This window comes from Brachyhypopomus gauderio, chromosome 19 (assembly GCF_052324685.1).
Source record: "Brachyhypopomus gauderio isolate BG-103 chromosome 19, BGAUD_0.2, whole genome shotgun sequence".
NCBI classification, from domain to species: domain Eukaryota; kingdom Metazoa; phylum Chordata; class Actinopteri; order Gymnotiformes; family Hypopomidae; genus Brachyhypopomus; species Brachyhypopomus gauderio.
The window spans coordinates 7,154,030-7,223,602 of record NC_135229.1 but is presented as its reverse complement, the minus strand read 5'-3'; the positions used below and the strand labels follow the sequence as shown (position 1 = coordinate 7,223,602).

At 43.5% G+C, this 69,573-nt stretch overlaps 5 protein-coding genes and 1 long non-coding RNA gene across 8 annotated transcripts; 4 read left to right on the top strand and 2 right to left on the bottom strand.

The window, feature by feature from the left end:
• Positions 1-1,297: 1,297 nt before the first annotated feature.
• grk7a (G protein-coupled receptor kinase 7a) lies at positions 1,298-10,772 on the top strand. The gene is made up of 5 exons (XM_076981994.1): positions 1,298-1,429; positions 2,040-2,793; positions 3,027-3,464; positions 7,839-8,119; positions 8,713-10,772. Exons 2-5 carry the CDS (start codon positions 2,197-2,199, stop codon positions 9,041-9,043), a joined length of 1,647 nt encoding a protein of 548 aa, XP_076838109.1. The 5' UTR covers positions 1,298-1,429; positions 2,040-2,196; the 3' UTR covers positions 9,044-10,772.
• A 5,059-nt stretch (positions 10,773-15,831) lies between these two features.
• atp1b3a (ATPase Na+/K+ transporting subunit beta 3a) lies at positions 15,832-21,217 on the bottom strand. The gene is made up of 7 exons (XM_076982040.1): positions 20,723-21,217; positions 19,031-19,159; positions 18,581-18,679; positions 17,908-18,095; positions 17,615-17,665; positions 16,754-16,840; positions 15,832-16,602 (listed from the first exon to the last, which is right to left on the bottom strand). The coding sequence occupies exons 1-7, from the start codon at positions 20,835-20,837 to the stop codon at positions 16,435-16,437; spliced, it is 837 nt and encodes a 278-aa protein (XP_076838155.1). The 5' UTR covers positions 20,838-21,217; the 3' UTR covers positions 15,832-16,434.
• A 4,705-nt stretch (positions 21,218-25,922) lies between these two features.
• Positions 25,923-30,471, top strand: LOC143482991 (uncharacterized). The gene is made up of 8 exons (XM_076981644.1): positions 25,923-26,048; positions 26,867-27,013; positions 27,225-27,362; positions 27,447-27,680; positions 27,788-27,877; positions 28,169-28,183; positions 29,951-30,071; positions 30,171-30,471. The coding sequence occupies exons 2-7, from the start codon at positions 26,956-26,958 to the stop codon at positions 30,067-30,069; spliced, it is 654 nt and encodes a 217-aa protein (XP_076837759.1). The 5' UTR covers positions 25,923-26,048; positions 26,867-26,955; the 3' UTR covers positions 30,070-30,071; positions 30,171-30,471.
• Positions 30,472-30,823: 352 nt separating this feature from the next.
• xrn1 (5'-3' exoribonuclease 1) lies at positions 30,824-52,000 on the top strand. Of its 2 annotated transcripts, none has more exons than XM_076981640.1 (40): positions 30,824-31,150; positions 32,230-32,462; positions 32,728-32,825; positions 33,060-33,169; positions 33,247-33,357; positions 33,801-33,886; positions 34,391-34,478; positions 34,926-35,094; positions 35,188-35,255; positions 35,461-35,595; positions 35,933-36,002; positions 36,191-36,296; positions 37,723-37,812; positions 39,113-39,269; positions 39,806-39,925; positions 40,954-41,123; positions 41,403-41,520; positions 41,636-41,731; positions 41,964-42,067; positions 42,171-42,302; positions 42,608-42,770; positions 42,965-43,078; positions 43,161-43,259; positions 43,550-43,665; positions 44,335-44,571; positions 44,713-44,848; positions 44,932-44,988; positions 45,234-45,366; positions 45,540-45,609; positions 45,740-45,917; positions 46,952-47,047; positions 47,154-47,246; positions 47,676-47,753; positions 48,084-48,215; positions 48,397-48,541; positions 48,753-48,904; positions 49,136-49,249; positions 49,517-49,616; positions 50,116-50,300; positions 50,403-52,000. In XM_076981640.1, the coding sequence occupies exons 1-40, from the start codon at positions 31,076-31,078 to the stop codon at positions 50,688-50,690; spliced, it is 5,022 nt and encodes a 1,673-aa protein (XP_076837755.1). In that variant the 5' UTR covers positions 30,824-31,075; the 3' UTR covers positions 50,691-52,000. The 2 variants fall into 2 exon arrangements, with proteins under 2 accessions (XP_076837755.1, XP_076837756.1); XM_076981641.1 differs by having other exon boundaries at positions 30,825-31,150; positions 50,116-50,273.
• Positions 45,911-54,734, bottom strand: LOC143482992 (uncharacterized). Its single transcript, XR_013122351.1, has 3 exons — positions 54,679-54,734; positions 46,225-46,322; positions 45,911-46,066 (listed from the first exon to the last, which is right to left on the bottom strand). It is a non-coding gene; the product is annotated as an uncharacterized LOC143482992 (long non-coding RNA).
• gk5 (glycerol kinase 5) lies at positions 54,638-67,598 on the top strand. Of its 2 annotated transcripts, XM_076981643.1 has the most exons (17): positions 54,639-55,309; positions 55,480-55,594; positions 55,724-55,817; positions 55,987-56,062; positions 56,179-56,272; positions 57,185-57,316; positions 57,784-57,859; positions 58,149-58,210; positions 58,382-58,455; positions 60,490-60,550; positions 60,684-60,810; positions 61,106-61,210; positions 61,299-61,393; positions 62,728-62,831; positions 63,225-63,284; positions 64,023-64,156; positions 64,379-67,598. In XM_076981643.1, exons 3-17 carry the CDS (start codon positions 55,760-55,762, stop codon positions 64,543-64,545), a joined length of 1,425 nt encoding a protein of 474 aa, XP_076837758.1. In that variant the 5' UTR covers positions 54,639-55,309; positions 55,480-55,594; positions 55,724-55,759; the 3' UTR covers positions 64,546-67,598. The 2 variants fall into 2 exon arrangements, with proteins under 2 accessions (XP_076837757.1, XP_076837758.1); XM_076981642.1 differs by having other exon boundaries at positions 54,638-55,594.
• Positions 67,599-69,573: the final 1,975 nt, after the last annotated feature.

Sequence of the window (69,573 nt, the reverse complement as noted above, 5' to 3'; positions counted from 1 at the left end):
ACACAAAGAGCATGTACAACAACAAATCATAAACAACAAACCAGAACTTACAACCAGAACATATCTCTCACAACTTACTACTGATATACAACTACAACATTCAATAACCCACACCAACCAGGACCAACCACAGGACTTAAATACAGCAACTAAACAAGGGACACAACAAGACACACCTGAAGGTGATAACGAGGGGCAGGGAACATGGCAGGGGTGTGAAACCAGAGACAACTAGGAAATGTCAAAATAAAAGACACGCAAACACAGAGAACAAAACAAAAGTCAAGACTGACAAGGGGGGGAGACAGGACCACATGACACAGGGACTGATTTATTGATCTTGGGGGTTTGAATGTTTTGCTGAGCATGTGGAGGATAAATGATCTAACATCTTTCTACCCCCTCCCCCAGGGTGAGGAAGAGAGGTCCCTCTGCTGTCAACTATACAAAAGGCTGAGAGAAGTGAGGGTTTTTACTAATAAAACACCATCATTGCAAAGAGCCATAGGCAACACATTTAGGTTAGTGGGGTTTGTCTCCGCTCTGAAGAAGATCAGCATGTAAAAGGTAAATACGGTTGAGGTAATAATGTGAAGAGATTGGTGACAGCCTGAGATTACACTATACACTGAGATAAGTTGCAAGTTTAGTATGATCTATAAATAAAACTTTGTGAGGGCACTGTGACCCACACCCCTGAAAACAATATATATACAAAATAAAACATAATTTTTAAAAACATACCCAAAGGTAATACCTTAATAATATCCTTTAAAAGCATTTTTGTATCACAAAGGCAGTGGTTAGACAGTCCAAATCAGCTGCTTTTGCAGCACATTTGTACAAGTGCAAAAGCTCAACAATTCTGTGAGTGTGAGATACTTTCTGAAGTTTTTTCAGGTTACATCATATTTTACAAAACCCCAAATGGCAAAGCAGAAAACAGACAAATACACAGAGACAAAAACATGTTTTACATTTTCTCTATTTATTTTCTCTTCCACACAGACAATAACAAATGCCTATTTTCCCTCTGTCTTTATCTCAAAGTATTTTTAAAATCTTTACCAGCAAACATTCTGGTGTAATGGGAGTCTTTTTTACTCAATGTCATCATATGTATAAGGTAAAGTATGGTTAAAGAAAGTTGCCTGCCTAAATCTGAAGGTGCCAACAATTACCTGTAGCTTCAGAATTCAAAGAACCTCATAAAAATAGTTAATAACCCTCCAAACAGAGACCGACCAGTCAACTCAGAAACGAGAAGCGGTACAACTCTGAACATGAAATAGTCCAGTGGATTTCAATCCACAGCCCGAGTGGAGCAGGATCAGTGGACTTCATTAGGGTTAATGGAATTTACAGGCTTGAACAGCGAGCCCGTTTGAGTCCAGTGAATCAGATGCAAGCAGCCAAAGGCAGATTGACGGTAAGCTCCTTGACAACAGTAGAGCAGAAGTGAACGACGTGTACTGCTAACACCTCCTCCAAGTAAATTGGTTCACAAAAAAATACTTTAATTTTTCTTCTCTGACATTTAAGCTTTAACTCTATGACTCTGTGATTCTTCTTTGCAGTGTATTTCAAAATAATATAGATGTTGCCTATTTTTTTGAGTGTAGTCCATTATAATACTTAGGGAATGTGTAGCTAAATTAAGAGACCATAATTGTTCTTCACATTTCCTATCTGTTTGATGTGATTTGTAGTTCTGCTTCCTAGCATAGTGAATGTGAGTACTTTTTCTTTTCTACCATGTTTTTCTGCCATCTGGTTTAATGCTTTATTGAATAAGCATTAAACCATCAGTCGCCATTTTGTATTTGGCTAAATTTAGATAGGCATAAAGCTCATTAGAGTAGAGCCCTCTTCTGAGTTCCTTTCCACAAGTAGTATTCCAACTATAGACCATGCAGGGGTACTTCAGCGAAAATCCCTGGCAGGTATTTAATTCTAAATGAGGAATTACTGAGTTTGCCAGTATGTCTTGGTCTGCATGTGCTTGGATCTGAGTGCATATTTGCTCCCTGGCTTTGAAGAGATCCACACTTTCCCACTCGAGGAAATACATGAGCACAGACAAACACACAGAGACACCCCCGCGCTGACCAGAAGCTGTAGCATCGCTAAGTGCAACCCTGCACTGAAGCTTCCACTTCCCGTGGGGCTAGGAACCGGTCCAACACAGGCGCAAACATGTGCGACATGGGGGCTCTTGACAACCTGGTAGCCAACACGGCTTACCTGAAGGCCCAGGGCGGGGACGACAAGGAACTGAAGAAACGACGCCGGAGCCTGGCACTGCCCAAACCCGAGCAGTGCACCGGCGCCCGGTCGAGCGTGCCGAGCGACTTCGAGTCGCTATGCGAGGTGCAGCCCATTGGGAAGAGGTTCTTCAGGGAGTTCCTGGGCCAGGGCTCACCCGAGTTCATCGCTGCCGCCGAGTTTCTGGACGAGCTCACCGAGTGGGACTTGGCAGAGGACGCGGCCAGGGACAAGGCGTGTACCAACATCATAAACAGGTTCTGCAAGGAAGGTTCCAAAAGCTTCTTGTCCTACCTGAGTGGGGACATATTGGACAAGTGTAAGGCTGTCACGGAGAAGGACTTTGAGGAGGTGATGGGCAAAGTGAGAGAAGGTACCAAAGAGTTCCTCAAAGGCAAGCCATTTGCGGATTACAAGAAGAGCCCCGTCTTTGACAAGTTCCTGCAGTGGAAGGAGTACGAAAGGCAGCCCATCACTGAAAAATACTTCTATGAGTTCAGGACACTTGGAAAGGGAGGATTTGGAGAGGTAAGGTCTTTTAATGAAATGTAGTTGTATAGCGTTGCAACATAAGTTTGGTGGTTACTGCTTAACATATATGACACTTTACATGTTGCAACATGTTTATGATGGTATGCAGTTATCAATTAAATATATTATTTGTCCACAAAATCATGGATTGTACATTTCTTAAATGAAGGCAGTTCACTTTAAAACATAATTTACAATGCTTGAATGCTCTCTGTGCTGAAATTTTCCAGGTGTGTGCCGTGCAGGTGAAAAACACTGGCCAGATGTACGCCTGTAAGAAGCTGTGTAAGAAACGTCTGAAGAAGAAGCACGGTCAAAATATGGCGCTGTTAGAGAAGAGGATCTTGGAGAAGGTCAATAGCCCTTTCGTCGTCAACTTGGCCTATGCCTACGAAACCAAGAGCCACCTCTGCTTGGTGATGACCTTGATGAATGGCGGTGACCTTAAATATCACATTTACAACATCGGGGAGAAGGGTATCGAAATGGAGCGTATAATTTACTACACGGCCCAGGTCATCACAGGCATCCTCCATCTGCACGCCATGAACATCGTGTACCGTGACATGAAACCTGAGAACGTTCTCCTGGACAGCCAGGGCCAGTGTCGCCTCTCAGACCTTGGCCTGGCCGTGGAGCTTCCGGCTGGGAAGACCTCCACCCAGAAGGTGAGGCTACGGCAGCTCCACACGGTGCACAATATCTGTAGTCGCGGATCTGTAGTTAAGAGGCCTCTCAAAATCAGCATGAAAATAGTCAGGATGTAAGGAAAATATATTTGCTGGTGATGATTGGTGTAACCAGATATCTTATAGCACTTTCCTGAAAACATTTTAAAAGCTAGTTGAACACCCTGTGTTGGCTGCGTTTGACTTTGTACGGCAGCACATGTGCCTCAACGATGGATCCTCGGCGTCATTGCAAAGCACTGGCACTGTCCCAAGTGTCCAGGGTCTCTGTCCCATCTGTCTCCATGTCTTCCTGTTCTGCAGGATCGTTGAGTAGGATGCGTGTTTTGCCATTATGTGATCCATCTGTGGTGCCATCTGAGTTATAAAGACACCGGTGCCATTTGTGCACTGATCAGTGTTCTTGAGTGTCCTGGCCAGATCTCGTCACTCCTGGTTCATCAGAGTGACTCTTTTAAACTGGCTGAAGTGCTCCTGAGAGGTTTGGGCCTTTCAAACCTTCAGTTTCCCTTTATAGCATTTGGCAGACACTCTTATCCAAACAGATTTATATATTTATACCTATGACAGTCTGTGTGCTTGAATAAAGTCATAAAGCACTGAATCATTGAAATGACCTTAAATGCCGTATTAGTGCCATAGATAGAATATGATTATTTGCCATAGATATATTATAATTATAGTCATAGAAAGAATATGATTAATTCACATATATATGAACAAACATTTACATACACTATATAGCCAAAAGTATTAGCTCACTTTCCTTTACTCACATGAGCTTAAGTGACATCCCATTCCTAATCCATAGGGTCCAAAGGGTTCACCCTTTGCAGCTACAACAGCTTCAGCTCTTCTGGAAAGGCTATCCACAAGGTTTAGGAGGGTGTTTATGGGGAATGCCTGGGTCTTAGACTCCGCTTACATTCATCCCAAAGGTGTTCTATCGGGTTGAGGACTCTGTGAAGGCCAGTTAAGTTCATCCACACCAGACTCTGCCATCCATGTCTTTATGGACCTTGCTTTGTGCACTGGTGCACAGTCATGTTGGAAGAGGAAGGGGCCAGCCCCGAACTGTTCCCACAAAGTTGAGAGCATGGAATTGTCCAAAATGTCTTGGTATGCTGAAGCATTCAGAGTTAATTTCACTGGAAAAACAACCCCACACCATAATCCGCCCTCCACCAAATTTTACACTTGGCACAATGCAGTCAGATAAGTACTGTTCTTCTTGCAACAGCCAAACCCAGACTTGTCCATTAGATTTCCAGATGGAGAAGCACGATTTGCCACTCCAGAGAACTCTGAAGTCCAGTGGCGGAGTGTTTTACACAACTGCATCCAATGCTTTGCATTGCACTTGGTGATGTATGGCTTGGATGCTAACTTGGATGTATGGCTTGGATGTATGTTCTTGAGCTAATCTGAAGGCCACACGAAGTTTGGATGTCTGTAGTGATTGACTCTGCAGAAAGTTGATGAGCTCTTCGCACTATACGCTTGAGCATCCGCTGACCCCGCTCCATCAGTTTACGTGAACTACCACTTCATGGCTGAGTTGCTGTCATTCCCAAACACTTCCATTTTCTTATAATACAGCTGAAAGTTAACTGTGGAATATCTAGGAGCGAGTGGACTGGATTTGTTGCACAGGTGGCATCCTATTACAGTTCCATGCTGGAACTCACTGAGCTCCTGAGAGCGACCCATACTTTCATAAATGTTTGTAAAAACAGTCTGTATGCCTAGATGTGTATGCCTTCCATGTGGCCATGGAAGTGATTATAACACCTGATTCTGATCATTTGGATCGGTGAGCAAATACTTTTGGCAATATAGTATATATGAATTGGTGTGTATGAGACAATAATTACTTTATAGATAAACTGTTGAGGTTTAAAAATGATAGCAATAAGACAACCCTAACCCTAAGAAACTAATTAGAATATTAGTGACAAACACACTTCAAGGCAACCAATACTTGTACAGAAAATATTTAGCCTTTTATCTGAATACAAACAGAAATGTGCAGATTGGACTCGTGTTGTATTTCAGATCACTTTAGGTGAGACCAGGTGGAGAATATAAAGTGTGTGAATTTAGCGTTGGAGTCAAGATGGATGGATGGATGGATGGATGGATGGATGGGTAGATGTTGATGAAAACTAGAGTTCAAGTCAAGACCATGAAATTTAATTCCAACTATAATTTCAACATGACCATGAACATTACTCATATCCAGTTTTGTGATATTTACTTTCACAGGAATCAAGAAATAATTATTCCAACACGAATTATAGTGAATAAACCCATTTTCAACTTTTGCAACAGCAGCAGACATCTATGCTTGATTGTTCTTGTAGAAGTGCAAAAAAAATGCAAAACGAATACCAGAGTAGATAAGATGTTAGTTACCACTACCACTTAGTTAATATTGTTACCTACCACTTAGTTAATATTGACATGTCTGTATCAAGATCACAGCTACAACACTAAATTGGACCTTTGTTCATTTTTGATATCTTTTTTCGTTCATTTTATTGTTGAAAATGTATTGTGAATGATGACAGTGAACTTTATGACATTCGTCCTTTTGCACACAAGCACTAATATTTATACTTTTTAAAATATTTCTGCAATCTGTAAGCTGCAATCATTTTTGTTCAATAGATCTATCCCTGCTTGACAAAACTCTGGTGACGTCATGGTTTGGTGTTTTTTTTATAACAGTCAGTAAATTCTGCATTTAGCATCCAAACCATCAGGACTCAAGAATGAAAGAGATTTCTGTTCAGAGAGGCAGGATTCAGCCAGGACTCCAAGCTGTTGCAGCACACTGACTGGTGGTGTGACTCTAAGCTCATCTCCCCGCGCCCTTATGTGGTTAGCAGTGCAGCCCGTGGCCCAGAGCTCCCCAGCGACCCGGCTGGCTTTGTGCTTCTCATCCTCTTACTTAAGAAGAATTATCCAAATCTGCTGAAACCAGATTTGGCGTGCATATGTATGTGTGTGTGCATGCCTGTAAGGGTGTGCATATGTATGTGTGTGTGTGTGTGTGCATGAGTGTAAGGGTGTGTGTATGTATGTGTGTGTGCATGCGTGTAAGGGTGTGTGTATGTATGTGTGTGTGCATGCCTGTAAGGGTGTGCATATGTATGTGTGTGTGTGTGTGTGCATGCGTGTAAGGGTGTGTGTATGTATGTGTGTGTGCATGCCTGTAAGGGTGTGCGTATGTATGTGTGTGTGTGTGTGCATGTATGTAAGGGCGTTTGTGTATGTAAGTGCGTGTGTGTGTGTGTGTGTGTGTGTGTGCATGTATATAAGGGTGTGCATATGTATGTGTGTGTGCATGCATGTAAGGATGTGTGTATGTATGTGTGTGTGCATGTGTGTAAGGGTGTGTGTATGTGTGTGTGCTTGTATGTAAAGCCGTGCATATGTGGGTGTGTGCAAGTATGTAATGGTGTGTGTATTTGTGTGTGTGCATGCGTGTCGTTGTGCTGCCCATTCCAGCAGTTATGTCCAATATTTATTCACTGCCAGTCAAAAGTTTGAACACACCTACTCTATTTTTATTATTTTCGACATTAAACAGGGAAGATGTCAAACCAGTGAAAGAAATTATGCTATCATGCTCTATAACCAATATTAGATTATTTGAAGTAACTATCCTATATTTAGATGGCAGCTATGCACAGTCTTGCTGTTCTGTTAACCAGCTTCATGAAGCAGCACCCATGATACTTTTTCAACTTCTGACGGTCGTTGGTACACTGAATATTTGATTACTCCCCTGTGTTTTACTGAACTACTTGTGTAAGAGAGTTTGAGAGAAGGTCAGGAAAGCACAAGGATCTTCTAAACAAGGGCTCCTGTGGATCCAAAGCTGTTTGTATATGGACCAGAAGACAGATAAATTACATCAGGAGAGAGAGTGTGTACTCTGACAAAAAAAAAACCCATGTGGAATCTTGGATATTTTTTAATGAACATGAAAGGATGCATTTTCTTACTGTGGATCCTCATGTGACTGTTGACAGAGAACAGAGGATTATGATTAAGCCTCTTCTCTTTGGTTCACAAGAGAGCTCAGCTAGTAGTGATAGAGTAGTTACATAAAACCCCAGCTCAAAGGCTATTTTATTTTTTTTTTAAGTGAGCTATTTTAAACCCTCCTTAAAATCCATTACTGCCATATTGGTTTGTAGTTGTATTTGGGTGCATGGGTAGAGGAAATTCATTATTTTAATATATTGTGTATATTTAATTATGTAATGTTTTAGCATCACTGTGCTAAAATATTTACTACAGTTTTTCTTCTAATCCCTCTTCCTTACTCCTTTTCCTTCATAGGCTGGAACTGGAGCTTACATGGCCCCTGAAATTTTGACTGAAACCCCATACAGGACGTCAGTAGATTGGTGGTCTCTGGGGGTTAGTATATATGAGATGGTAGCTGGATACACACCGTTCAGAGGTCCTGACTCCAAGAAGGAGAAGTTGGATAAAGAGGAGGTGCAAAGGCGAATCATCAATGAGGAGCCCAGATTCGACCACAAGAACTTCAACGCGTCCACCAAAGACATCGTTCAACAGTTCCTCAAGAAGAATGTGGACGAACGTCTTGGCTGCAAGTAAGTTCATGTCTCATAAATCCATGATTCAGTGTGACGGAGGATATTTAATCATGTCAGGCAGACTGGGAATCCATATTATTATTTGATATTTTACCAAAAACATATAAGGAGAGCACCAACATAAACACTGGTTGGCTTGAACCACAAAGCATGAAAGTCTAGGACCAGTATTTAATCTGTTTCTCAAAAACTGGACTTACACTTCTATTAATAGTGTGCTTGGAGTCCTCAGGATTTCTTTTCCAATACAGAGAAATGTGCACAGATTTCACAGTCTTCTGCATTTAACAATGTGCTACAGATCAAAGAGATGAAGATTGGGTAGACAAATGCTGATATATTTGGTAGACACCACATGAGATCAGCTGGATACAAATATTGGTTTGGTTAAGAAATGGTCCTTGCTTCTCTGTTAACATACTTAAAAAACAATGCTATTTACATTACTTAGACTGTCCATATCATACCATTTACATTATATGAAGTGTATTGGCATTTAATCCTGTCTATGGCACATCATCTATATCAGATATATAAGTTGACTGTTTAAAAGACTAAAGTCCTAACGTTGCCCTTGTGGATCTCCGCAGAGAGGATGATCCCAGGAAGCACGAATGGTTCAAATCCATTAACTTCCCTCGTTTGGAGGCGGGTCTCATCACCCCACCGTGGTTGCCCAAACCCAACGTTGTCTATGCTAAAGATACTGGCGACATTGCAGAGTTCTCAGACATCAGAGGAATCGGGTTCGATGCCAAGGATGAGAAGTTCTTCAAGGAGTTCAGCACTGGTGCTGTGTCGGTCCACTGGCAAAAAGAGATGATTGACACTGGACTCTTTGACGAGCTCAATGATCCCAGCCGGAGTGAACCCTCTGGTGTAAATGGTGATATGAAATCAGGCACTTGCACACTCCTGTAATTAAACCGTACGGTACAGCAATGCTTGCTACATAAATGTAAAGGCAGACATGACTAAAACAAAATAAACCATGTGTTGTTCCAAAGATGAGATGAATGATACCAGAATGAAATGGAACATCAGTCAGTTATGAGACAGGAATGTTTCTTCTTTGCATTGGACTGGCACATTGTCTATGGAGAAGCATACAGAATTTCATGCTGTTTCTCCAACCTTGTTTTGTGACGTAGTAAACCTCCTCCACACGAAAAGGCACAAATGGGAAATTGTAAACACATGTGAGAAGATTTGAGAACAGTAGTTAATAACCAAATGTCTCCTAATGTACGGTGTAAAAATGAGTAAAAAATATCCTAGTGTATAATGTTTCTGATCATACATTGAGTCCAGACTTTGAGTAAATAGAACATGTAACAACTTTCATCAAAGGTCCAAACTGCTGGAAACATGTTGGTGCTGAAAAGTAGCTTCACCGTTTTCAAGTATTGTGCACCTTGCCAAAATCACAGGTATGTGTTGATCAATTCATACTAGTTCAGAAACAAAGCACTGCACAGCACATTTATATAGTAAAACATTAGCGAATTTAAGGAAAATATCTATATTTTTGCTAACAGAAAGTGCATTTGATAGTAATGTATTATGTTCCTGCTAACGTATATATGTCATCAAAAATTATTTAACTATTAAATATATTTTTGACTTGAGATGGGTTCTGACCTCCATGTCTATGACATTAATTACTGGTTTGTATGAGTCTGCTATGTGCTGCTTAGTTCTTTTTAAAATAAATGGTCAATGTATAAATATATACTGTATATGTCAGTGGTTCCCAAAGTGGGGGGCGCGCCCCCTAGGTGGGGCGCGGAGCTATTGCAGGGGGGGCGCGGAGCTTGGAAGTAAAACGGGATGCACCGATTCCGATATTAATATCTGAAACAATTCTAGATCGGGTATCGGTGACAATGTGACCGATCCATAAAAACAGATCTATTCAGTCTAATTCTATGCTTGTATTGCTTGCTTTTCGGAGTTAGTTCAACCTTAAATATCCACTCTGTCCCGGATAGAAGTGAACCTGGACAGTTAACAGTGAACAGTTAACAGTGAAACGCGAAGCACACAGAGGAGAGGTGAATCACTGACTCGTACTCGCGCTGGTGCTATTCCACTTAGTCCGTTTATTTGCTGGTTGACCAAATTAAACCTGGGCTCCAGCACTACTTGACTGTTCATACATGAACTGGTGAGTTGCCCAAAGCTCATTGAATGCGTTACTTACAGAAATGAAATAATGATAAAATAAAGAGCAGTGGTCTGAGTCAACAATATTCCATACGCGCACTCAACTCGCTCCCTTAAAGAGACAGTACACATATTTCTGGCCGTTACATGCTTTGTGCTCTGCGTGATGTCTGCGCTTGCAAACTAGCCGCATATGAATTGCTGTTTCTCTTATTTCATCTCCTTATTTATTTTAAATTATATTTAGAATTCTTGAACCATTTAAAAGGTTTCTTGCAGTTTATTTTTTTCATGTTTGACCAAAGTTGTGAACCTATTGTTTTTGTAAGTTTCAGGTTCTTTGGTATTATTTATTTTACATTCAATGTTATATTCATAATTGCACTGACTGAACAAATGCAAGTTGTGTTGTTTTTACATGTTTTTGTGTGTGTTTAAGTGTGCTATACTGGTACAGAGTTTTCAATAAACTTCTAATTCAGTATGTCTGTGTTTTAAAAAAAAAATGTTTTAAGTCGATTCAGCACAGTTTTACTCTATCGCCGATACTAAGCCTCAGATATCTGAATCGGTATCGGAAGTGAAAAACGTGAATCGGTACATCCCTAATCAATATGGGGGGGGGGGGGGGGGGGGGCGCAAAAATATTCTCATCTACTAAAGGGGGGCACGGCAGAAAAAGTTTGGGAACCACTGGTATATGTTATCTGACATATACATGTACAGAACCTAGGACTGAAAATAGACAAAATGTGGTAAAAGTGACAATGGCCTCACTCTCTTTGAGTGCCATGTCTGACCTTTGTGATAATGATCTCGCTCACTTCATGTCGTTTCTGTCCTGTGGAGTCATGGAGTAATGAAATGTTCCTTTGGTCTTGCTGGGTGGCGGGGCTTGTTGTAGGAGTACGTCGAAACCTCGTTCTCCAAGTTCTGGGATGTCCTGCACATAGCTTCCAGCTGCCTGGCACCATCAGGACCACAAATGTTGAGGAGAAGCAAACTTCTTTGGTCCTGCCTAACTGGTGCTTAGTGGAGTAGCAACCACTGTTGCTATCTGATGTTATAAAGATTCCTGTCATTCCCAGCTTCCTACATGTGTTTAATCCCACTCCAAACAATTTTGTTTCTTTGTTTTTTATTATACTGTATATACAAAATATATAATATCTTGGGTCTATAAAACTTGAAATACAACTCGAGTTAGAGATTTTCAATGGGATTGTGAACCATTCCACAGGGATGTGCAATGCGCATAAATGGTGTGAGTAAATAAAAAGGTTTATGTCTTTTACATCTTTTGCTTGAGTTTTTGTTGGTTAAAATGCATAAGTGTAAAATCCTGGATTTTGTAATTTTGTACTGGCATCTCACTCTACAGTCAATACAATTGATTAACTACTTTTCATTACACCTGACTAGATACTGACACGTGCAACAGATGATGTTAAGCACACATCACATTGCACATCACATTTCGCACACATCACGCCCTCAGTAGGAGGCACACATCACACTGAAGACTGCTTAGTAGTCTTGGGCTGATTGCCACAGTGCCAAACTTATCTAGATTAAGACCATAATCTAGATTACCATGGTGTACTTAAATCAACTGCTAATCTCTACAATCTTGTACCTGCAAAATGTTACTTTCACTACAGGACAACATTTAAAATGTTAAACAGTTTTATTGTACTCATATGCACAACAATGGGTGTACATCCTATAAAGTAAAACTGGCTTCGTTATGGTTTCGTTGAACAATTTGATTCGTGAACATACACTATCCTGAAGGCCCGAAATAAAAACAGCCTTGACTACATGAACGCATTTGTGCAAGCAAGTTTTATCAATTCGGAATTAAGTCTCATCTTCATCAGCAAATCACCAAAGGGTTAACCAGATGATGCAATAGCTGATAAATGATTTGTAAGTAGCTATCAGTGTAATGCAGCAAGGTATGAGTCAGGACACAAACGCTGAGAGAAATTACGTTTATAGAGGGCAAATCACAAAGAAGCATCTAACAGAACATTGCATGTCCAACAATGACAAGTAGCCAGACAGGGGAAAACACAGGGTTTAAATACACAGGCAAATGAGAGAAGAAACAAGAAACAGGTGAAAGTAATCAGAAAGAGATAACCAAAACAAGGATAGGTAGGTCTAGGAACACAGCACTCCACACTAGCACTAGCCTTCAAATGGGTTAGCACTGCTAGCCTTCCCATGGGTTAGCACTGCTAGCCTTCCCATGGGTTTGCACTGCTAGCCTTCCCATGGGTTTGCACTGCTAGCCTTCCCGTGGGTTAGCTATATGGTATGGCTCTCAGAGTACAATAGACAATGGGTATGATTGGGGACCATACACCATTAAACAACCCCAGACAACATGTCAATTCTTTAACCTTATAATCCCACTGTGCCAGACAGCAGACTCTAAAGTTCAGAGGCTAACCAACAAAACTATAAGGTGGAAAGGATAGAATGAGGCAGAAAGAATAGAGTGAGGTAGAAAGCAGAAAGTGAGGTAGAAAGTAGAGAGGTAGAAAGCAGAGATTGAGGTATGGAGTGAAATTCTAGGCTATTGTCTGGCCTCACAGACATAGATATAGAGGTCAAAAATTGTCGACCATACAACATTTTTGACCATTTAAGTTCTGAACTCCAGGAAGCTGTTTATGAAATCAAAAAGTAAAACTATGCACAGTGGTAGAAATACATACCCAAACTTCAGCATACTGCCTAGGAAGGCTAAGGTTCAGGCCAATGCCCCTTATAGCAATAAAACTTAACCCATTGGCATGAGTGGATACAGACGTTAGTCAACCCTTTTAATATGTTACCACAAGCTGTTTGACAAAGTTTCAGGTGGAAGACTCCTGTGTAGTTTTATGTAAGAATAAAAGGTGAGACTTTGGTCAAGTTGCAGGAGAACAAGGTTTTTTTTTAATGAGCTTATTATTCCGGTGCAGTGCCGCCATGCTGATTCCCTCAGGGTTCCTCCTCTTCTAACGAGAGACTCACGCTGTAGTGGCTCATTCTGGCTAACGCACTCAGCTCAGCTCATCTGGCCGAGTCTTACAGCTATACTCGTGTTCATGCAAACATTCCAACTGATCTAAATATTCAAAACTGGTTTAATGGCATTTTGCTTTTATTGTTGTGTAAAAAAGAAAAGAAAAGCAAGACAAGAGGCAGGGAAGACAAATAAAGCAGTCAAATAAATCCTTTCACATACATACATCTTTGTACACACAGTGGAGTCCCTTATTTTCAACAGGTGTAAACCAGATATAGATCATATCACTTATACATGTATTGTATTAGTGATGGAACCTTGTTTGTGTTTTATTTGTATACTGCTATCAGGGTTCTTGTCTGATTCAGGCCTGTTTATTATGATAATTCCATCTGTGGAGGAATAAAAAAATGATCAATTCAAATATTAATCAAATTAAATCAAATATTCAGCTTTGCTCACATTAATGTTCAAGAAATTGAAATGACACAAAGTCATATTGACCTCTAACCACCGTGTACTCACCACAGTTGGTATGAGAGCCTTATTTTTACACTGCAGTCCCACGGTGTGATTGAATAAATGATCACTCATTTGTTCTCACCACATGGTCCTAAAGTTGGGAGATGTCATGTAAAGTTAGATAGATGGCTCTTTTAACCTCAGGCTTGGTCTTTACAGCAACCTCACACGACATGTGTGATACTGACACAAACTGACACGAAACCCACTTACGCCACATTTGTGATATTGATAAGTTTGATAAGACTATACATGCAGGAAATTGCATCTGTAAAACATCTGGCAGATTCTCCATACCTCTAGTGTGTGGGTTTTTTTCCTTGTGCTTTTAAGATGGATGCCCTTTGAACATTTATTGTACTTTGCTACCAGTGACAATTAATGATATATGCCTATATAGGCCTACTGTATGCTGAGTGTAATATACAAAGCAAAAGGTTGTAACAGCAAATTTATATTTTATTCTCACTACTTAATCTGCAAACAATATTGCTATATATTTCATTATGTAAGAAGTCAGTGATAAGAAATCAGTTAGCTAGGGCAGTCTTGCTTAAAATTGAATTTGAACTGAGGAGAAGAGAATGTCATGTCTGGACCCGCCCCTCACTTGTCAAACATTTCTTCGTTTCCTCTTTCCATGTGCTTTTGTTTTGATTCCCACGTGCTCTTGTTGTCCTTTCGTAATGTTCCTTCCGGTCTTTTTGTAACTCCGACCACTTCGTATTGATTTCACCGGTGTCTAGTTTAGTTTCTTGCTCAGTCATGCATTTACCCTAACCCCAACCCTAATCTTCCGTGTTGTGGGTCATTTTTTCAAGTAATTCCGTCCCTTCCCTGTTCATTATTCATGTATTTGAATCCTGTGTTCATTGAAATTTTTATGTATTTATTTCTAGTTTGGTTTGTGTATTCCTTGATGTCCCTTTCTCTTCGTAATGACTATACTCTGATGCTGAGCCGTTTCTAATAGTGCTCGTGCTGAATGTAGTTTTTTCCCAGTTTCATAATTTGCAAGTGCTTTGTCCTAATCGTGTGTTAAGCTCTGCGTCTGCATTACCCTGCTGTTCAGTTTCAGTTACATACTCCCATTCTTTAATGTTATTTAGTGTAATTCGGTGATTGTCTATAGGCCTACTATAGCCTATTCCCATTCGGTCTGTCGTTGTTCGATGTTTTCATATTCTGCGTTTTTGTGTACTTTGATAATAAACCATTAAAATATTCGCGCAAGTGTCCAGATTCAACCAAACATACCTTACAGAGAAACGGGTAAAGATCAGATAAGGCAGTAAGCAACAATGTGCTCGGAGAACAGGGACCTCTGGTGGTGAATGGTGGTATGTTAGGATGCTGACGTGAGGAGGTTTGGCGCTCCCAATCAATCATCTCCCAGAAACAATCAGAAAAGACTGATAGAATGCAATCATTTTTTTTTATTTATATTAATTTGAACGGCATATGGAAGTTGGAGTCATATGAGAAGCAATTCATTTTCAAAATTCTATATGTAGATGGTATATAACTATGTATCTGTCAGTATATAGCTTGTCTCACCTTCCAGTGGGTGATCATAAAGTTTTCCTCATAACTGGGCCTTCTACTGTTTCTACAGGATTGCACTCTTCTGAACACACATTGCTTCCTGGATTTGGTAGGAGCATCTCCTCCAGCTTAGGAGTCACAGCCCCATGTGCCTCTTAATCTTTAAACACTGATAATGTCACCACTGGGACAACCTTGGTGTTAAGGGTCCACATTCTCTCCATTTTTGTTTATTTTAGTCTCTGGTCCTGGTATTTTTCCAGTGTTTTATATGCCCGACATCTATTACCAGTACTGTTTTCTGCATGTTGTCCACTATCACAATTTTTGGTTGCTGATCTGTCTGGATCTGGAGTTCCCACAGAATCTTATCCTCTTATCCTGGAGGTTCCATGGGGCTTATCCTGCCATCTCACTCCATGTTAATGCATCAATAATACTATTTACCATTCAATGGCTTTAAATAACCTTTATTCCATGATGTTAAATGGCTCTAAAGGCATCTGCATAAGCCACAGACCATGCAGAGGCTACAGAAATCTCTTATATTACAGATATTTGTTCCAGTTACATTTTTCATCATCTATCTATGAGCTAGGAATCTCCATTTTTAATAAAACCTTTCCTTTTTACAGTGATAGGACAGTATAAACTATGATAGACAATGCAGTGATGAATACCATTAAATGTGCATGAGGTAATACAACCCACAAAAGGAGCAACACTAGACCAACACGAAAAAATACCAATCACAGCGTATTACCGCCCACAACACTTCAGACGTCTTGTTTCATATATATATATATATATATATATATATATATATATATATATATATATATATATAAATCCCTTGCAGGGTAAAAATAACCACATTCAACGGCTGACAAAGCGTGGTAAGGGAGTGTTCAGAGTGAGACAGTCCTTCTACATGTGCACTTTTGTGTTCCGCGATAAAACTGGAAAGGGTGGTTTACACTGTGATAGGAGAACAGATTTATAAAGGTATGGCTAAGGTTGCAGTTATCGGGTGCGGGGAGAACAGCACCCTGTCCATCTACTCGGTCACCAGGAGTTGGAAAGTCACGCGGCCCAGGAACTTGTCACGATCGTCATTGTTTTTGAGGTTCGAGCCCTCCACACGGCACTCCACGGTAACGTCCCGGTTGTAGCTTTCCTTGCTCAGCAACAGCTTCACGGCAACCAGAGGCTGCACATACCCGCTCTGGAGGAGGCGAGAGAATACACTCGCGTCGCTAAGGGACTTTTGTTCAAAGGAAATTGCCCATCGGTACAAAACATTCTGTGTTCCAGTCATTTGTATTTTTATGTCTCTGCAGCATGGTTTCACCAAAAAAAGAGCTAGTGTTGCTCACCTGAGTCTTTTTCCCATAGTAAGGGAAGTACATCTTGTCAATACGCCCTTCATCGGGGAAATATTGTACCTGTATAGGGTTCTCCCCCTGCAGAAACAAAGGAGGAACAATATCATCACACACTGATTTGATACGCGGTATGCCATCAGAAAGAAAGATTACTTGTTAGCACACTGTTTAAAACCTACATTAACTCCACACAACGAACCATTAATTAGTTACTGTTGTCCAGCAGGTGGCATCTGAATTCTGGTTTTTGAAATGACGCCATGGTCGCATCGAAACATGATGTAACTTGAACAGTTCTCCACGTATAGAGAAACAATGGCATTTTCTGGGCTTATAGACTCCTTCATTACTGCATGCCTGACCACAAAACAGTAGGAACATTTTAATCGAACATTTCACCTAGTATTGATTTAAAGCACAGTGTTGAGTTTAAGAAGAAAATGCTCTTGACAATGCGTGCATACAAAAATGGAGATCAAGAAAAGAGAATTATGTAAGAACACAGGTTGCCACTGAGGGCCACATAGGAGATAGAGAGAAGTGTATAGAGTGGACATTACACCGTGATCTTACCCATCACTTTATTAAGGATCTCAACTGTCCGCATGCAATAAAAAACACGAGAGGAACAGAAGAGAGAAAGAAGAAAGGGTACACAATGGTGAGAGAGAATGAGACACAGACAGGAAAAGCAGGCAGGCAACACACGAACACAAGAACTCACACCACGAAGGCACCAGACCCACAATTACAACCTTGAATTCACATTCATAACACATCTACTGAATAGCCGAACGTAACATGAGAGTTCGTGAAACGAGGTCGCCACACCCCCCCACCCAGTTGTCTTACCTTTGTAGTGCAGTTGATAAATGGATTCCCTGCTGGCTTAAGGCCAATGATCTGTAGATGAAGATGAATCCGTTAATAGCCTTCATCTCTAGGTGTTATGTTATCTTAGGACAAAGACGTTTTTAGCGTTTGTCAGATGCTGTTATCCAAAGCAACCTTTTAACCGTAGACATCATGCGGGATTCAAAGCTGTGGCTTTGGTGTTGTGAACACCTTGGCACTCCCTCTTTTATTAGTTGAGGACAGGAGAGCATGGCTGTGGCTTCAATGTGCCTCGAGTCAGAATCGCTTACCCTGTTCATCTTGATGAGGATGCACGGCTGCCCCTGGGCGTAACCGAAGGTGGGATCCCCCAGGCCGGAGCAATGGCCGAGGAAGCTCCTCCGAAACGGGCACGCCTTCTTCTGGGCCTCACCGTCCTGCTCATAGTAGTGCCCCGACTGACAGATCTCATTCGTCACCTGCTCAGAGTCATTGTACTCTGGAGCCAGAAAGGGAGATGTGGAGGAAAAGAAAGAAATGGAGAAAGAACGAGAGTCAGAGAGAGGACAAAACAGTGCCATTAAGTGTCCCGACCCGAGTCAAAGGGCTTCACTCGTGTATCTTTTGTGTGCTTGCAATCAGCCGGGAGCTACACACAGGGAGGAAAGACAGTAGCTCTGATCTGGTCAATTCTTCATGTGAATTTGTCCTGCCAGTGTTTCTGTTTAACATTCTCTGTCTTCATGCTGCATTTTAATCTCTGGGTGCATTTTGATAACCAGGCAGTGAAAGTACACTCTCCAAATAAAAGCACCCTTGTAAGTTTAAAATTGTAAATTTCCTATTAGCCAAATAAAATGCACATTTTGGTCAAACTGCACGTCCCCTCTGTACATACAGGTCCCCATCAGTGTTTCTGAGGCAACTATCCATGAGTTTGGCACCTCCGCAGACAGCAGAAGCAGACACAGGCTGAGGACTTACTCTGCAGGAGGGTCTCCAGATGCTGGATAAACTCTTCATACTGTAAAGGCTCTGATCTGTTGTACACAATTTCCATTGACCTAGGACTGATGACCAACCCTGTAAACAAAGACAGCCTGCTATTATGATTGTTATTGTAAATTACATCACATAACTGTGTTTCTTGTGCTCTACACATGGGATGAGACCACCTCACATGATAACCGATACCACAATAGTATTTCCATGCTGCATTCATGTTTAATGGATTAAAGTGTACTTTGCACTGTAGTTTTTGTATACTTCACCCCCATAACATATTGTATTTATTATTATTTTACAAATTTATTACAAAATTATTTACAAAATAAATTATTATGTGGCCTACTTTAAAGAGAGGACCTAATCTACATGATTTGATGTGGTTATGAACGAGTGACGGTCCAGTGTGTGTTGGGCGTCCAGGGTCACCTGGGGAAGGAACCCGGTCGTTGTACTTCGGTACAGTTTCGTCCAGTGTCTGGAGCATCGCCCACAGGGTGAGAGTAAACATACCAGCCAAGAAACCATAGAAGATGGTGTAAAACAGCAAGATGAGTCCTAAAAAGAAGCAGGTAATTACTACATGAGTCATGATCAGTGCTTTAGAGATCACTACATTAGAGTCACTGTCTGTGCTTTACAACATGGCCCACCTGAGGGTGGAATATAAGCTCCATTGTGCCATTTTAAAGCTTAAATGTGAACTTATACATAACAAAAAAGCAGCAGGTGCCCATTGTTAGTACAGAGAACATGGAGTTTTGAGATAGCAGTTCCAAACACTGCTGTCATGCCATCAGGCACCTTATATAGCAAAAACGAAATTCTTTAAATATAAAATGCTTTAATTTCCCAACTCAGATGAATCAGGAAAACAATTTTCCAATGTGCAAGCAGCAGGTAAAGCGAGGAGGACTGCAACTACGGTGATTCAAAGGCTGCGAAGCTTCGTTGTGGTTTTCAGAGGCAGGCGCATCGCTGTCCTTCATGCCCAAATGTTTCTACAATCGCGGTGCATTTTTACTGATGGTGAAGGCGGCCGTGTCTAGAGACGCATTTAGTGAGACCCGAAACGGCCGAGCCTAATTTGACCTTGAAAGACTCTCAGTAAGGTGCCATTTAATTTAAGGAAAAAGAAGCGTCACTGCGCACTGGACGCGCGTAATACGGCGCCCTCTTACAATGACAGCCCTCTTCGCAGGTGAATTCACGTCCCCGCTGTGAATGAATGCTGAATTTAAAAAAAGAAAGAAAATGACATAACACCCAGTAAATGGGCGTTTTCATATCTTAATACGTTTAACCAGACCTTTAATTAAATGGCGCAGCTATATAACGACGAAGCAATTAATACACTGTCATATTTGAAAGACAGAAAAGCAAGAAATCTGCAATTTTAGTGACGGACGTGGAGACGATGTTCATTAGCTGAGATGATGTTTCATCATCCTCTGCTGTGATTCCTCAAGAAGTATACAGCCACAAGGCCTGATCTATCTTTAGCCACGGTGGACTCATACCGATGTCGTTTGAAACATGGACGTAATTTTGATTTCAAAAGTGGGGGGACATGGATTCGTCGCTATTTAAATATTTGGTTTTAACCGTAAAAACTGGGGGGGACCAAAACCGGCTTTTGAAAAAGTGGGGGGGACATGTCCCCCCCCCCCCCCCCCCCCCCCCCCAAAAATTACGTCCGTGGTTTGAAATATAGGTAAATGTAACGTTATGAGGCGCTATTGTATTTAACACGGCTCCACGTTACATTAAAGTTCAGGTTATTCGACTGTTACATTGGCAGACTGCACATACACATAAGTTTTCAGTTACAATAGCGTTTTTTATTAGGATGACAGAATCACTGTGTTGTTTTATACCGCACTATATTGTACAGCCTAAATAGCTTTGCGTGATAAAGCCCCTACCGCTGTGGTATGAATTGGACAAATCATATAAACATTTATATATTTGTATATATATATAAACATTTGACTACCTCATTACCTGCACCAGGTGCACTGCGGCAGATATAAGATCAATCCCATTGAGGAATAAATGGCATCGTTATTTAATAATCGCACGTAATATTCCCTTAGTTTGTCAACTGAATTGTGCTCTTACCCCAACTGCTGGCGGTTCGACCCACAAACTCCCCCGTTGTCGGGTTGTAGATTACATGTTTCCAGGTGGATTCGTGTCCTTTGTCGTCCTTTGGTTTTTCCTCTTTCGAAGACATGTTTTGATTTCTGTTGATGCGTCGCCTGGATGAAGGATGGTTCGAGGTGTTGGGTGTCTCACCGAAATAAGGCTGGGATAAAGAGGGGGTTAAACCGTGTGATGGCAGAAAGAGCGCCAGCCTGCGACGTGCCCAGAGATGAAGGAGCGCAGAGTCCAAACGCGGCCCGACGGTAGCGAATCAGATCTTGGGGGACGAGGAGATGTGCGCGTTCACGCGCAAGCGCTTTGATTTAACCATGAAATGTGCGTCAAATTACCCATCACTGTGAAAATAATGTCATGGGTGTCGTGCTAAAATAATCATTAACGTTTATTAAAACTGGGCGCACGTTTCGTATGTCAAGATAATGCATCAATATACAATATTATTAGAGAAAAGTTATTAGTGTAGGAAGGGTGCTGTCGAAGGATTCCAGTGCTTGTTAATTGTATATGTCTAATTCTCTGTGAGATGTGGTTTATTATTGGAGCTCTCCATCCTCCGGGATTCACGCCGCTAGTTGCTAGGAGAAATGGAGGGAGTCTGCCCACCCCCAATGGCAAGACTGGGAAATCCTTCATGACGTAGGCACCACAAATAGCGAAGACGCTGCCAGATTCCAGGGGTTACAATTAGTGAGCACTGGCTTGGATCGATTTGTCGAGCACTGCACAGTTCAGTGACAATCGTTTCATTTTGGTGTAACCAAGTAAGAGTACACCTGTGCATTTCCATCATCAGCAATGAAAATAAAGGAATTATGGGGATTTTAGGAATTATACAAGATGACAAATGCATGATCAATACAAAAACAGGAGCAATAACAGATCCATGCTTTACAGTTCACGTTTTCCCGTTTGTGTGGGAAAGCAAATCCCTTGCACACTGGCCCATAATGAGAGTCCTGTTAATTAGAGATATGGCCTCTGTGAACCGGGATGAGTTATGCAACACCACATGCATTCACCCAGAGAGGGGGAGAGATAGCGAGAGAGAGAGAGAGAGAGAGAGAGAGAGAGAGAGAGAGGGGAGAGAGAGAGACAGAGGGAGAGTGGGGGAGAGAGAGATAGAGAGAGAGTGGGAGAGAGAGAGAGAGAGAGAGAGAGAGAGAGAGAGAGAGAGAGAGAGAGAGAGAGTGGGGGCAAATGAGAGAAATACAGAAAGATGACAGAGAGCGAAATAGGGGAGTGAAAAAAATGAGAAAAAAATGAGAGACAAGGAGAGAGGAAGAGAGAAAGAGGAAGAAGACCAAATGGGAGTGGGGGAATAAAGGGACCGAGAGCGAGAAAGAGAGAAGAGAGACAATGAGAGAGAAGAGAGACAATGAGAGAGAAGAGAGGAAGAGAGAGAGACAGAGAAAGACAGAGAGGAGGTTTCGGTGTACCTGTTGGAGGTGTCAGGTTGTGCTTGCTGCCACCCCACACAAAAGGGCAATTTTAACCTGTTGGCGAACCACACACATATAAACCCACACACATAAAAACACACCCTCTCTACACAGCTGCTGCAGACCCTGAGTGAAAGTTGTTTTCAGCAGAAAATCCCACTCCTCTCATTCCACCACAGATGTTCTGCAACCCATTTCCACACAAAAGGTATAAAAATAGACACTATTCACACATCATACAGTTGCACCATTGCCACTGAAATGTATATATGACACATATGAATATGCTTGTCCTAATAAAACAGTTTTTTATATTCTCCACCAAATGGTTTGCTGAAATACACAAAGAATGCCTATCAATGAACACAAAAGCCCAATATATGACTGTACACTGGGAAATATTTGAACTATAATAAAAAAACTGGATTGTCTCAAAACATGGTTCTGATGAGAAATAAAGACCTTTATGAAAGCTCAAACATGAATTAAATCTTGGACTAAATTTAAGAACCCACAGTCACCTGTGAGTGCAATCATGTTTTAATGATATGTGTTTCTATTGTATTCTTTCATACTTCAATTTCCTGTGTGAAATTATAACAGCATCAAGACCACTGGCCAAAAAGGAGGGGGAGGGGGGGGGTAGTGGGGGTGGTGGGGGTGGAGAAGTGAGTGGGTGAGAGGTTGAGGGGGAGCTGCCTGCGTAGGTATTGATAATTTCATCACAATTCAGTTCATGTGAACCCTAATAATCTTAGCCACTTAAAAATGACAGCACACTTATCATATTCATTCCATTCATGTTGCCATGCAGATATTGATTATGGAAATATTATCTTAACACAGAGCTTCGTCTGAAGGAGAAGCAATCCCTATATACTCCATTCACCTATAACACGGGGCACACATATAAAGGCATGAACATATTATTTTGTAGTGTATTGTTCTTGGGAGCCATGCGCAACCCCTTCATCTTAGTGTAACACTGTAAATGAAATTGCCACATTCTGCCACCTGCTGGCCACTAGCGGAAGATCCTGAGGCCAAATTCTATTTTAAATGTACATTTCCATGTATGGCAATGAGAAGACGGTCTTATCCAGAACGACTTACAAAAGTGTTTTAGGTGTCTTTAAAGTGTCCTCAGCTATTTGTGAATACCAAGACAGTAGAACCATGTTTCAGTGTTTGATCCTTTTGTTGTCACAAAGCAGCTTTACAAGTGTCCGAGTCCAAGCCCCAGTGAACAAGCCAAGGGCGACAGTGGCAAGGAAAAACTCCCTAAGAACGTGAGGAAGAAACCTTGAGAGGAACCAAGACTCAGGGGGGGAACCCATCCTCCTCTGGCTGATGCCGGTCACCATAACAACAATGTGTCTAAAAATTGAATAAGGAGCACAATACATTAAAACAGTCAAAAATCAAAGTAAATTTTATTTACACAGCGCTTTTTAAAATGTGTTGTTACAAAAGCAGCTATACAAACGTGCGGGTCTAGACCCCTCATGAGCAATCTAGGGAATAGGCAGGAAGTAGGAAGAAACCTTGGGAGGATGAGGACTTAAAAGGAACCCATTTTCTATTGGGCGGCCCAGCTAGAAGCAGTCCATACTTTATAGTTCTCTTTCGAGCCCGAGTAGCCCCACCATTGTAGATGGGTGCACCTCAGATAGGTGGCGTCATTGGCACATCCACTGGCAAACCAGAGCATTTACTAGGTGCTTTGAGGCACTGGCTTTGTAGAAACATGCAAGCAGAATGCAAAATGCAGGATAAATATGCAGTGATAAGCACTGCATTAACCAAATCTAGTATATGTGCCAGTGATTAGCATGTGTCTCTAGCAGGATTATCTACAGCAGCATAACTAAAGGGGAGGGGCCTGGAGGAGACCACAGTCATTGATTTCCACCCAAATCATCAAACTAGAGTGAACACATGACGTGGCCGGACGGCAGCATCAACCTCTCAGATTACCAGAAGACTCTATGGCTGGAGGCGTCAGGCTCTACACGTTCATCTGCAGTAGATTAAGTGAAGGATTAATTAGGTGAGTATTAAGGCTAGATTTAAAGATTGGAGGTGTGTCTGAATCTCGGATTGAAGCTGGAAGGCTGTTTCACAACGGAGAGGCTTTAACAGAGGAAGCTTCACGCTGCAAGCATGTTATAAGAATAACAAAACAAGATGGTTGTTGAAATGAAGTTATGAAGTTTGGGGGGGGGGGGGGGGGGGGGGTTAATTACCTGCACTAACTGGACTGCACATATGTGTCTATGTGTCTGAATTCTGGCAATGCTGGTTTGGGTGGTTAAGCAGGTTTAAGATCAGTGTTGATCAATGAACCTATTACTTAAGCTAGAGCCAATCTCTCCACTATGTCGTCCACGTCTCTTCCATGTAAAAAATGTAAAATGTAAATGTACCATATTTTGTCAATTGTGATTTTCACCTCAATCGAAATTTGTCCACTGCATTTACCCATCTGTGCATTTAAAACACACACACACACACACACACACTAGTGATTACTAGGGGGCTGTGGATCACACGTGCCCAGAGCAGTGGGCAGCCCTAGCCCGGCGCCCGAGGAGCAGTTGGGGTTAGGTGCCTTGCTTAAGGGCCCCTCAGTCATGGCCTCAGGTCTGGGAATCAAACCCACGACCCTCCGGTCACAAGACCAGTTACCTAAACACCAGACCATGACAGCCCCCTTTTTTTGTCTCCTCCATGTCTCTCTCAGCAGGCTCTGTGTTTAGTGTTCATATACGTGCTATCTCTCTTCATCTACATTTACTGTATCTCCTTCAGATTATCACATAGCCCCAGGCACAAAGCTGCTCTGGACAGTTCGTGTTGGGTGTTGGGTTCATGCATCATTTTTCATTTGTTGCCATTTATCATTTGTTGATGGTTGTTACACACCCTTGATTTTGAGAAATGTGCTAGACAAATTAAGCACTTTCTGTAGTCAGTACACTGAGCAAAATAGTGATTCATCAATGGTTCACACTCAGTGAGACATGGTACCTCATGTCACAAGTGTGACTATAAACTGCAGGTTTACACTGCAGTTGTTACAAAAATCTCAAGTGAAGTTGAATATTAAACCATGCTCAAACCTGTCACTAGATAAGCAAGTCTACATTATATGACAGACATATGGTGTGTGTGTGTGTGTGTGTATGTGTGTGTGTGTGTGTGTGTGCGAGGGGGGGGGGTTGTTATTGGCCACACATCTCCAAGTGTTGGGAGTTTACAAATGCAAAATGTTAATTCTTGAGCAATACTGATTTCAAGTATTCATTGGGGAATTTCCCTCAGTTTTAGTTTTACTCTTTTTATTGATTTATTTATAATTTTTTCTCTTTACACTATGGTGGTTAATATTGCGGTCTAATACTCATATGGTGCATTAGTAATTTAATCCATAATATAAATTAACAAACTACACTAATACAGTGCAATAATAACAAACTACACTAATACAGTTCATACTATGCCAGAGCAATCATCTCAACCTAAATATGTTTTCATTTAGCAAATAAGTGACATAATATCTGTCACATTTGATGTTAAATTTGTTGAAATATCTATATATACTGGAAGAATTTTTACTTTGCAAAAAAATAGAAACTTTTGACCAATAGCCTCCTAGCAGTACCAGGCCGGCCCACTGGGTGCCCACAGGTTTATAAAACCTATGAAGAAGAAGAGGTATCTCACAGCCTCAGCTTCTTCACAAGTTTCCTCACAAACGTTTATGCTAAAGTGAAACAAAGAAGAAATCTTTTCGTGTGCAGGCTTTAATTTTATATATCTGAGGAAAAAAACTTCATTATGTGAGTAACAATGAACTTTTAGACTGAGAATTGCCACAAGTATCACTCAGTACTGTTACATTCTTTTTGTATTTTTGTACTTTGACTAGCAGTTACACCATATAATGGGTGAACAGAAGATCCAGCGGGTCTGTAGTGTTGTCTGTAGCGCGCTGTTTGTCTTAGAATAACTCAAACCTGGTTGCACTGGAGTGGAATGTGGTTTCTCATGGTCTGAGTCACTCCAGGATATTAATCTGGACTTCTAAGTCATATTATATTATTGGTTGATAAGCATTACTATTTGATCTGGCCTACAGTTTGATAAAATATTTAATATGATTCAGTTTTGTGATTCTGTGTGGTAACAGTGTACCTTGCGGCGTGATTTTACTATTATTATTATTTATTATCTCCAACGTTCAATGAACAATAAAAATCTATTTATAACACACCAATTAAGCTAGCATGCTTTCCGCTTTTACTGAGTCCACACATACACCGCCTTATTCATAATGAACAGGCAGATAAAACGAAAGTACAAAACAAATCCACAGCAGGCGTATTATTATCATTATTTTGATAATGGCAGTGCACCGTCACCTGATTATATGATGATTTCTTGTCCTACGAACAAACTGTTTCTCTGTGTTGATGATTATTATGGACTAAGTATGTTCTCCACCTTGAAGTGCATAAGTTAGTTAGTCGTCTTCCTACAGCTGAACACTTAAAGGAATCCAAGAGAAGATCTCATATCAGAACACGGCTGTGAGCTTTCCACATGCGTGGACGTCATTAGGATCGGTGGAATTTTTACTTCCATTTAATTTTCACAGTGATTCGGCAATTTGAAGATAAACCGCAGCCGAAACAGAAAGTGCAACAGCCGACTGCCCTTAAATAACCTGCTGCTGGCGGAATAAAGATGCTGCTCCTTACAACACTGGCTTTTCTTTGTAATCTGTCGTGGGGTCTTCCAAAAGGTAAATATCTATCTTATGAGGTACACCTATCTAAAGCGTGCTATTCTGAATCAAATATTTCCAACATATATTCGTCTAACGTTTACATATTCTCTGGATGCGCTTATGAACTATTTCGATTGACTGCAACATCAGATGCACTGAATCAGGTTCAACTCTTGTGGTGTAACTCGGACTCTGTGTGATTTGTTTTAACGGAATGGCACTGAAGATGTAGATGAAGATGCCGTTAAAGTGGTGTTGGTCAGCGGAGTCCCGGTAGGTCTTCTCTCCGACGGGGACTACAACATGACCCTCGTTGCGAGATCCATTGACGCACTGATAAACGCAGAGAACGATTCCTACCCAAGTAGGTACTGCGCAAAAACTTTGGTTTCATTTCCATGATGCTTGTGATACAGTCCTATAACTACTGCGCTTTACCTTCACCTAGACGATCTCACCTACGTTCCTTCACGTGAGTGCAGCATTAAAGGACAACGAGTTGTGTTGCTGTCTGACCGGTCTGGCAAAGATATGTTGGCCTTATATCGAGCACACGACGGAGTGACGACGCGTGTGCCGGAGGGAAGCAGCCTGGAGCAGAGACGGGACGACGATGTTCTAGGATCGCAGCAAGAGGAGGAATGCTGTAAACTACTGGAAAAGCGCGATCGGCGTTCAGATGGTATGTTTTACTCCGTTTGAGTTTGGTTACTGGAAGCTGGTCGAATTAGGGAATACTAAATACACATGGATGTGTTTGTTTAATCTGTATTGCTAATGTTTTCCCAGGAACGTACACGATCACCGTTGTAGTTGTTGTGTTGGCGACAGTAGCCCTCACTGCTCTAATACTAAGTTTCACGATGTTAAAAAATCATGGTGAGTTGCATGATTATACATACCTTTGACACAAACAAGACAAAATGTGAGAAATTAATTGCTGATAATGGATACAACTTAAAACGTCACCAGGGGATTTATCAGCACAAAGCCACATGTTAGACAATCGTTAGACTGTTATGCTAAGTAGAATTTCCTCACTATTAATCACACTAAAGTACTTATATGTGTCATTATGACATGTTAAAATTGAATCTTATTAAGCCTGATGCTATTTTCCTGCACTTCTCTCCTTTCGTTTTCATTTTCTTTGATATCTTGAAATATCAGGAGTACAAGTTGGAGGTAAGTGAGATTTTTAATTTTAAGATTTTATAATCTTCAGATTAGAAATTAAAAGTTTACAAATTAACTTTGGGCCCAGATCTTGAGGCAACATTAATTTATGTTAACTTATGCACTTCAGACTGTGTGCAGACTGTGGCTTTTGCAGCATTGTATGCCCAAGGTCAAGTCAAGTCAACTTTGAGGCTATATGTAAAACTTGCTTAATGCATGGATGTTAAACTTCACTTCTTGGTTCATGATGTAATGTTTTAGGTGGCTGCTTACAATATCAGGGGGGATTATTTTGTTTTAATTCATTTCTAATCTGGTGTAAAATATCAATGTACTCACAGTGCTAGCAGGTTCATATAAACTTCAAACTTAAAGCTTGGCTGCATACCAAGAAATGATAATACCACACGACCAGTGTATTACATTACGACCAGTGTATTGTCATCAAGATATAAAAGAGTGCTAGGGTACTAGAGTGATTAGCACTAGAACAGAAATGGTCTGATTTCTTGGTAATAACTTTGTATGTCTGCATACCTACATAGTAGTTAGGCACTGTTTGCCCATCTGTGGGAAAATAGCTGTGGACTGTGTGTGCAATGGAGAGGTGCTGCTTGCTGTGGGATTTTGCAATCCAGATTGTTTAATAAAATGATCTTATTTTAAAGTTAGTCATCACTCTTAGTTAGCCAGCCGAGACATCTGGCTCCGGTAGCCAGCTAAAAGCACCTCCTCATCTCATTGGCCTCTCAAACGCTTCAGAAATGCAGCCACGAGGAAAATGCCATGTTTGTAGTAATGTGGCCCTTCAGCCGGAGACAACACATGCCATATAAACGCTTGATGTTGTTGTTGTTTTTGCTCTTTGTTCTTTGTGTTCATAAAAATGTCAGTCTTTGTTCTCATACTACTACTGACCAACTCTAAAACACTTCCTATATTATGGGATAGAGGTTACTAAGAACTTGGTCTTGTACCAATACACTGAAAGTGCTGGAGAAATGTACTTTGTTGAAGGGCAATGCAGAGATTTCACATACCCCCAAAATCTATTCCAATGAAGGGACAAAAAACCTCTACAAAATGTCTACAGCAGGAAGCAAAGAAGAGAGCATATGGATGAGGCTCTACCAATTAACGTCTTCTTTATTTTTGGAGTTACAGTAATTTCAAGATCAACAAATTTGAACAGATATATACAAAATCTGCTTTACTCGTTTTTCCAAAGTGAACTGAGAAACGTGAACAGAAACTTGCTATGTCACTACTAGTGCAGCTTAATGGCTAATAAAAGTCTTGGGTTTAAATCTGTATCTAGGTGGAGTTTCCATGTTCTCCCTGTATCTATGTTTCCTCTGGGGTTTCCAGTTTCTTCAGGAAGTCAACAAAGGCTAGCTGTATTGAATAAATTATCCTTGTGTGTGATTGTGCATCTCTGCATGTCTAATAAAGTTGTCAGTGTGTGTGTGTGTGTGTGTGTGTGTGTGTGTGTGTGTGTGTGTGTGTGTGTGTGTGTGTGTGTGTGTGTGTGTGTGTGTGTGTGTGTGTGTGTGTGTGTGTGTGTGTGTGTGAAAAGAACAGTATGTTTATATGCCTAGTTAATGGTGACCCATGCCCACCACACTGGACTCAGTCCCATAGGGGGCTGAGATTTCCGGTTGAGATGCGGTATGCACGGTTGGCTGCTGCTTCCTGAAATGCCCTATATTAATCTAACTTTGTTTATTCACAGTGCCACATTGCAGTCCATAAAGATCTACACGTGTCTTTCAGGTGTTCTGGGTTCCATCATCCACTACCCGCCCGCAAGCTCTTTGGACAAGTCTAGTGAAGGTCACAACAAGGAACTGTCAAATGTACCTCTAGTGTTTAATTCCATACTAAGAGTTTGAGGGTGAGTTACTCAACAGCACTTAACAGTTAATAGCAATAGTGATGATAGTGAGTTTAATATTGCTTGATAGAGTTTCAAGTAATAATTTCTTTACATTAGGTTACGTCTTGGAAGTCTTCATCTTGCTTGCAAGTTAAGGTCCTCTGGAACTGGACTAAAAACAAATCAGCCACTCTGGGGGACTGATAATTCAGCAATATGGCACATGTTCTTTGGAACCTTTTTTTTTCTTCTTGTGACTGTTCTCTGCAGCATTTCTAATTTTATGACAGCATGAGTTTAGTTTTATTACCTCAGGCTTTCTTTGCTCTCTAACCATAGCAAAATAAATAAATAAAAAGTTTGTATTTCCTTATTTAATCAATAAATATTATACTGTTCTATAAAGATAAATAAAAAATAAATTTAAATGTCCACCTTGTTTGTTTTCTGAAGTCTTTTGCGTTTCCACAAGCAAATGTCGTAGAGGAAAGACCTAACTTTTATGCACTCAGTTACTAGAATAAATTAAATGTTGCTGCCTCGAGCATATTAGTAAAATTTTAACAATATAAACGCTGAACAACTTAGTTTAAAAACACTCAACTTAAACATAATTACCTCTACAGCGCAGAAGAACGAAAAATACGACTGCGTTAGTTCCTACTGTACAACCCGGCATGATTTATTGGATGCACGATTATATTTACGGTTTCCAGATAGCATAAGGCTTGGTATGCTTAACGTTTCTTTTAAAAATAACATTAAGGTTCTTTATAAACGTCCCCCAGTGAATCATTCGCTTATTTTTAATTTCGTAAAACGTTTATATTCCGTTACATCTGAACACAGATACAGGTCATTGCGTCACTGCTCCAGCACGGACGTTTTTGTGCGTGGACACCGATCGCTACACGACCGAGAGCCCTACAGAGCGACGTCAACTTATGAAAGTTTCTCCACTTTTACCTCCTTCTCGTTACTCATATTAGTTCGTCCCCCTTTTTTAGGGTTTACCCGTAGATATGGGGGTGCCTAAATTTTACCGGTGGATTTCCGAGCGATATCCGTGCCTGAGCGAAGTCGTGAAGGAGCACCAGGTAACGTTTGGTTCGCGGCGGCAACTCGTTCGGACCGGGCGGGTTTGTAAACACAGTAGGGGCCGCGGGGTGGGAGACTTTACCGGGGCGGTTCGGGGGGGTCTACGTCCACACCTCCCTCTTTACGAGCCGAGCAGACTGAACTAACGGCTCTAACTGCAGGTCACTGATAAGAGCGACTGGACACAGCTGCAGTTAGCGCGTTAGCCGGCTAACCGTCTACACAACAGAGCAGTTATCAACATTCAGGAGTAAACAACAGCAGAGTGATTCAGTAGTAAAACTAACAGCAAAATTAACAAATAACATTACAGAAAAGCTAGCTACACGTTTGATTTAAGTTAACCTATCTAGGATATCTCACCTAGCTATTAGCATAGGTGAACTAGCTAGGTTTCCTCGTTGGTCCAGGATTAAAGTAAAACATGCGTTTATCCAGGATGTACCACATACATTTTGTTGCCATACGGACAATAAAACGCACATTGTGCTTGTATCCATATATTTTTTAATAGGCTAGATGTACCTAAGCATTTTTGCCAACATTTCCATCCATTTTATTCCTTAATCCGGTTTAATATTACATCAGTGTATTGGTCTTGTGCATTTTCAATTTAAGATGCAGTTCAGAGCAGCTCAGTCAGATAAAACCCTTGTTTCTAAAAGTGAGCAGGCTTGATTAATCACAGTTCACACCCTTCTTGATCCGATTAGTTAGGCTTTTTCTGAATGAGACAATTGATAGTTTCACTCTCTGGTGTTAACAACACTGTAATCTTTGCAAGTGAAGGGCTTTTGCTCATATGGACAGGCTTGTCTTCAGTAAACTGACCATAGTGTGTAGAGGAGTCTCCTTCAGAAAGATGTGAATGTGCACCGATGGAACATGTCTACACCAGGATGTGTCACCAGGGCTGTCACACCCCACTCTAGGACCGCTGTTGTTCAGCACAGTTTAATGATTAAACACACTTGATTAAATGACCAGATTCAGTGTGTGTGTTGGGGCAGGGAGATCACCACACCATGTTGGATTCTGGATCATTCTTTTCCGTATTTGGGCTTCGCTTTTGTTACAGATCCCAGAGTTTGACAATCTGTACCTGGACATGAATGGGATCATACACCAGTGCTCACATCCCAACGACGAGGACGTACACTTCCGAATCTCGGAGGAGAAGATCTGTGCGGACATTTTCCACTATGTGGAGGTGCTTTTTCGCATCATCAAGCCCAGGAAAGTGTTCTTCATGGCGGTGGACGGAGTCGCTCCCCGGGCCAAAATGAACCAGCAGCGCGGGAGAAGGTTCAGGTACGGCTGGCGACACGACGTTGCTAAACTCGAAGCGTCGTCAATCGCTGCACTCAATTTATGGCCTGTCAAAACACTCCAGAATCACAATAACAATTAGGAATTCTCTCCTTCTGGTGCATTTGGAATGGTAAATGTGTATGTGTGTCTTGCTCTTTTTTTTGCTAGCGTGGTGTCTTTTTGCGTCATTTCCTGCGTGATGTGTTAACCGTGAGTGCATCGCTGCACCCTCGTTCCTTAGCCACTACCGTTTGCTTCGGTTTAGATCTGCAAAGGAAGCAGAGGACAAAATCAAGAAGGCTCTGGAGAAGGGCGAGGTTTTACCCACAGAGGCCAGATTTGACTCCAACTGTATCACCCCTGGTATGTATGCAGTGTTGCTAACACCTCAGGTGCTCTGTTCCTCTGATGTTCCTCTGATTCCTCTTGTAATACAGAATAACAGTCGTTTATATTGTCACTCTCTGAAATCTGAATGTCACTGAAGGGCACTTAACGATCCTGATCACCCAAGCTTCCCACGTCTGTGCACGATGGCTGTATTTCTGTGTAGGTTCTGAGTTCGTGTATGATATCTGTGTCTTTATCTCTCCATAGGAACGGAATTCATGGCTAGATTGCAGGAGCAGCTGAAATACTTTGTGCACAAAAAGCTGTCCACGGACAGAATGTGGCACGGGGTCAGGGTGTATTTGTCTGGTCATGAGGTGAGAACAGTCAAACAGAACCTTGGTCATGTGCGTGAGAAAGGGTCCATCATGGTTAATAACGGTTTGCCTTACAGACACCTGGAGAAGGGGAGCACAAAATAATGGAATTCATTCGTTCAGAGATCGCTGGTCCGGGCCACGACCCTAACACACGGCACTGTCTCTATGGCCTGGATGCTGACCTGGTATGTGCACTGTGTGTGTGTGTGTGTGTTTGTGTGTGTGTTTGGAAGAATATGCACGTGTGTGTGTGTGTGTGTGTGTGTGTGTGTGTGTGTGTGTGAGAATATGCACGCGTGTGTGTGTTTGGAAAAATATGCGTACGTGTGTGTGTGGGGGGGGATATGCACAGGTCTGTGTGAGTATAGATGTGTGTGGAAGAATATGCGCAAGTGTGTATAGGTAGGTGTGTGTGCGTGTGCATAGCTGTGTGTATGTGTGCCTGCATGCATGTGAGAGTGGGAGAGGGCATGCATGTTCGAGGGTGTGTGTGTGTGTGTGTCCGAGGGCATGCATGTCTGACGGTGTGTGTGTGTGCTGAAACAATATTGTCGGCCTGATGTTGCTCTATTTTAAGCCACGTGCATCCACTCTCTCCTTCCACACCCCCATCTTCCTCTGTGTCTAGATTATGCTTGGTCTCACCAGCCATGAGCCTCACTTCTCTCTCCTCAGAGAGGAGGTACGCTTCGGAGGGAAGAAGTCTCAGAAAAGGTCTGTGTGTGGGTGGAAGGAAGTGTCAAATTTAGTTTGACTCTTTGCTGATTGTGTTTTATATGCAAGCATGTATTTGTCTTCATCAGAAGAGCACAGTGTGATTAACACCAAAGTCATGGGGCTGAACTCTCATGGTGCACGCCCACTGCGCCGTATTCACGCCCACTGCGCCGTATTCACTCCCACTGCGCCGTATTCACTCCCACTGCGCCGTAATCACGCCCACTGCGCCGTAATCACGCCCACTGCGCCGTAATCACGCCCACTGCGCCGTAATCACACCCACTGCGCCGTATTCATATAAACATTCTATACAGATAAGAGCACCTAGTTAATGCTCGAAATGTAAAAGTACATTTCTCATTGATTTATTAGCCACGTATGAATTCTTTCTTCTCATTGTTTATTGTCCTAATGTTCTACTCGTCTTTTCTGGCAAAGGCTTAAAAGGAAAAAACGGTTATTATGATCTTATCCAGCTTCTTCTTGTTCTTGCTGCAGAATAACAGCGCCAGAGGAGACCACCTTCCATCTCCTCCACCTCTCTCTTATGAGGGAGTACATCGACTACGAGTTCTCCGCCCTGAGGGTGAGTGGCCTCACGCAGCGTGGAGGAATCCTTCCACCGCCCCCCTGTTCACCCAGTGGGGCTACACTTCAAAACCAAACCAACCACTTCACCATGTCCTTTTATTTATCATCGTTTTTACTGATCTGTGAATTATTATTATTTTTTGTAGCTCATATTTGTCCGCATAATAATAAAATTTAGTAATTGGCACGCAAGTAATCCTCTGTTAGTCGTCATTAATTTCATATTAAAATTGACAAATTAAAACACATTATTGTCCCAAACATGCTTTGAATACCTGGCAAATTACTTCACACTAAATAAAAAAGTGCTCTTTAGAGCGAGTATAGGAATAGAGGTTAGTGGCTGATGTCGGGCACTAACGACTCAGCATGTCTCATTTTGTCTCGCTTAGGCTCATTTAAGCTCAGGAGAATGACCATCACTCTACCCTCTCACTTTCAGGATAAGATCTCGTTCGAGTACGACCTGGAGCGCATCATAGATGACTGGATTCTGATGGGCTTCCTGGTGGGCAATGATTTCATCCCGCACCTCCCGAACCTGCACATCAACCACGACGCGCTGCCTCTGCTCTACCGCACCTACATCAGTGTCCTGCCTACTCTCGGGGGTGAGCGGCCTCCGTCACGTCTTTGTGCCCGGGCGTGTGCGCGAGTGTTTGCCTAAAATGCCTTTTTTTAAAATCCCCTTCTGTCCGTTCTAGGATACCTGAATGAAAACGGCAATCTGAACCTGGCTTGCTTCGAGAAGTACCTCGAGAAGCTAGCCGAGGTCAGTGCATGTGTGTTTGAGTGAGTGAGTGAGTGTGTGTGTGATATTTTTATTCAAATCTGCTTATACAGGAAACGGACCTGCTGAAACCGCAAATGTCCCAATTTCACTAGTGTCCACTTAAATGAAAAATAAATAGGTACATGGCATCATTAGGTCATTGTTGGAACATGCTTGCTTGACGTAGCGTCCCCTCTGCCTGTAGTTTGACCGGGAGCACTTCGGCGAGGTGTACGTGGATCTGAAGTGGTTCGAGAGCAAGGTGGGGAACAAGTATCTGAACGAGGCTGCCGGTCTGGCCGCGGAGGAAGCGGCTGGCAGAGACGGCGTGAAAACCAAGGTGAGCGCCGTCAATGACGATGTGAGCTCGGTGCCCTGGGGTCCCTGATAGCTCTGTAGGGTGTATTTAGGATAGGGCTTTAGGTGTTCAAGTTCTAAATATTTATTGTATATCAAAATTAGTCAATAAGCAGGTCCTTGTATACTGCGTAAATAGCACTCCATCGTCGTGATGGTGTGTTTTTTGCTTCTCATGCGGCTCCGCTCAAGGTGTCCTCTGTTGTCTGGGCCTACAGCACATTTGGTGCTGTAGCTTTTGCCGGACTGACCTGGTTTGGGTGCTGTCTGTGAGTCTGCTGCCGGCCTGCTCTAAACTAGCCCTGCTTTCCTTCCTTCAGACCTCCAAAGACTCCCTCTGTCTCGCTGCTCTGGATGGGAGCAGAGACTCACTCTGTGCTCCAAATAGAGGTACAAAGTCATACGCACACACACATGGGTGTGATTTTGATTTTCCTGGCAACAGGCCAGCATGATAATCCAATCATTTAGCATACCTGGTATACCTGTATTCTCGACTGAATTTGAATCAGCCTATAAAAAGAAAATGGCAGTCATAATGCTTTGCACGTCACCTTGTCTTTCCCACAATGCAACAGAAGGTGTCGAGGAGGACGCAGAGAGTGACGACATGTTTGAGGCGGAGTTTCGGCAGTATAAGCGGACATACTACATGACCAAGATGGGTGTGGAGGTTGTTTCTGAGTGAGTGCTGGGCCCTTTTTAAAGTCTTCCTGTGCTCTGTAGCCCAAATAAACGTTGTTATATTTAGTTCTTAGTGGAACAAGGCTGTCATTGGTTAAAGATATGAGCTCCGGCTACATGTACAAAAACTCCTGAATATATTGCAGCATATTGTTACCGTCAAATGCCTTGTGATGTGCAATGTAAACAGTTATTAAAAATATGAATATCAGAGATTTATAAGAATAATACATGCATGCAATATATAATAAAATAATGATTATTACATTATATTGTACACTCACCAGCCACTTTACTAGGTACACCTGTCCAACTGCTCATTAACTCAAATGTTGAATCAGCCAATCACATGGCAGCAACTTGATGCATTTAGGCATGTAGACATGGCCAAGACGATCTGCTGCAGTTCAAACCGAGCTTTAGAATGGGGAAGAAAGGTGAATTAAGTGACCTTGAATGTGGCAGAAACTGCTGACGTACTGGGATTTTCACACACAACCATCTCTAGGGTTTACAGAGAATGGTCCGAAAAACAGAAAATATCCAGTGAGCGGTAGTTCTGTGGGCGCAAATGCCTTGTTGATGCCAGAGGTCAGAGGAGAATGGCCAGACTTTGAGAAGGCTTGAGATGATAGAACGGCAACAGTAACTCAAATAACCAACCAAATTACAAGCGAGGCATGCAGAAGAGCATCTCTGAACAACACGTTGAACCTTGAGGTGGATGGGCTACAGCAGCTGAAGACCACACTGGGTGCCACTCCTGTCAGCTAAGAACAGGAAACTGAGGCTACAATTCACACAGGCTCACCAAAATTGGACAATAGAAGATTGGGAAAACGTTGCCTGGTCTCCATTTCTGCTGCGACATTCAGATGGCAGGGTCAGAATTTGGCGTCAACAACATGATCCGACAGAGCACCTTTGGGATGTGGTGTAATGGGAGATTCACATCATGGATGTACAGCCGACAAATCTGCAGCAACTGCATGATGCTATCATGTCAATATGGACCAGACTCTCTGATGAATGTTTCCAGTACCTTGTTGAATCTATGTCATAAAGGATTAGGGCAGTTCTGAAGGTAAAAGGGGGTCCAACCCGGTACTAGCAAGGTGTACCTAATAAAGTGGCCGGTGAGCCTACATTGTGTCTTCTGAAGGGATTGCCAACCAGCTATGACAAAAATATTTGCATTGTGCATCCAGTTCAGTGCAGGATTTAGAAATCACACTCCGTGATTTAATTTCATCTTTACGTTCCTCAAGAAACATTCTTGTTTCTGCAGAATTTTGCATCTGCCCCTTCAGCTTCTGTATAGAATTGTTTTACAGAATTGTTTTTCTTGTCCCTCATAGCAAGTAACTAATGTAATTCTAGGTCTAGATGGAGCGTGCTGCTCATAGGTTGTTTTTCGGTCCTGCAGTGAATTTCTGGCCAGTCAGGCACGCTGCTATGTGGAAGGTATTCAGTGGATCCTGCATTACTACTACCATGGAGTCCAGTCATGGAGCTGGTGAGGAAACTACACACACAATCTGTTACACACCATAAACCCTGTATTATACACCATCTGCACCATATCACACCTGGCGTTGGTATGGAGACCACCTCTGATTTCCATATCATTCAGATATAACTCATTCATATACAGTAGTTCATGGTAGTGAAAGTGTTGATGAGTTCTGCTCCACAAAGAAGTATGACTCAGCATAAGATAAGAAAAAACGCTTTATTTATCCCCAAAGGGAATCGGAATGTTCTGGAAACATTAAGTCCTTGAGAGAGGGATGTTTACTTATCTTTGTGGAATCCCATTCTAGCCAGCTGACTGCGTGAGCCAGACCGCGGTCACAGTCTACACCGCCTTCACCTGGCAAACGTTTCCTGCTTGCAATTAAATCCAAAAATCAAATGCTTATTCAGGTCACATGGGTTGCATGTTGGATCAAGTTCTCAAGTAAGTAGCTTCGTAATAGAGCCATCATAGTGGCAAGTTTTAAAATGTACCTGGCCGTATTAAAGGATGGGATTGTCCATGATGTGATGAGAGGGTTTGTAAAACCCAGGAAAATAAACACAAAAATACTGTCGGTCATCCTCAACGACCCGACCCCAGGGTCCTCAGGCTCCGCCCCCAATCCCCACGCACGTGTCTGCTAGAGTTTCCCAGGAATGGCTGTTCTCTGGTTACCGCGGCAGCAAACGGACGCCGTTTGTGTCGACAGCACGTTCACGAGAAAAGCAACAAAAGTTCAGTGAAACAGCTACCACAGAACACAGGCAAATGAAATCTATTAAAGTACAAGTGCTTTTACTTACAAGAAACGAATCACTTATTTGGATTTTAGTTATTTGGAGAAATACGGTTCAGTTTTAATTCCGAGTAAGAACTGACCCAAAATGTTGAGGATGAGGAAATATTTACGGGTGTGGTGTGAAAAGCTCCTTGGGACGAGGTGATTTTTGAAGCAGGTGTCCAATAACATGTAACATTTCAGAAGTCTTCCATTTACTGTGCAGTTAGTTCCCAAGAACGTTTGATCGCAAGTTGACCTGAACAAAAACACAGTTGTTGTGTAATTCTTGGCACCTCCTTGTCAGAGAGCAGAGTGGGAAGAACAAACCCGTGTGGCACCTTTAACTCGTTTATAATATACAAAAAGACAGCGAAACCTTCCTGGGTTCACAGAGAGGAGACGAGAACTGACAATTGACATTATTGGAGACTGACCGACTGATTTGAGCATTTACAATTGATAACAGAGTGAAAATACAACAGTGTTATAATGTCTGTGCGTGTGTTTGTGTGTTAGGTATTACCCATACCACTATGCACCTTTCCTCTCTGATGTGCGCAAGATTGCTGACCTCGTTTTGACCTTTGAACTGGGCAAACCCTTCCTGCCATTTGAGCAGCTCCTGGCTGTGCTACCTGCAGCTAGCAAAGACCTGTTGCCAACATGTTACCAGGTAACACAGCCGTGCATGCATCAGTAGTCGGGCTGGCATCCAATTTTCTTCTTCGGGAATTTCGTATTTATTATGTGGAAATATTTTTATTACACGAAATCCACTGGATGAGGTGCCAGTATCAGAACGAACAAACATATATTTTTACATTGCATGCAGACAGAAACTGTAATGTTACCAGGAAAGTAGACACAAGACACCACAACACAGACCTTTTGCCAAAATGTTACGAGGTAACCCAGAAACATCTGTTTACTTCTGACAGCCTGCAGGCCTCTCCACTTGGGCTTCTAGCGCAGAGTCCATTTTGTCACTCCAGGAGCAGATCTTTGTTTATGTCTCTCCTCCCTGCTGCTAAAAGTAGTCAAACCAAAAACAGATGCAAAAAAATAGCCCCTCTGCGTGGGTATAAATGACACGCTCCTCATAGGGTCACGCACATGCACGTCACACCTGCGTGTCACGCGCATGCACGTCACGCACATGTCACATGTTCACCTGTAGCTGCCTCCCTGTTCTCGCCTTGCGTCTCGTAGCACCTGATGACGTCCCAGAGTTCTGATATCATCGAGTATTACCCGCTGGACTTCAAGACGGACCTGAATGGCAAGCAGCACGAGTGGGAGGCGGTGGTCCTCATCCCCTTCATCGACGAGGTGCACACCCATCTCCCATCTTCACACCCGCACACCTATCTCCACACCTATCTTCACACCCATCTTCACACCCGCACACCCATCTCCACACCTATCTTCACACCCATCTCCACACCCGCACACCCATCTTCACACCCGCACACCCATCTTCACACCCATCTCCACACCCGCACACCCATCTCCACACCCGCACACCCATCTCCACACCCGCACACCCATCTCCACACCCATCTTCACACCCGCACACCCATCTCCCATCTTCACACCCGCACACCCATCTTCACACCCGCACACCCATCTCCCATCTTCACACCCGCACACCCATCTTCACACCCGCACACCCATCTCCACACCTATCTTCACACCCATCTCCACACCCGCACACCCATCTCCACACCCGCACACCCATCTCCACACCCGCACACTCATCTTCACACCCATCTCCACACCCGCACACTCATCTTCACACCCATCTCCACACCCGCACACCCATCTCCACACCCGCACACTCATCTTCACACCCATCTCCACACCCGCACACCCATCTTCACACCCATCTCCACACCCGCACACCCATCTTCACACCCGCACACCCATCTCCACACCCGCACACCCATCTCCACACCCATCTCCACACCCGCACACCCATCTCCACACCCATCTCCACACCCGCACACCCATCTTCACACCCATCTCCACACCCGCACACCCATCTCCACACCAGCACACCCATCTCCACACCAGCACACCCATCTTCACACCCGCACACCCATCTTCACACCCGCACACCCATCTCCTCTCTCCACACCCGCACACCCATCTCGCATCTCCACACACTTCTGTGTCCTTGTAAATCCGCGTTGTTTGATGCACCATAAAATGACGCTGTTTGGGAAAAAAACGCCTTTGTTTTTTTATTGTTATTGTTGGAGGTGGTGGTGGTATTAGTTTTTTTTGATAATGGTGAAATGGTGTGTGCGTGCGTGTGCATGCGTTTGTGTGTTTGTGTGTGTGTGTATGTATTTCAGAAACTGTTGCTGGCAGCCATGGAGCCTTACACAGATCATCTGAGCAAGGCAGAGAAGGGCAGAAACAGGCATACAGAGTGTGCTTTGTACTGCTACGACAAAGAGCTGGACTACCCCTACACCTCGACCTTCCCTGACCTCTTCCCCAGCATCATCCACTGCCATGCAAGGTAGTCTGGGTACTCTGGGTACTCTGCCACAGTCTGACGGCACAGTTTGAAATGTTTTCATTCAAACGGTTCGGGTTGGTGTTCTAATTTCCAGCAGATTCGTATCATCATTTCCTGGAAATTCGTGGTCCCATTTTTTCGCAAACTTGAATGTGACAACATAATCGACGATTTACATTACTCAATGTTTTTGTTTTTCACCAATTCACCAGATCGTCTCTCCTAGGCTGACTCCTGATTGGATGACTCTGTGAGTAATGTTGTGATTGGTGTGTTTAGAGTAACGCCCATCCCCATAGACGCCTGGCGGGTGTGTCTGGACTTCGTGCGCCGCAAGATCGACAGAAGCGCGCTGTATTTCTGTGGCTTTCCCACCTTGCAGCATATCCGTCATAAGGTAAACATTATCAGATTAGCTCGGACTGTTATGAAAGTAATAGAGATTATTATTGAATGAGATTAACTGGACTTGTGATTTGATTCATCCACAATGAGCACCCTCTGTCTCTCAGTTCTTCAAGAAGAAGAGTGGCGTGGTGGTGTTTCAGCAGAGCAGCCGGGGAGAAAACTTGATGCTGGAGATCTTACACGGCCAAAAGGGGGAGCTGGTGAGCTTCCACACATCATCTCATTATCCCCAAGCTGAAAAGCCTCAAACAGAACCTGTTGTACCTTCTTATTTATTTATTCGTCTGTGTTCGCTTCTTTGTTTATAGCAGTCTCGTGAATAATCCAAAATACGTGTTGGTTAGCGCGGTGTGTATGGCCACGTGTGCACGTTTGGCACGCGTCCCCCGTGTGGGCGGCTGACGCGGGCGTAACGGTTGCTCTCGCGTGCAGGTGGTGGAGGACGTTGCAGCGCTGGTGTTGGGGAAGTCCGTCTTCGTGAACTGGCCTCACCTGGAGGAGGCGCGCGTGGTGGCCGTTTCCGACGGAGAGTCAAAGTAAGGACGCCGCAGGACGCCGCGTGCCCTCGCGGGTTCTCCCCGGGCCGAGCGGCAGTGACGCTGCCTCTAAGTCCGTTCCCTCTCTCTGTCCCCCACCCAGGATCTTCTTGGAGGAGTCTCCAGGAGTTCAGAAGCTGTATCTGGACAGCACACCTCCCCCTGTTAAAGTGATCTACTTGAACGACAAAGAGCAGAAGGACTGGGTCAAGGACGTGCAGGGCATCACGGAACAGTAAGCCCCGCCCTCTTCCCCGCCGAGTTCACGCCCACCGTTTTCTCAGCAACACTGCGGCGATGCCGTCAGTGCCAGAACACTTTGTATCTTGTACATGCTTAATCTCTAAGGTCGGGTGTGATTAATGCGACGCTTTGTGTATATTGAGATTCCCAATGTGTGTCGGCCTGATGACCCCTTGTGGTTCCCTGGTGCACACAGGGCTGTAGGCAGGCAGATTTAATGCCTTACATACGGAGTCTAGCTGCCCTTTTGGAGAGCCTGATGTGGACACTGAGTTGTAATCCTGCTTCTTTCCACAGCCATTGCCGGCGTAAGGGCATCGTGATAAATGAGACGGAAGTCCTGTTGTACGGGCAGCTACTGACCGGCAGGAAGTACGTGATTGGTCAGAATGGCCAAGTCCACCTGGAGAAGCAGTGGGCCAAGCAGATTCTGCCCTTTGCCTTCCAAACCATTGTCAAGGTAACCCTAAATCTCTACATTACCATAACAATATGGTGGATGATCAGTGGATGGTCAGTCATCTAAAGTTACAAGAGGGCAAGTTCTCTGTGTCATTTGAGATTTAGGGTACAAAAGAACTATGTTCATTTTGTTACTAAAGCAATCTGGATGGTTGTTCTCCACGTTAATCTGTTGCGTTGTCTTTCCTTCAGGACATCAAGGCTTTTGACTCCTCCTTGGCTCGGTTTAAGACTCTTGAGGAGCTGTTTCCAGTGGCAACCACTGTTTTTATGGTTGGGAACCCCTATTACGGAGCCATGGGAGAGGTGAGTATCTTGTCGGCGTGCCAGTTCCATACTAATGGGAAGCCGTTTGAGATGTTTGACTTTTCATTACCCTTTCTCCTAGGTACAAGATTCCAGCGATGTGACCAGCGAGGGACGGGTGCGGGTGGTGTTCACTGTGCCCTGCGAACCTCAGCTTGACGCCTTAATTCAGAACCAGCACGTGAGTCCAGCCCGCACCACGCATCACTGATGTTTATCCACCAACTCCAGATCCCACCGAGTTTCCACTTCAGAGTTCTTCTGCAACCGTCATTCACCGTTCCTCGCCGCCTCCCAGCCGCGACGTCTTACTAGAACACCCCTAGATTATAGGGGGTGTTCTAGTAAGAAATCCTTCACTTGATTTCCACCTTCTTGTCATCCAGGCTGCTGCCGCCATCTGCCTTTTTTTGGGAAAGCTTGTGTGTGTTTGTGTGTGTTGTGACTGCCTTGCTGTTGGTCCTCATGTAGAAGTACTCGGTGAAGTACAGCCCCGGCTACGTCCTGGCCTCACGCCTCGGCATCACCAGCTACCTCGTCTCCAGGTTCTCCGGGACCATCTTCATCGGGAGAGGATCCAAAAAAAAGTCAGTCAAGTTCTCATACAGAACACGATCAAGATCTGATTGGATGCTATTATGGTTTTTCCATTGCCCTGTCTGCCCTGTCAATCCTTTTAGCAAATTTTAGAACAACTAAATTATATACAATAACATACAATATATTTTACATATCATGTATCATCATAATGTCTTTACTAGTATTAGACATGTCCGGGCTGTTTTGTATAGTGCACAAAATATTGGGCTGTAAATGAGATAAAAACATAATTAAAAGGGTTCATATGAAAGGTATAGAACAACAGCAGTCTATTATTGTATAACTACAAAAACTAATAGTTATTAGTAATTAGTTACTCTCAGAAGGGCTAACATTGTACTATAAAATACATTAAATGTAGATTGAAGATTTGCAAATATCTTTGCTCAGAAACTATATAAATCAAGAAGGAACTTTTTCCAGCAGTTTGGAGAGTAATAACAGTAGAGAGATGCATCAAAAACTGGAGTCCTTGTGTTAAAAGCATAATTGAATAATATTAAGTTTATGCCCATATTCATGAGTTCAGCTGTCAGTAGACTGGTTGAGGTAACGGTGTTAAAAAGTGAAGTAAACGTGAATAATAAAACCATATTGACTCGATGGCAGTTTTTGTTTGTTTTTTCTCCCTAACTCTTACCGTTCTCTGTGTGTAGCCCTCATGGAGAGCAGAGGAGCAACGTAGGCCTGAATCTCAAGTTCAACAAGAAGAACGAGGAGGTGCCCGGCTACACTAAGAGAAGCGAGAAGGAGTGGCTGTACTCCGCTGCTGTGGAGGAGCTGCTCGCCGAGTACCTGGAGAGGTTCTCTGAGGTGTTCGACTTCGTTTCCAGGAACAGCCACGATGACGTCTTTTACGAGGATGACATCTGGTCTGGAGATGATGAGAATGGGTAGATCTGAAAAGAACTCTGTAATGCGACTGTATGATGTGTTTTGGGGGTAACCCAATAGAGAAAATTTAATCGAGAAAAAAAAAACACCTGAGATTTGCAGGTTTGATGTCACTCAGAATTGTGGTGGTCTTCTGACAGGGCTGAGAAGGTCCAGGAGATTACTGCTTGGCTGAAGGCACATCCCGTTAGCTCCTCCTCCCGTGCGTCCTGTGATCTACAGATCCTGGATGCAGGCATTGTGGAGAAGATTGAGGAAGAGCTAGAGAAATCCAAGGTGAAGACTTGGACAGGAATGCGTCCCTGCAGGAGTCGGTATTTCATGCGTATTCATCACGTGTGCTTTTCTCTCGTTGGAAGGCAAAGAAGAGCAGCAAGAAGATGCGTGTCACTGTGAAGCCACATCTGCTGTTCCAGGTGGGTATGCTTCTGAGATGCCTTCAACGTACAAAATACTAAACGTGTCTCACCCAAACATTTAATACCCAAAACCGTGATATCTCCTCTCTTTTGTAAATTTAGAATTTGTAAACAGTGCATCAGTAAGGAGTTCCACATATTGTTTTCCTAACAAACTGTGTGTGTGTGTGTGTGTGTGTGTGTGTGTGTGTGTGTGTGTGTGTGTGTGTGTGTGTGTGTGTGTGTGTTCGTTCTGTGTCTAGCCTCTGGAGCAGCAGCATGGTGTAATTCCTGATCCAGATGCTGAATATCACCTGTTTGATCGTGTTGTCAACGTCAGAGAGAATTTCTCTGTCCCTCTCGGCCTTAGAGGAACAATTATTGGCATCAAAGGAGGTAGAAGACGTGCACTATAACCATATTCCTGTGTACACACACTACAAGATGAAAGAGTACACACACACACTCCCATACGTGCATACATACACAATACTGGCAGTTATTCGTGGGTTTAATTTGGCTATACAATGAATGTCCACATGAGCACACTGTCCCCCTCTGTCCCTCAGCTGAGCGGGAGGCTGAAATTCTCTATGAAGTGCTGTTTGATGAGGAGTTTGCAGGAGGACTCACCATCAGGTGGGACATGCGCACACACACACACACACACACACACACACCCCTCATGCATGTCTGCTCTCATAGTGCCTAAAAGCTGCATTTAAATGATTATTTGTGTGTGTGTGTGTGTGTGTGTGTGTGTGTGTAGGTGCTCTGCAGGACGAGGTTACAGGCTGCCCCCTTGTGCCTTAATCAACCTGAGTCACGGAGGCCGTCTTGAGCAGAGGCACACGGCCGTCGTCAAGCCTCAGGCCACGCAACGCACGCACAAGAACCAGCTGGACGGCCTCAACCACTCCCCACGCTCGCCGTTCATACCTACACAGGTACGGCACGCGCGCACACCTACGCACCAGCACACCAGCAGACACGCGTGCAGGTATCACCAGCCTGTCTGTGAATCAGTCCACGTGAGACGCGTGCAGGCTCAGTCTCTGATGGTTTTCTTCAGGGTTTACTTCAGCACAGCTTCACACTGTTGGTGGAACCAAGATGCAGTAACACTGTTGATTCTGGTCCTGTTTGTTCACCTAGGCAGTGTGTTCTACCCTCACTCCCCAGTTCAGCTCCATGACGGGCAAGATGAATGTTTGGCAAGCGTAACTAAGAACTTAAAATATGCAAAATCCTTACTTCGTTTCTGGCTATCAGCAGTGAGGGAATTGTCACGGACTGTAGAGATGTCGCAGAGCTGATAACGTCGGTCTTAGATTCTTGATAAGGTTTCTGGCCTTCAGAGATGAGGGATCACAAGAAGATCATAAGGTATTCTTAAGTAAAAGTGGTTCACATGGTCAAAGAAGCATCATCAGGTGTTTTATATTGGTAACTGCATACCTCCACGGGCTTATGACTTTGCCAAGATCAACTTGGTTTACAGCTGAATTAACAGCAGATTTGAGAGGCTGCAGCGAGGACCTGGGAGCCAAGAGGTGTAGGTTCAAATTTGGCAAGAGTTCTCATCACTCTTTTCACTGGTACACGGACATTTAAAAGTAGACACAGTGTGAATAGGCCATTTCAAAATATAGACTGAGATTTGCTATTACCACGCTTCAGATTAGGAGACTGATAAGACTGAATGCTGTATTTAGTGATGTTTGCAGAGAGAACTTTTATCTGCTGTGCGTGCTCTAGAAATTGGCTCTGTAACAGGCGGCGCCCACTTCTGATTTGTTTTGTGCGATAGGATGTCAAAACATTGTTCTAAGAGAAACTCTGTTCTCATGGAATCTCGGGTTTTGTTGCTGTGTCCAGATGCAGGGAAGCTATTTGAGAACTTCCTCATGCAACATGCATACTCCGGCATTACTTGGAGGTGCATTTTATTTAGATGACAAAATAACATTGTTTCATGCAGCAAAACGGCAGACAAAGCTTCGGTCTCAGGGCGGCCGACACTCAGGGAAACAGACAATCCCCTCACAAGGCCCTCAACCAGAAAAACCAGCAGAAGGTAAATAAAAAAACCCAGTATAATTTGATTGAGTGTTTGTTCAGTGCACTTGCTAATTGTGTGCATTCATTTGCACATGTGTGTGTGTTTTTGCACACCTCCCTAGGGCTCTGGTAAGGAGGAGGAGTTCAGTAATGTATGGCAGTCCCTGCAGAGTTCAGGCATGCCTCAGAAACCACCAGCTCACTGGCAAAACCACGTGAGTGGGAGTGTGTGCGTTTTCGTGCGCATGCGATTGTGAATGTGCGTCAGTGGCGATGTGACTTCGATCGGGTTTAATGCGCTGCGAAGCGTCTTGAGCTGACTGAGCAGAGACTCAAATCCCAGCAGTGCACAACCCTGCGTTTCACTTACCACGATTATCACATGTCCCTGTCCTGTACTGTCGCAAAGCACATCGTAATTCTTACAATACACCTTTACTCATCTGCAAATGAACCAGGACTTCACTAAAATGTGCAGTGCAGTGAGGCACACTGACAAATCCAGCCATTTTAATTGAGACTCTTCATTTGTTTACATTATTTTAGATTTTACATTTTTTCCAGTTATTGTGTTGACCTTGATATGAATTGTTTTAGACGCCATTCATGCTGTCCAGAATGATTATCCTGATGTTTTTTTGTAGGGTCAGGGTGGCAGTATTAGACTGCTTAAAAGGAATGAAGATTTAAATGCTGTTTTGCCAAAAAGTCCTTCAAACAAGGTATTATTGTTTTACCACAATTCATGCATTGCATTGCATTCCATATGTATATTTGTATACTAGGTTTGCATGTTGGTTATTCAAAATCACCACCATTAAACAGGTTAATAAACATTTATAATTATCACCATAAAAAATGATCTTTTACTCATTACCTCTAATACCAGTCTAGTGTGGCATTTTGTAATCACTATTCAACAGTTAATGCAACAGGCCATTACAATGTTGGCCACTTCTAGAATAATGACATAGGATCTGTCAGCCTGACCCAGGATCTGTGTCAGACGCAAAATCGTGTCCTTCTGCTCACCTTGGACATTCTTGTCTCAGGCCTCTACAGAGTTTGAAGAACTTATTGCCAATCTGAAGATCTCCAAGGACCCTGAACCTGCTGTGCCTGCACAGCAGAAGGAGTCCAAGGACCAAACAGGAGAGCCTCTTTCTCCTCAGTCCTTCGCTATGGTAACTCCCTCCTCTTCAGCCAGACTTTTGAGGGAGAGTTATTGTGTTTGAACGATGGAAGAACAGAGATTTGTTCTCTGTTGTTTTAGTTTGGGAAAGTAAGACATGCACCTAATAGTTTGTTTTCTTAACGTAACGGTCCTCTTTTTCATTTCTTGCGGTCCCGTGCTGCTGTGAGCAGATGGGCACCATGATGCTAAAGGAAATGTTGAAGATCGACGGTTCAGGAACAGCCGGCTCCGCCCCTGACTCCGCCTCTCTCGCGGGCCAAAATTCCACCAGCACCACTCAGCAGCAGAGCAGAAGACGTTCCTCTAAAAAACTGGGTATGTAAACCCGGGACACTCCTGCCTTGAATCCCCACTCACTGGACACATTTTTAGGTATACTTGAGTGAACCAACAGTTTATTAGGCACAAGTATGGCAATCGATGGCTATAACTGTACACTTATGAGGTTTTTGTCATAAATTTGTGGTGTGGGTAGGCTTCTGTGTACCCGTCACTAGTAACGGCGGTGGTTGTGTGACTCCCCCAGCTGCGAGGATCAACACCCCCCAGGCTGAAGCTCTGCCCCACCCACTCACTCCCCCACCCCCTCTGCTGCCCAGCATGGCCACCGAGCTCGGACGCGCGTGTGTGGCCCTCGGCATGGGCCCCGCAGAGTTCAGCTTCCTCCGAAACAGACAGGTCGGCGTGTCGCACACACTCCGCGTGTAACAACTCCGATTCCACGGAGCCGAAACGACCCGGCATTGTCCGGCACCTACTGGCATGTGACGGAGGTTTAGAACCAGGGAATGACGCAACTACTGTATCTCTCGCCAGCTCCGATTTATTCATTATTATTTCAATGCCGTTATTCAGCACTGCTGAGATTTGAAATTTGACCTTCGATCTCCGTGTTGGCTCCCTCCGCAGGGCCTGACCGTGTGCCAGGTGAAGCTGTCCAACGGCCTCATGGTCCACGGGCCCCACTGCCAGTCGGAGGGCGAGGCCAAGGAGAAAGCCGCCCTCTTTGCCCTCCAGCGCCTGGTAAATCGCCCCGCCCCCACCGTTTATACATACACTATGAGGTCAGTAGCGAAATCACCAGCTTCACCTCCCTGGTGGTCCTGACCTCATGCCGGGGATATTTCTGCTCTCAGATGAAGAGTTATCAGCTGGTCTGGTCTTGCGGACACGCCAGCCCTCAAAGCTGTTCCATCAGAAACATCTCCATTGTATTTACACTGTATATTGTATTTGACCATGCGATCAGGCATTCCCTGCTGTCCCTAACACTCTTATTGTCTCTCGTAGAACTCGGTGGGTTCGTTCCCTCTGCCTGCTGCTCTGTTCTCTGGCATGCAGCCAGTACGGCCAATGCCGCCTCATCCCGCCATGTTTACTCAGCCTGCCGGTCAGTGCTCTGGAGAAGCGTTCACTTCTGTCCCCTTTTCACGTTTCTTTTTTCTTTACTTTGTGCTTTAGGACACAGTTTGACAAACCGTGCACATTCAGCCATGTTTAGACTCCAGGGTGTGTGTTGACTTATGCAGAGTCCTTTTAATCCGACGTGCAGTTAACCTACAAACCTGACCTACAGCAACGCAAAGGTCTTCCAGCAGCAGCCGCTAAAATTAGTTGGTGTTGATTGGCGACGTTAGGCTGCTTGCTTGTGTAGCCCATGATTCTTTCATTTCAAAGCTATTTGACGTCCACAGCCATACAAAGTCCCATGTCCGATAAGTTCCATGGTGCTTTAAATTTGAAAAATTGCTAGTTATACTCACTAATACAGTAATACTCGTTTTTTAATGGAGTCTGAACCCTCAGTGCTTGAAGGATGCATCATGTTGTGTTTGACTTCTGCGGTTGCTGCTGTTTCTGTTGCTGATTAAAACTATTACTTTATACAGGTGGTCTCTTATTGCCCCCACAAGGGTATGGACCGTTTTCCTGGGGTGTGCAGCTCCCCCCACAGGGACAGCCTTTCTACGGAGGCACGTTCCCAGGAGCACGTGGCCCTCCACCCCCTGCCCCCATTGGAACTCACAACCAGTTTGTTCCCCTACAGGCAAGAATTGGTTTGGCAGATTTAAATGCACGTACACTTGAATGCACTGCCATCTACACAGAGTTTACAGAAAACTGGTATTTATTTTTTTCATCTGTGAAAAATCATTTCATTTTTTATCTATTTCAGGTCACTAAGAAACGTATTTCGGGACGCAAGAATCAGGAGGCGAGGCAGGAGACGCCACACGTACCCCGATCCCAAAGCGGCGGGACGTCTCTGGCCGCAGCGGCGGCACCCCAGTGTGCCCCGAAGACGCCTCCACCCTCCAGCACCCAGGAGCCATCGGAGAAACTCACCCCCACCACCCCCAAGACCCCCAAGCAAAACTCCAACCCTCACACGCCAGCCTCAGCCTCCAAACGCAAGCACAGAAAGCTCGCCGTCAATTTCGAGGCTGCCAAAGTGACGGACTGAAGTCTCCCGCCTGTCTTCGCCCCCTAGGACCTCTCTGGTGTTTTAGTATTGATATTATTTTTTAGATCATAATCCTAAATTGGGTGAAAAAGCAATCAAGAGAAGAAAAAAGAACTGGATTCTGTATTTCCATCTTTTCAAGGCAGATAGTATATTTCACAGGTACTCTAGCACTCTGCTTTGGTTTTTGGTTGTTTCGGCTGAATTATCTTGACTATTTTAACCTTTTATTTCTTTACTTTGGCACCAAAATGATCGTCGTCTCCTCAAATGCACGAGATGATCACATTCACCTCAGTGTGTTTCGCTTCGTTCACTACCAAATTGTGCTTTTATTCAAATCAGTGCTTATTTTTCAATGCAGGTTTTTTACTATTCCAACTTGAATAATTATTTTTGTAACTGCAGCACAGTAAACAAAGTATATATAATTTGACACAAACAAGAATTTGATACATCGGTATTTGTTTTCTTTTTTTGCCATTGCAGACAGAAGTGTTACGGTGCAGAAATGCAGGTACTTGTACCTGGTTTCAGGAATGAATATCAAAGTTGGATCCATAAGGATGTCATTTCACAGAAACTGATCAAATTTTTCTCCTCCACTAAATTGTCTGAATTGAGATTTGCCTCTAAAATTGCTTTCTGGACTTAATCTTAGTATATAAACTTAACGATGCCTCTGCCCTGAAAGGATCTACTTTAACAGGATTTCACTACTGAGTTAATTTACCAAAAGTATTGTAGCACAAGGTATCACAGAGGAAGTGTCGGTTAAACAAGATTGTTTATGTAGATCATAATGCTACAAGAACCTGGACCCTGTTTATGGATTCAAGCGCTAATGAAAGTATACTTGCTTGTATCTGTCGGTAGGACCTTTGTCCAATATCTTCTCCATGGGTTAGTCGTAGGCAGGCAGTTTTATTTGACTTGATTCACTTTTCTTTCAGTGGAAGAGAGTAATTCTTATGTTCAGTTTTTAAAATGAAATTTTGTATTTAAATCCATGGATTTTATGTCAGCCATTTTAAAAATGGACCTATTACAAATAATGAAACATTTTTTTCAGGCCCTTCTAGTGTAACACACTGTAGTTCTGTTTTTGTGCAAACTTTATTTTGAGCAAATTTATCTCACCCACCACATCTGTGTCCATTTTAATGTTGACAGCAAAGTACAATTGTGTGCAGTGTTCTTTTGAAACGAACTTGGTAGCTAATTTAAACCTATAATTACAAAAATGTATACTGCACCTTCCCGTTTAAGATGTGCTGTAAATACACATTTAATAAAACTTGTTACTACAATTTTTTCATCTCTTTTCGGTTTGTTACAGCCAATGCAATGCTTGTTAGTCCAGATGTTCCCCGCTCACATTCATCTGTTAATTTGTTATACATTTTTTATATATATCAGTGGGGAACCTCAGGGCCCTCTACGTCCTCTCAGAGGGCCTAAAATATTTTTAAAACATAAATATATATAATATAATTTATCCAATTTAATTTAATCTATTTACAGTTTGACAATCGACATCTAAACAATTACAAAAATATAAGCAAATAAATTATTCACCCGTGTCTATTCAATCTGTGTTGGAAGGTAAGGGGTTAAGTGGAAGCCTGTGAGCCTGTGTTGACCAATCATGTCTTCCCTCTTAGTGGGCGGGCTCAGATCATTGGGCGGGCTTAACTGTATGATAATTTCCGCCCGCTGTGGCGACTCTAGCTGTCGTTAGCGTACCACCGCTAGCTAGTTTCGAGTCAGTCCTTTGACATTCTCATTTACATATTCCGCTTCCGAGGAACACGGAGCTGTGAAACCTTATTTTGCTTAAGAAGTTATCTAGTACATATGTTATTATTTATTGCGTTTCTAAAGCTGTACTGTCGTCTCAATTTTTATTTATTTTTTTTATTGCGGGGGGGGCGGGCCCAGGTATAATGGTCACGGTTAAGAGTGTACTTTCGCGAACGTCGCGAGCGTCGCTGCAGTGTTCTCCGAAACGATAGGTGGCGATAGGTGGCAGTGGAGAATAAAAAACCCCTGCAAAACCGGGGAAAGAACATTTTTACTTGACCAGAGACCGTATATATACACATCAGGCATCAAACGTAAATATGGCTTTGCAGTGTTGTCCGAAACGATACGTTAACAAATACGAGCCTCTTGTAATTCCAGGGCGAAACATGAGAGAACGTGAAGACGTTAAGATTGGGCGTTTTGAAAATAAACAACCATTAAATAATGTGATAAAAAAGCGAATTATTTCGATTCATTTCGAGTATATGTATAAATATTTAACTTAATTAAGTTTAACGTGCTGGGAAATATTGAAATGGACCTTTAAAGTGACGTACAAGTGCTTTAATTCCACCTTGTATAGGTGTATGAACCCGGTGTTCTGTCGGATTTTCCTACTTTGTCGAATTTTCCTACCGTATCAGCTGGCAGCGAGTATTTATAGACTAGTCTGTCGAATTTTCCTACCTTGTCGAATTTTCCTACCGTGTCCGTTGGCATCGCGTATTTGTAGACGTATCTCTTAGTTTGTTTACCTTATGGAAACGTCGTAATGTAGCGCAAATCAGCGTTTAAAAAGTAGTATTTGTAGACGTATCTCTTAGTTTGTTTACCTTATGGAAACGTCGTAATGTAGCGCAAATCAGCGTTTAAAAAGTAGTATTTGTAGACGTATCTCTTAATTTGTTTACCTTATGGAAACGTTGTAATGTAGCGCAAATCAGCGTTTAAAAAGTAGTATTGTAGACATATCTCTTAGTTTGTTTACCTTATGGAAACGTCGTAATGTAGCGCAATTTAGCGTTTAAAAAGTAGTATTGTAGACGTATCTCTTAGTTTGTTTACCTTATGGAAACAACGTAATGTAGCGCAATTTAGCGTTTAAAAAGTAGTATTTGTAGACGTATCTCTTAGTTTGTTTACCTTTTGGAAACGTTGTAATGTAGCGCAAATTGGCGTTTAAAAAGTAGTATTGTAGTATCTCAGTTTGTTTACCTTATGGAAACGTCATGTAGCGCAAATCAGCGTTTAAAAAGTAGGATGAGCTTTAAAATAAAAGTTTTATTTTGCGTATTAGTGTATACACGGCTCAATCATTATCATGCGGAAATATCCAAGTCCCTATAAATAGGTAATACAGGTAGTAAAATGGCACTGTTTAAAACATTTTAATCAACTAGTTAACTTAATGCACAGTTGAAAACATTGCAATTGCAAACAAAGAAGAAATTATAAACAAGAAATTAACTTACTGCACTATTGAAAGGACTAAATAGTACTGCACTGTTGAAATTCGCTAGCAGGCAGGAAAAATCGATGGGTGTAGTAGGCGGCCACCAAAATAGTGACGTAAAAGCGACTTGCGCATGCGCAGTAAGCCTTGGTATGAATTTTCGATGGGTAGGAAAAATCGACAGAACACCGGCAAACATGACTTTGTCCATCGCGCTGAAGCGCGGCGCGCGCAAAGTTACAAAATTCGGGAGGTGCACGACCTCGCGCCGCGACAGCGCGCGAGGCCCTCGCGCACGGGCGGAGCCACCGCGATTACGTCATTTTCGCCGCGCGGACCCTCGCGGCGCGTCGAGTATAAACCAGGCTTCAGTCCTTTGACATTCTCATTTACATATTCCGCTTCCGAGGAACACGGAGCTGTGAAACCTTATTTTGTTGAAACCTTATTTTGCTTAAGAAGTTATCTAGTACATATGTTATTATTTATTGCTTTTCTAAAGCTGTACTGTCGTCTCAATTTTTATTTATTTATTTTTATTGCAGTTAATTAGGAGAGGAAACTAATTTTTTTCCGGGGGGGGGGCGGGCCCAGGTATAATGGTCACGGTTGGCTATTGATATATAAATATTTAGGTCAAAGCACAGGCTTTAAATACCCGCTTTGAGAGGTCGCTGTTTTTAGTCACCACGAAAGGCAAGAACGTGACTCCTGAATACGTACACGTACCTTAAATCCTGAAGAGCCCGAAAGCGCGCGTGATGTCCGCGCGCAGGACGCTCGCGTGTGTCGCGGGTGCCGCGTGCGTCTTTAAAACCTGACCACGCCCACCAATCGACTGATGTGTGACGTCAGCGTTTGTACATTTTTTTCCCTCCTCTCCACCTACGGGTCTCTTCCCTGTAGCTAATGTGTCCGTATATTTTTGGAAGGAGTTGACGGACTATTTTCAGTGAATTTCGGCGAACGTGGATTAGAGAGGAGTTACCGACAGCATGGCTGCCCCGGAGAGTAATCGCAGCTACTGTAAAAAATTCAAACACGACGCGGCGGGATTAACTTCGTGTTAGCGGCGGAGAAGTTTGACAACGCGGCGCGTTCACGTCTGTCCAGCCTGCGGTCCGGACGCGCGCAGACTGGGTGGTGTTGGTTGGATGTCTCGCTATCTAAAAATCAGCTTAAATTAAATTAAATTGGCTACTAAATTCAAGCGTTTCGCTGTGTGCTGGTCGTATGGGCGAGGTGAATGTGCCCATCCTGTTTGGACCCTGTCAGGTTTCGCAAACGTTTCCAAAGTCTTTAAAAAGATGATTTCGTGGACTGAAACTCAAAGGTCTGAAGACCAAAGTCGAGATCAGTGGTGTGTTTTGTTTGCTGCCCGTTTCTATTTAGGGCACAATCGGGTAAAATGGGAGCAAGTTTGCCTATTTGAATAGCCTTTCACTTTTTTTTTTCCTCTAGCGTCCTTGACAGTGCATAAATGTTTTTGTATGTTTCTGAATGAATTCATTTTGCAATGGGAACACACAGAAACGGTTTCACAAAGAGTGAGAGGTGTATCCTCTCAGTAGACGTGGGGACAACATCCATCAGGTGTCATGTGTACGACAAGACTGCCACCATCAGAGGGTCCTGCTCCACTAAGGTAACTAGTATCTAGTAACTTGGTATTGACAGTGACTCTGAATAAACCAGGTGGCCCAGTGGTGTTCACACTGTCCTCTCTTGTCTAACCTGGACATCTAAAGGATGTTGCGCTCTTGTCCCACTACAGGTGTCCCTGCTTTACCCTCGACCCGGCTGGGTGGAGATGGACCCCGAGGACCTGTGGCGTGGGTTTGTTTCCGTGGTTAAAGGAGCTGTGCAAGGTTAGACCCATGTGGATTTTTGCTATTTTTAATGAGGAACGTGTAGGCAAAACCAGTCTTTGGTCCGAAGTAAATGGCATGTGGGTTTCAAAGTAGTTTTATTCCCCACAGTTTAGAGTTGCTATTAAATTATAACGACAAAACGCTTCTACTATCTCTTTGATTTTAGATTCAGGGTTACAGATGTGCCAAATGGAAGCGTTGGGTATCTCAACGCAAAGAGCTACTTTCACCACCTGGGACAAGTAAGTGTACCTGCACAAGAGAATATACGTATGTACGTACATGTTTTTATGTGTTGGTGAGGCAGGAGATCTTCCTGGTAGAACAACAGTCATGTCTTTTGTGTCCTGGCCCCCAGGAAGACAGGAAAGACCTTTCATAACTTCATTGGCTGGCAGGACCTAAGGGCTGAAGAGATGGTGAGGTCATGGAATAACTCCTGCACCATGAAGGTGAGGTCGCCTCATCTTGACCTGCAGTGGCTGTAGTGACGGTGAAGTCCAGCGCCTTTATATGTTGAGGTCTTCTATTAAAGAGTTACATGACATTAGCTTTGGTCAGTGGGACTTTGTTTCTCATTAACTTAATCTTTTGCTTTGTAGTACAGAGTAATGGGGCTTCATTGAGATCAGAGTGAGGTTTTGTAAAGCACGGAGCTCACTGAGATTGCTCATGCAGTTAACATTGTGCTAGGTGGGTTTGTACACTTCTGTGAGTCCTACCCTGCACAGTTCTCTGTTTTCGGTAAGTCTGGCTCACACAGGGCTGTTTGCTGATGTAAACTAGTACTGATGCTGTAGCTGGTGCCAAGCTAGGTGAGGATGAACTGCCTGGGGAATTTTAATTTTTGTGATTTTTGTAACCAGTGGCAATTATGTTCTGTGAAGTTCCATACATTGAAAACATTGCATAAATTTCATCAACACTATTAATAATGTGCAATTATAATAACTTTTGCAATTTGGAAGTTGCATAATTTGTAGTTGCAGTATGAAATCAATTAATCTTTCAGCTCTTAATCACAATGGTGCAGGGCAGGTGTCCATCAGGGCCAAAGATGAAAATCCAGTTGGTCTTTAGACTGTGAAAGTGTAGTGAAACCGAAGACTCTCCCTGGCGTCTCCACCCCTGTGTTGTTCTGTGGTGGTGCTGCGGGTGTAATGTGATTCCCCAACAAGAACCACGTCACATCGCTGTGACAACCTGTCTGGCCACCTTCAGCTTTTACTACTGAAGCTAACACAAAAAAGCTTGTGTAACACTGTTCAGGAAAAAGAATGTGTTGCTGAAAATGTTTGTATGTCAGCAGTAACTCTGTGTGTGTGTGTGTGTGTGTGTGTGTGTGTGTGTGTGTGTGTTGGCAGAGCATACATGGAGTGATGAAGGTCCTGCACTTCCTCACTAGACAGAAACGGTTCCTGGCTGCGAGCCTGGTGGTCTTCACCACGCAGCACGTCTCTCTGCGCCTGGCCTGGGCCCTGCGCAACATCCCTCAGGTGACCCACTCCTGCCTTTCCTGCTGACCTCAGATCAGTCCTCCCTTCCCTGAGTCCTAAGCATGTCCTAAGACAGTGATTAACTTCCAGGGTGATGGTATGATCTATTATTTTCATATCTGTAGCTGCCTGTATCACACAGTATCACAATTTTTTACTGAATTTCCCACTCGTGGGATCAATAAAGTTAATAAAATTCAATTTTCAAATATATTCATCCTACAATGGCAGATCAGATTGAACACCATCAGCAGACGTCCAATGAAAATGAATCGTCGTCTCTGTAAACTTGATGTTCTGTGCAGAGCCGAACGATAAATGTATGCCCACACATTACATGGGTCAATGAATGCATATTTATCTTAACTCATTCCTTCTCTCGCTCTCCCCCCCTTCTCTCTCTCTTCCACTCCCTCCCTCCTCTCTCTCTCTCTCTCTCCCTCATTCCTTTTCTCTTTCTGTCTCAGATAAAGAAAGCGGTTGATGAAGGCACCTGCTGTTTTGGTACTATAGACACTTGGCTGCTTTATAAACTAACCAAAGGTAAAAGGCCTTGACCTCAGTGCGTTTCATCTAAACATGCTGTTCACTCCTCTGCGGTTATATGGTCATGTGATGTGCTGGTAGTTGGCGTTGCAAACTGAGGCAAACATAGTAATTTAAGTTATGTACTATACATCTGGGCAAAGAGCGAGAAGTAGTTCTGAGCCTTTTTATTTTTTATTTTTGTTAAGTAACTTACCAGCAGTCTAAAATATGCAAATTTGTTTCTCTATAATACAGTTACATTATCCAGTGTTTTATTTATGTTATTTGAATGCTGTTTCTGCAGGTTTGGTCCACGCTACAGACTTTTCGAATGCCAGTTCGACTGCGTTATTTGATTCCTACCAGGTGTGCCCCAGCTCACATTCATATAGCACTCATTAGGTTTTCCTCTAATCCTGCATTGTAATTGTGTCTTCAAAATCAAGTGACACGTTGTCATGAGACTATTAAGCCTTTAGGCTCTTGGTTACCTCTCTATAGCAACTGCAGTGTTCATGGTGTGTGTGTTGGTTTCAGATGTGCTGGAGTGGGTTTGTGTGTTCGCTGCTCTCTCTACCTCTCTCCATCCTCCCCAGGGTGTACGACACCAGGTACAGTGCTCCTGACACTCCTGCTCACTCCCTGTGTATCACTGCTCCTTCATTAACGCTCCTACCCTAATGCTCCTTCATTGACACTCCTACCACTAATGCTCCTTCATTAACACTCCTCCTCTCCCCCTAATGCTCCTTCATTAACACTCCTCCTCTCCCCCTAATGCTCCTTCATTAACACTCCTCCTCTCCCCATAACGCTCCTTCATTAACGCTCCTCCTCTCCCCCTAACGCTTCTTCATTAACGCTCCTCCTCTCCCCCTAACGCTCCTTCATTAACGCTCCTCCTCTCCCCGTAATGCTCCTTCATTAACGCTCCTCCTCTCCCTCTAATGCTCCTTCATTAACGCTCCTCCTCTCCCTCTAACGCTCCTTCATTAACGCTCCTCCTCTCCCTCTAACGCTCCTTCATTAACGCTCCTCCTCTCCCTCTAATGCTCCTTCATTAACGCTCCTCCTCTCCCCCTAACGCTCCTTCATTAACGCTCCTCCTCTCCCCCTAACGCTCCTTCATTAACGCTCCTCCTCTCCCCCTAACGCTCCTTCATTAACGCTCCTCCTCTCCCCCTAACGCTCCTTCATTAACGCTCCTCCTCTCCCCCTAACGCTCCTTCATTAACGCTCCTCCTCTCCCCCTAACGCTCCTTCATTAACGCTCCTCCTCTCCCTCTAATGCTCCTTCATTAACGCTCCTCCTCTCCCCATAATGCTCCTTCATTAACGCTCCTTCATTAATGCTCCTCCTCTCCCTCTAATGCTCCTTCATTAACGCTCCTCCTCTCCCTCTAATGCTCCTTCATTAACACTCCTCCTCTCCCCCTAATGCTCCTTCATTAACACTCCTCCTCTCCCCATAACGCTCCTTCATTAACGCTCCTCCTCTCCCCCTAACGCTTCTTCATTAACGCTCCTCCTCTCCCCCTAACGCTCCTTCATTAACGCTCCTCCTCTCCCCGTAATGCTCCTTCATTAACGCTCCTCCTCTCCCTCTAATGCTCCTTCATTAACGCTCCTCCTCTCCCTCTAACGCTCCTTCATTAACGCTCCTCCTCTCCCTCTAACGCTCCTTCATTAACGCTCCTCCTCTCCCTCTAATGCTCCTTCATTAACGCTCCTCCTCTCCCCCTAACGCTCCTTCATTAACGCTCCTCCTCTCCCCCTAACGCTCCTTCATTAACGCTCCTCCTCTCCCCCTAACGCTCCTTCATTAACGCTCCTCCTCTCCCCCTAACGCTCCTTCATTAACGCTCCTCCTCTCCCTCCAATGCTCCTTCATTAACGCTCCTCCTCTCCCCCTAATGCTCCTTCATTAACGCTCCTCCTCTCCCTCTAATGCTCCTTCATTAACGCTCCTCCTCTCCCCATAATGCTCCTTCATTAACGCTCCTTCATTAACGCTCCTCCTCTCCCTCTAATGCTCCTTCATTAACGCTCCTCCTCTCCCCCTAATGCTCCTTCATTAACGCTCCTCCTCTCCCTCTAATGCTCCTTCATTAACGCTCCTCCTCTCCCCCTAATGCTCCTTCATTAACGCTCCTCCTCTCCCCCTAATGCTCCTTCATTAACGCTCCTCCTCTCCCTCTAATGCTCCTTCATTAACGCTCCTCTCCCCCTAATGCTCCTTCATTAACGCTCCTCCTCTCCCCCTAACGCTCCTTCATTAACGCTCCTCCTCTCCCCCTAACGCTCCTTCATTAACGCTCCTCCTCTCCCCCTAATGCTCCTTCATTAACGCTCCTCCTCTCCCCCTAACGCTCCTTCATTAACGCTCCTCCTCTCCCCCTAACGCTCCTTCATTAACGCTCCTCCTCTCCCTCTAATGCTCCTTCATTAACGCTCCTCCTCTCCCCCTAACGCTCCTTCATTAACGCTCCTCCTCTCCCCCTAATGCTCCTTCATTAACGCTCCTCCTCTCCCCCTAACGCTCCTTCATTAACGCTCCTCCTCCTCCCCGTAACGCTCCTTCATTAACGCTCCTCCTCTCCCTCTAATGCTCCTTCATTAATCTGTCACTCTTTGTTCTCTTCTAGCCACAATTTTGGCTCATGTCATCCCTCAATCTTTGGGGCTCCAATTCCAATCATGTCGATTGTGAGTATTGCCTGTTTGTCTCCTATTATTACCTGTTTGTCTGAGTTTTGTGGGTGTATGGTTTATTGGGTTGACCTGACAGCAGGCCTCCAACACCCAGAAGAATAACTGCGTGGTTCTGATTCTGCCGCAGATGGCCGACCAGCAGGCGGCCATGTTTGGGGAGTGCTGCTTTGACACGGGTGACGTCAAAATCACCATGGGAACGGGCACCTTCATGGACATCAACACGGGGAACAAACCTCACACGTCTGTGGCCGGTTCGTATGTTCCTCAGACATATGTTCCTTACCCCAACTAATGTAGCCACACAAGTAAAGTGTTCTTAATCCCGACCAGTAAAAGGGGCTCTAGGGTAAGACCCCAAACTACTTACCTCAGCCATTAAAGCAGGATAAACGTACACACTGCAATCCCAGTGAAACTCACTGAGATCTGTGGTAGTGTTGCATAATTCTTTTTTTTTTTTTTCTTTCATTTGGTGGTTTATCTTCATATATCTTTAAATGTCACAATAGTGCGAATTTAGTACTAATTGTGCCCCCCTACATGCAGGCCTGTATCCTCTGGTGGGCTGGAAGATGGGCCCTGAGGTCGTGTACCTGGCGGAGGGCAATGCTGCCAGCACTGGCACTGCCATCAAATGGGCGCAGGAGATAGGTGACACACACACACACACACACACACAAGCAAGAGCACCACTGGCCTGCTGTAGGCATGCTGACCGAGTCCCGCTATCGTCCTGCAGAGCTCTTCACAGACGTGCGGGAGACGGCGGGCATGGCGGCCAGCGTGGAGGACTCGGACGGCGTGTGCTTCGTGCCTTCCTTCAGCGGCCTGCAGGTGGGCCGTGGCTCTCGCGCTGCTTCCTGCTTCCAGGCCCAATGTCCTGGTTCCCTCCAGGCCCAATGTCCTGGTTCCCTCCACCCGGGTAGCTCCATGAGCCATCAGGAGTCCTCTGACTGAAGAAGTCGGATGTCTTAAGAGGAAGAAGTCGGATGTCTCGTCATCTCCACCCCCCCCCCCACACACACACACACACACACACACCACATGATTGAGCAAGGACACGAGGGGACTTTAAGCGCTTTTGAAACGTTGATTTGAACTTGCACCCTGTCATACGGTGTTACTGGGGGGGAAGGGTGTTGGATGAAGCGTGTGATTCACACAGCTAAAATTGCAGGCAGTTGTTTTTGCAATTTTCGGTGGGTGGGAACGTGGATATATTCTAGGGAATTTCAAGTATTTTTATTGTAAGAAAAGAATCTTTTGTGATGTTGGGCCCCAAAAAATCTCAGTTTCTGCAAGATGCTTTTGTTTGCGGTCAAAGGTGTGTGAATGAGAGTGTCCCAGTGAGGCAGTATGGGACAGTGAGACTGGTGGTTAAGTCTTTCCTCTAGATGCTCTGTCCATATATGTGGAGAGCAGAGAGAGACCTACAGTGTGTTACACCAGCCACACGCTCACAATCCTGCCAGGTGCGATTATTTGGGAATCTGTACTGGCCTGACGTGAATCAGGTTTGTTGTCATCGTTAAAAATAATTTGAGTTTTGATAGCAGATTAATGAGAGAGAGAGAGAGAGAGACATCGCTGCCAACAGACTACAGGAACGCCTTATATTTCAAGCATGGTCACCTCTCTGAACACCTACACTACGGTCCACGAGTCATCCAGTCTTGTTGGGGTGTCCCTTTTTTTTTTGTTTTTGGAAGATCAAAGGAAATGCCTCACAGACGAAGGCCCATCTCTGACTTATGTGAGGGGGAAAATGAAGAGATTGGAATTTCCTTTTCCTGCAATAGTAGGCGGTTGTTTGACATGCTATGTTACAAAAGGCATCAGACTCTCCCCAGACTCTCTGGGGAGAGTCTGGCAGTGTGAGACTAAAGGGCGTATTGCGTTCTTTTGCCATTTATACTAAACAGTAGTTGAGTAGTGTGGCAGCATGTGCCAGCAGGCTTCATGTTCAGAATAGAAACCACCAACCACGCTCTGTCCAATGACAGCGGTGTTCATGATTGGTTAGGGATTTAAATTATTATTTATAATACAATTTTTTTTGGCCATGCGTTACTGGGTATATGCGCTCACTGTGCTTATTTATCAGTGTCTCCTGTGTGGTGGTCCCCTGTGCATGAAAAGCATGTTGTGTGTGTGTGTGTGCGCCTCAGGCCCCAGTGAACGACCCCAGAGCTTGTGCAGCATTCATGGGCCTGAAACCGTCCACCAACAAGTGCCACCTGGTCCGAGCCATCCTGGAGTCGGTGGCGTTTCGGTGAGCTGGGGAGGGGGGGTGGCGTGCTTCCTGCGGACGGCTAGCGATGGCGTCTGCATCCGTTCCTTACATCAGCTGTTCTATGTCCCAGTCCTGGGAGCCCGTTGCTGTGTGTACCTTCATGTTTTCCTTGCTCCGACACACCCGATTCGGGCCCTCAGTATCAAAGCCCTCATGAGGTGTGTGTGTGTGTGTGTGTGAGAAGGAGAGAGAGGGACAGGAAGATGAGAAAGACAGGGAGGGAGAAGGAGAGACGAGAACGAGACAGAGAGAGACAGGGTGAGAGAGAGAATAGTTGTGTGAGGTTGTAGCACTGCTGTATGAAGTTTGTGCTATGATGATGGTTGCAGGATGATGACGTTTGTGCTATGACTGCTGTATGACTCCTTTCAGGAACAAGCAGCTCTTCGACGTTATGCTGCGGGAAACACACATTCCCATCACCAAAATCAGGTGCGGGCAAATTAATCCATTAAATCAAATGTGTTGAGTACTGTAATTTGAATATTGGATGTTAATTGATTATTAAACAGTCACAGACTGATGTGTGAAATTCTTCAAAACTAGTGCTATAATGCTTCACCCTGATTTTCAAGCTTTTGTAGCATTTGGGGCAGTATTAGTCTGGAGGTTGGGGAACCAGTCTTGTGACGAGAGGGTTGGGGGTTCGATTTCCAGCCCCCCAGACCATGACTGAAGCACCCTTGAGCAAGGCACCTAACCCCAACTGCTCCATGGGTGCAGGACTAGGGCTGCCCACCGCTCTGGGCACATGTGCACCACTGCCCCCTAGTGATCACTTGTGTGTGTGTGTGTGTGTGTGTGTGTGTGTGTGTGTGTGTGTGTGTGTGTGTGTGTGTGTGTGTGTGTGTGTGTTCTTACTGCACAGATGGGTAAATGCACGGATGACTAATTTTGATTGCGGTGAAAATCACAATTGACAAATTCACAAAAATGGCACATTTATGTTTATCTGAGTGGCACAAATGAACCCCACTATCTCCTTACCGCTTCCTGTTTGTTAATGTGTGACTGCGTAAGGAACGGTGTCACTAATCAAATTAGTAGTGTAATTACAACCAATCATTATCAAACTTTGATACTAATTAAGCTGCCATTTCTTGGGGCGTATTATTTAAGGTCCCTTGATTCCTCATGAATTCCTTTGTATCTGTGTGTGTGGGTTCACAGGGCAGACGGCGGCGTCTGCACCAACGACTTCATTATGCAACTGACCACAGACCTTCTGGGACACAAGATCTCACGGCCGTGTCACTTTGACATGTCCTGTCTGGGGGTGGCGTTTGTGGCTGGCTTAGGAGTAGGTAAGATGAATCTAGGTACATACTGGATGCATTTAGGTATGTACTGAAACATTAGTCAACGTAGATTTGTGTGCGATTGGCTGCATCTGTTTGTAATTAACAGATAATTTAAATAAATAAATAAAGGTGCAAAATCGTTGCACTGTCCGGGGCTCCCTGGGGGGGGCGCTGCTGTAGATCACACGCCCATAGCTTCTCCTGTTTTTGCCGATGCGTATGCAGGCTACTGGAGGAGCAAGGAGGAACTGAAGAAGCTGCAGTCCACGGACCGCCTCTTCCTGCCCCAGAGCGGCAGAGGGGGCGCCTGCAACGGGGGCACCTACGTGCCCATGCTCCAGAGCTGGGAGGACGCCCTGCAGCGCTCCATGCACTGGTACAGCCAGCCCTGACGCCTCCGCTCCGACCACACCGTGCCCTCTGCACAGTGTCAAACACTGTTCTGAGGTCAGCCTTCCATGTTGAAAAGAAGGATTTGAGCAGATGTCAGGGAGCTGAGGTGGTTTGGAATCGAGACTAATAGTAGGACCTAATTGGACAACGTTTAGGCTGACAGTGGAGCCAGTGAAATTGTCAGTGAGCTAGTCCTAATTTTTGATTGGATAGGTGGCCAACTCTCATCTAAATGATTGCCCACTTTAATATGTGCTGCATTTGAGTGGAATTCTGGTAATCACAAATGTTACAAATTATTTGTTATTTAAATCATGTTAATTGGAATTAATGCAATCAGCGAATTGCATCATGCCTTATTGGCACGTACTAGAGACTGAGCTGTCTTAGTTGAGCTTGCACTTAGCTACTTGTTTCTCATAGGACTACAGACTGCTGATGACTCTTAATTTGACATGGGGAAAATAAGCCTGCCATTATTAATAGAGGATGCCTTTCTGTGTTTTTTGTGGGGAACATTGTCTGAAGTTTTCAATTGTACTTCTGAAAGAAAATGTAAATGCATTCAGTTTAGGCCTGAATGCAGAATGTTGTTTTGTTTTTGTTTTTTTTTCCTTTTGGGGTTGGATCCTGCTAAATCTAGTTAGCCAAATGATATCAGTGTACTTTGCCAGTTCAGAATTATGATTAGCCGCTTTACTGTCCATCTAGCTTCACCTGCTTATATGAGAAATGTGCTGGATTTCATCAGTATTCCCCTGTACTGACCAGGAAACTTTGCATATCTAGTCCATGTCTGCAGGACTTTACATGGTGCACCACGTAGACATATCTGTATTGTGCAGTTATCTATTCTACGCCATCCTGCTATTTTAAAATACATTTTTAACTGTTAAATAGGAACTTATGAAGGAAGAAGATGTACTCTGCCATTATTTGGTGAGGAAAATCAAGTGCCATTGCATAAGACGTCTTGGTAGCCAAGTGATCTTTCATTGGCAAGTGACCTGAATGAGTTGACACATTGCCTGCTTGACTGACTGAAAAGTGGTGTTGATCATGTACTGAGCAATTAGTTTCGAGGAGCTGTGTGGGAGTTTCCGTTAACCGTCTCATAGAGCATCTTTCAGCTCTCAGAACCTCTTCCTACCTCCATCAGCAAGCCTTCCACTGCTCTGGACCTTCTCCGGACCAGAACCAGGGCTGAGGAGGAGTGGCTCCTTTAGCCTTCAGGTGCCAGTCAGCCCATCTCAAATATCAACCCAAAGAGTCTGATCTACCTGCATCTAGGCCTAGTGGGAATGTGAATTTGCATTTTTTTTTTTGACTGCAATAATTAACCGTGAACCACACAAACCATAATTGTTACCTGCCATACAATGGTGTTTACATTTGTGGGGGAAGATGTGCATTGTACGGCTGTGTTTTGCTGTTGGCTAACATCCATTCTTGCGTCCAGACGTGATTGGTTCATGTCAAACAGTTAAACCAAACTAAAACCTTTGCTAAATGCTGATATGTGTAAGCGGTTTCTCAGCCATCAAGTCATTGTTTACCTAACTAAGACTGCATGTAATTTTACATTATTACTACTCGGTTGTATCAAAGTAAACCCAGAGCACATAAAGCTGACAAGCTGCTATTTTAGCCTGTTTTACTTTGATCCTTCCAAGACGTCTACGTTTCTTCCCCATGGACTGCTCCATACTGAACAAATAAGACTAAATTAATTATTATTTAGCCTCAGGAAGCCTGTGTTTTCCTTTGAATCCATCTATTTTGGTTATACCTAAGAACTGCATAACCAAAAAAAGATAATACCATGTTGGCAATGCAAAGGAGAGCACATATCTTTATGTGCTTTGGTTAATCCTCAGGGTGACTGCAATGGCATCTTATATATTTTACATATGTTGTATATCCTGGGTTTATATTGTACATGCTTTGCAAAGACCTAAAATAATGAAAACTACTGTGGTGATTTATTTCCATAGTTCAACGGTTTATTAGTTACACAAAGGAAGTGCACGATGCAAAAATGGAGATACAGGAGATTTTCAATAATGATAAACGAGGCCTTAATTCCTGTAATGTTTGTGCAGCTTCATAGTCGAATTTAATGTTGTTTTTTGTTTGTTTGTTTTTTGTCATTCAGATGAAATAAAAGCACAATGGTCTTCAGTGTTCAGAATGTGCCATAGGATGTGCCTTAAATTCTGTGTTGGAACACGTTTCAAATGTAGTTTTTGGAAGATAGATATATGTATTTACGGAATGTGTATAGTGATATGTTCATGAACTGACATTTTTCAGTTCTGCATGTTAAGCACTTCAGAGGTTTAAAGCAAGGGAATTGTTTTCCTCTTGGTGTGTTCCACCTTAATTAAAAACTAAGGAATAAGTGATTTCGCACACAAAGATTAGACACTCTTAACTGGATAAATGGTCGTGCTGCTCTGAACATTCATGTTACTATGTGGTTTCCTTTTCCTGACCAAGTAATTGATGTACTTTATGATTTTACCAATGACCCGTTCCTGCCCTTTTTCAAAGTATTGTACACAAATGTCAGGTGTTGGAAAGGGCAGTTGAGCTTGGAGGTATCTGTCAGTCATTCATCACCTCAGTTCTCACAAAAGGGACACGTGTATGTCAGGAATGTTCAGGTGGAGTCTGTCCTGCTAGCCCTTTTGTGCATCCTTGCTTAAGTCAGCTGTGGTGGTCATGCCTCAAGCCAGGAGCCTGCCAAAATCTTGTAGTTTTAACAGGTTAGATTTTCTTATGCTTTTACTTGTGCAAATTGGTGGTTCCATTACAGCCTTTTTTTACATACTGATCCAGACCTGTTCTACTTTTACTGATCTTATTTACTGTGAACACTCAAAATAAAGGTTAACGGTAATTGAGCTCACCTGTCTCTCAATTGGAAATGTTACTGTGGTGGGTTTTTTAAAGAACTGCTTCTGGGTTGTCTTGGGGTAAGGTTTGTCTTTATGTGTAGATTGGAAAATAAGATGTATAACACGGTTCTTAAATAAACTATTGTAATATATTGCTGCATGTTCTGTGTTCATTTTTAAATAAGCAATTATTTAATGCTAATATAGTGAATAACCTGTGGATGAACCATGTGGTGCAGAATATGCAAGTGTAACTATACTCAAAATTTGTGAATATACTTTACTGGCTTGACAAATCAGATGAAATGAATATGAATTAATGAATTTTCAATTTATAGTGCCTGTGACGGGCAGGGGTGAGCAACGAAAAGGAAGCGATCACGCCAAGTCTCAGGGAAAAAATGATGGTTTAATACAGTGGTTCCCAAACTTTTTCTGCCGTGCCCCCCTTTAGTAGATGAGAATATTTTTGCGCCCCCCCCCCCCCCCCCCCCCCTTGACTAGGGATGTGTTGAAAACTTACAAAAACAATAGGTTCACAACTTTGGTCAAACATGAAAAAAATAAACTGCAAGAAACCTTTTAAATTGTTCAAGAATTCTAAATATAATTTAAAATAAATAAGGAGATGAAATAAGAGAAACAGCAATACATATGCACATGGACGTAATTTTGATTTCAAAAGTGGGGGGACATAGATTCGTCGCTATTTAAATATTTGGTTTTAACTGTAAAAACTGGGGGGGACCAAAGCCGGCTTTTGAAAAAGTGGGGGGGACATGTCCCCCCGTCCCCCCCCAAAATTACGTCCGTGCATATGCAGCTAGTTTGCAAGCGCAGACATCACGCAGAGCACAAAGCATGTAACGGCCAGAAATATGTGTACTGTCTCTTTAAGGGAGCGAGTTGAGCGCGCGTATGGAATATTGTTGTTTTATTTAGCTATTTTATTTCTGTAAGTAATGCATTAAATGAGCTTTGGACAACTCACCAGTTCATGTATGAACAATGAAGTATTGCTGGAGCCCAGGTTTATTTTGGTAAACCAGCAAATAAACGGACTAAGTGGAATACCACCAGCGCGAGTATTAAGGTTGAACTAACACCAAAAAGCAAGCAATACAAGCATAGAATTAGACTGAATAGATCTGTTTTTATGGATCGGTCACATTGTCCCCGATACCCGATCTAGAATTTTTTCAGATATTAATATCGGAATCGGTGCATCCCTAATATTGACACATGTGCACGTTTTACTTTCAAGCTCCGCGCCCCCCCTGCAATAGCTCCGCGCCCCACCTAGGGGGCGCGCCCCCCACTTTGGGAACCACTGGTTTAATAGAAAGTGTGCAAACCTAAAACCCGTGCACTATCTCCAAATTAAGGATATAATGACCAGCGGTCAACTGGTACAAAGACAAGACATATATAGGCAAACAAACGACCCTCAGGTGAGACGGATCACGGGCTCCGCCCACCTGAGGGACGCACATGACGTCACCAAACAACAACAACAACAACAGCCGCTGTGGACAGAGGCGGCCGGTAGGGGAACAAAGTAATATGGCGAGGTCACGTAGTCGGAGGTGAACTTCGGTATATCAAGTGTGTTACTGTTCTCCTAATTCTTAGTTTGAGTCGGAATTCGGCACAACACCGGCAAACACAGGCAAGATGTGTGTTTATGTTTTCTCATATCAGCTATTTTTAACGATTATCTATTTTAGTAACCCACAGTAGATAGACTGAAGTAGATTGTTTGGAGTTACGACTACCCTGTTGTATATTGTAATCGTGTGTGTGTGTGTAGAATGGCATGGGTGGGCGGGGCTTAACTCCATCAGCCAATGACTGTGTAAATCCCGCCCACCCGTAAAAACAGGTCCAAAAGTCAAAAGCGAGAAACTTCTGGAGGTGAGAGACGAGACCGAGAGAAGCGTGAACGAGAAAAGGCGCAACGAAAACGGATTCTTCAAGAATATTAAACTCAAAATAGACTATTGAAAACATAAATATTGTGTTTACAAACCAGCTTTTTAAACTCTCAATATTAACGACAGTTTTCTCAATTACAAAACGTAATTTCTTGGTTATGGATTCTGTTTTTTGATTCTCAAAACATTAGGT

Coding starts and splice junctions, on each gene's coding strand:
- grk7a (XM_076981994.1), top strand. CDS start 2,197: ATGTGCGACATGGGGGCTCTTGACAACCTGGTAGCCAACACGGCTTAC. Junction 2,794..3,026: donor GAAAGGGAGGATTTGGAGAG/GTAAGGTCTTTT, acceptor GAAATTTTCCAG/GTGTGTGCCGTGCAGGTGAA. Junction 3,465..7,838: donor GGAAGACCTCCACCCAGAAG/GTGAGGCTACGG, acceptor TTTCCTTCATAG/GCTGGAACTGGAGCTTACAT.
- atp1b3a (XM_076982040.1), bottom strand. CDS start 20,837: ATGTCTTCGAAAGAGGAAAAACCAAAGGACGACAAAGGACACGAATCC. Junction 19,160..20,722: donor TCGAACCGCCAGCAGTTGGG/GTAAGAGCACAA, acceptor GCTTCTTTTTAG/GACTCATCTTGCTGTTTTAC. Junction 16,603..16,753: donor ACTATGGGAAAAAGACTCAG/GTGAGCAACACT, acceptor CGCCTCCTCCAG/AGCGGGTATGTGCAGCCTCT.
- LOC143482991 (XM_076981644.1), top strand. CDS start 26,956: ATGCTGCTCCTTACAACACTGGCTTTTCTTTGTAATCTGTCGTGGGGT. Junction 27,363..27,446: donor AGAGAACGATTCCTACCCAA/GTAGGTACTGCG, acceptor ACCTTCACCTAG/ACGATCTCACCTACGTTCCT. Junction 27,681..27,787: donor GCGCGATCGGCGTTCAGATG/GTATGTTTTACT, acceptor ATGTTTTCCCAG/GAACGTACACGATCACCGTT.
- xrn1 (XM_076981640.1), top strand. CDS start 31,076: ATGGGGGTGCCTAAATTTTACCGGTGGATTTCCGAGCGATATCCGTGC. Junction 33,170..33,246: donor TGTATTTGTCTGGTCATGAG/GTGAGAACAGTC, acceptor TTTGCCTTACAG/ACACCTGGAGAAGGGGAGCA. Junction 42,771..42,964: donor CCTTCCAAACCATTGTCAAG/GTAACCCTAAAT, acceptor TCTTTCCTTCAG/GACATCAAGGCTTTTGACTC.
- gk5 (XM_076981642.1), top strand. CDS start 55,466: ATGGGAACACACAGAAACGGTTTCACAAAGAGTGAGAGGTGTATCCTC. Junction 58,211..58,381: donor CGTTATTTGATTCCTACCAG/GTGTGCCCCAGC, acceptor TGTTGGTTTCAG/ATGTGCTGGAGTGGGTTTGT. Junction 64,157..64,378: donor TGTGGCTGGCTTAGGAGTAG/GTAAGATGAATC, acceptor ATGCGTATGCAG/GCTACTGGAGGAGCAAGGAG.